This window comes from Dryas octopetala, chromosome 2 (assembly GCF_963921425.1).
Source record: "Dryas octopetala chromosome 2, drDryOcto1.1, whole genome shotgun sequence".
Classification (NCBI taxonomy): Eukaryota; Viridiplantae; Streptophyta; class Magnoliopsida; order Rosales; family Rosaceae; genus Dryas; species Dryas octopetala.
In genome coordinates, this window is record NC_141367.1 from 4,522,858 (window position 1) to 4,594,946 (window position 72,089).

At 36.5% G+C, this 72,089-nt stretch overlaps 4 protein-coding genes and 3 pseudogenes across 4 annotated transcripts in view; 5 read left to right on the plus strand and 2 right to left on the minus strand.

Annotated features, from left to right (window-relative positions):
- LOC147292608 (Pentatricopeptide repeat (PPR) superfamily protein) overlaps positions 1-1,177 on the plus strand; it is a 2,197-nt gene extending 1,020 nt beyond the window's left edge. The window contains exon 2 of the mRNA XM_086233317.1: positions 1-1,177. This exon is cut by the window's left edge and continues 160 nt beyond it. Within this exon, the coding sequence (XP_086089443.1) occupies positions 1-1,010 (1,010 nt within the window). The 3' untranslated portion in view covers positions 1,011-1,177.
- Positions 1,178-2,761: 1,584 nt separating this feature from the next.
- On the minus strand, positions 2,762-4,372 carry LOC147292609 (berberine bridge enzyme-like 8 pseudogene; annotated as a pseudogene).
- Positions 4,373-32,456: 28,084 nt separating this feature from the next.
- Positions 32,457-38,660, plus strand: PRD1 (putative recombination initiation defect 1). Its single transcript, XM_086233901.1, has 9 exons — positions 32,457-32,975; positions 33,547-33,656; positions 33,751-33,926; positions 34,480-34,791; positions 35,192-36,155; positions 36,239-36,953; positions 37,029-37,306; positions 37,391-38,051; positions 38,276-38,660. The coding sequence occupies exons 1-9, from the start codon at positions 32,457-32,459 to the stop codon at positions 38,507-38,509; spliced, it is 3,969 nt and encodes a 1,322-aa protein (XP_086090027.1). The 3' UTR covers positions 38,510-38,660.
- Positions 38,661-43,869: 5,209 nt separating this feature from the next.
- Positions 43,870-53,074, minus strand: LOC147292611 (protein transport protein SEC23 E-like). Its single transcript, XM_086231867.1, has 12 exons — positions 51,989-53,074; positions 51,701-51,874; positions 50,929-51,090; positions 48,217-48,359; positions 47,462-47,537; positions 47,160-47,332; positions 46,953-47,034; positions 45,994-46,071; positions 45,537-45,698; positions 45,151-45,414; positions 44,950-45,054; positions 43,870-44,605 (listed from the first exon to the last, which is right to left on the minus strand). Exons 1-12 carry the CDS (start codon positions 52,736-52,738, stop codon positions 44,459-44,461), a joined length of 2,316 nt encoding a protein of 771 aa, XP_086087993.1. The 5' UTR covers positions 52,739-53,074; the 3' UTR covers positions 43,870-44,458.
- A 7,841-nt stretch (positions 53,075-60,915) lies between these two features.
- Positions 60,916-67,389, plus strand: LOC147292612 (uncharacterized). The gene is made up of 4 exons (XM_086230894.1): positions 60,916-62,153; positions 62,247-62,361; positions 63,028-63,355; positions 67,208-67,389. The coding sequence occupies exons 1-4, from the start codon at positions 60,916-60,918 to the stop codon at positions 67,387-67,389; spliced, it is 1,863 nt and encodes a 620-aa protein (XP_086087020.1).
- A 1,646-nt stretch (positions 67,390-69,035) lies between these two features.
- Positions 69,036-70,070, plus strand: LOC147292613 (uncharacterized; annotated as a pseudogene).
- A 56-nt stretch (positions 70,071-70,126) lies between these two features.
- Positions 70,127-71,439, plus strand: LOC147292614 (uncharacterized; annotated as a pseudogene).
- The last annotated feature ends 650 nt before the right edge of the window (positions 71,440-72,089 follow it).

The following is a 72,089-nucleotide window of genomic DNA, read 5'->3' on the forward strand; positions in this document are numbered from 1 at the left end:
ATTCAATCATTCATGGTTTTGCCAGAAAAGGAAACTTTGATGATGCTTTGATTTTCCTTAACGAGATGAAAGAAATCAGTTTGCTGCCAGATACTGATACTTATGATGGTCTCATTGAAGCTTATGGGAAATATCAAATGTATGATGAGATGGGTATGTGTCTGAAGAAAATGAAATTAAATGGTTGTTCACCTGATCACATTACCTATAATTTGCTTGTTCGAGAGTTTGCACGTGGTGGGTTGCTCAAAAGAATGGAAAGAGTATATCAATCCATGGTTTCAAAAAGAATGGATTTGCAGTCTTCTACGTTGATTGCAATGCTTGAGGCTTATGCGAAATTTGAGATCTTGGAGAAGATGGAAAAGGTTTATGGAAAAGTTTTGAACTCAGGAACACTTTTAAAGAATGATTTAATTAGGAAACTAGCCGAAGTTTATATTGAGAACCATATGTTTTCTAGATTAGAGAACTTGGGAGTTGATCTTTCTTCAAGGTTTGGTCAAACTGATCTTGTTTGGTGTCTGCGTCTCCTTTCAAATGCTGGTCTCTTTAGTCGAAGAGGTATGGATTCCATTGTTTGGGAGATGGAAGAAGAAAATGTCCCATGGAATACAACGGTTGCAAACATTATAATGCTAGCTTATTTGAAGATGAAAGATTTCACACACTTGAGAATCTTGCTCTCCCAATTACTAACCCTTGGTGTGGATCCTGATATTGTTACTGTTGGAATTCTATTTGATGCAAACAGGATTGGCTATGATGGGTCCCGGACTTTAGATACATGGAGAAAGAAGGGCTTTCTTTACAAGGCTGTGGAAATGAACACGGATCCTCTGGTTCTTACCACATTTGGGAAGGGCCATTTCCTTAGAAACTGTGAAGCAGCGTTCTCCTCTCTTGAACCTGAAGTTAGAGAAAAGAAAGCATGGACTTACGATCACCTCATTGATTTAGTGTTCAAACACAATGAATGTAACCTCAATATGAGGGATTTATCAATTTAGTCAAGCTAGCCTATCAAAGTTGCTGTTATTCCAACTTTTTTTGTTCATGTACTGACCTAACAGACGCATCTTTGTACATAAATATTTGACAGAACCTCTTACAATGAATTTGGGATAATCTTCAAGCAATTTATTCCTGGTTATTAACATCATACGGAGGAGAATTTTCTGCCACTGTAACTAAGGATTTCATTTTGTCTTGACTATTTGGACCATTGATTTTAATAGCGGCTTGTGGCAACCATAGCAGACGTTATGTAGTGGTATTCGGCAAAGGCTAAGTCTGCTAGAGGCTACTAGTGCAGCAAAATATAACTCCACACCTCTAGCAATTCTTTTTTCAAGTTTTTTGGCTTTTTATCAAAACTGCGTTGATTTATCTGCCTATGTTTTGAAATGAGCTGACAACATGCATTTCTGGAAGTAGGATTGACCCTTGAAATCCCTTTTGTGTTACCCTTGCTGAGCATCCTTCTTTCTGCCTTGATCACATATTTGATATCCTATCATGATTGTTATTGAAAGTTGAATTTGTGAGTGAAGGAAATTCCATAAGTACAAATATTCATTCCATCATGATAAGGTAGACCTGAGGAGTAGTTAAGTGGCTGTTCCTGAAAAAGCTTTCTAATAGTGCTCATGAATAGACAATTTCAAATTCATTTAGCACAGAAGAGCAAGAACTGACATGCCTGATGTTTATGGCAGAAGGGTTTCTGGTCCAGTGGTGGATAGTAGGTCACCAAGTGGTAATGGTTGATCGCAATCATTTTTTGGGCATGGTAAGGGTTGCTGGATGGCTCTGCTTTATACCGTTTAGAGGTAAACTAGGAATGCACAGCTCCATAAGAGCTTGAGAGACCTATACCAATGTTCTTCATGTGAAGCCCACTAACTTTGATGCCATTGTAGAAGAAATTATGATTAACATTTGTAATGACCTAAATTTTCATAGGAAAACTGCAAAGACCCAGAAAAAAAAACGGAAGAAAGAGAAAAAGAAAACAACCCTCCCCCTAATATAATCTACCACCTACCAGTGAGGCCTCTGTCTCTCGTGCTCTCAAAGCTCAAGCAGACTTACCAAAGAGGTATGTTCTTGACCTGTATCTTGTTCTTTATCTTTCATATAATTCTTGTTCTTATACTTGTTGATTATACAAAATCTTTGTTGTTCTTTCAATGTTATAGAATAAAGGATTGTATGAACTTGTCCCTTAGGATTCTTGAATTTGAGCTATTGTCTAAGTAGGGTTATTTTTGATATACTTACTACGATGAAAATGTGAATTAGGCCAAACTCATTAAGAGCATAAATGTGTTAAGGACCTTTTCAGTGAAGAATTTACGGAGTTTAATGATAATTTTGTTGATATCATGGCTTTAGCTCTTTTCTTTTTTCTGTAAAAAGAAAAAGAAAAAGTTATTGTTTGTTTATGTATGAGTTCACACTTATACATTGTAATAATAAATGCATTATTTTTTTGTTAAAATCTTAATCCTAAGCCGTAAATGGTTTCTACACCCTAAAGTTGTCATCCCATCAACGTAAAAGTGCAAAAATTGACCTGCTGTCGAACGACAAAGGTTGAAGGTAGGTTTGAACGGCCAGGATCTCACTCCTGAAGTTAGTTGGTGTAAGCAATATCTTTACTACAATGAAATTTAGCTTCTATAATTAATCTCAAGATACTCAGAAATAAATACATCAAAGAACCAGACAATGAAAGTGATGGTTACCATGCTAGCCATCATGTACTTCCTCTAGTATAGTAGTATGGAAGAGTTGGGATACTTTGTTCATTCCTAAAGAAATTACCAGGATCGACCTTGGTCTTAATATGCACCAATTTATCGAAATTATCCTTGAAGTACCTAATGCCATAAACTCTTCCCTCAAAATAACTTGCCTTCCCAATATTGTGGTTGATGCCCAGGTCAAGATCTTTATAGTTGAAAAAGGCTTCCCGTGGAGTCATGGAAACAAAAGGAGTCATGAACAAATAGAGCTTTCTTGTCAGATCTATATAGTAATGGGAGGCTTCAGTTCCAGATATGTCCCAGTTTGTTGCATACTGAATCTTCCAAAGATTCCCAGCTCTATGCGGAAAAGGTGTTGCAGATGCTGGAATCTCACTCATTCTTCCACCATAGGGGTTAAAGGTCATCATTGGTGCCTCCAGTTCGATCATTTTCTGCCAAATCTGCTTCAAACCAAGTTTTGGAATTGGGTTTTTGACGTAGTCTGATTTCCTCTTCAAGTGGGTAAGTACCTGAGGTGTTCTAGAAAGCAACATTTCAGGAGCTGACCCAATTGGGAAGCTTGCCCAGAAAAGCACAGATTGAACCCAGCTCATTTCAATGCAATCCGATTTCTGCAAACCCAATTCAGGGAAGCTCTTGTTCATGACAGAGACAAGTCTTTCAGAGTCTCCAAGAAACAAGGCTATGAATGAGGCTCTTACAGTCTTATTTACAACATCCATGGTAAGCCTGAGGAACAAGTCGTTATCCAGCTTATGTGCAACATATTGCCAACAATAGACGACGTCTGTTGCATTCTGTTCCAAGGTCCTTTCAACCCTGAAAACAGTAACTGTTTGTGGAACACGTACAAGATTAATCTTGTATGCGATCACGACTCCAAAGCTTGCTCCGCCGCCTCCTCTAATGGCCCAAAACAGATCTTCTCCCATAGATTGTCTATTGAGAAGTCTGCCGTGCACATCCACCAGTTGCACATCAATTATGTTGTCCACAGATAGGCCGTATTTCCTCATCATATTACCATATCCACCGCCACTAAAGTGGCCTCCAACACCAACCGTAGGACAAACACCGGCGGGAAAGCCATGGTTTTTGCTTTTCTCAGCAATTCTGTAGTAAACTTCACCGAGAGTTGCCCCAGCCTGGACCCATGCAGTATCGCTTTCCACATCTACATCGATGGATCGAAGATTAAACATGTCGAGGATGAAGAATGGAATTAATTCAGCCACATAAGATACACCCTCGTAATCATGGCCTCCACTTCTAATTTTCATCTGTAAGTTATGTTTTTGAGCACAAACAATGGCTTGTTGCACATGAGATTCATGCAATGCAGTGATGATGAGGAAAGGTTTTGGGGTAGAAGATGTGTTGAAGCGAAGGTTTCGAATATAAGATTGCAAAACAGATGAGTAAGAAGCATTGTTGGGAGTGTAAATTGCTGCAGCGATTGGGTGAGAGGGCTGGGAAAGGCTTAGAAGGCATTGAGCAAAGTCCTGATCAGGAGCTGAACCTGATGCTGCCCAAAAAATTTTGGATAATAAAAGAATCAATGGAAGTCGTAAGAGGTGTGGGAGACTTGGAATTCCCATTTGCTCGTAGCATTCATTGTCTGTGATATTATTTATAAATATATAGATTCACATATGTGATATTATATATCAACTATAAGGTAAGTGGATGCAGAAATATTCTATTTCCAAATAGTTCGACACCATAAGTTGTCAGAAATGTGAATATAGACCACTGATTAAATTGATAATTGACTCAATGATCATACATTTGATTATATTATGTTGCGAGACTATCTATTACAAGAATATTAGTCAAGTTGTAAAATGCAAAATGTGTTTTCCAATCTTTTTTTAGTTTCTTTGTCATTATAGTATAAATGATATGTACTTTTGTAGCATTCATTGTGCATGTTATGAGATTTTATGATACTGCATGGACCATTTGTGTGAATGTGGATTACCATTCTAAAAATGGGTTGTTGGTTGTTGGTATCGGGCACCAGACTACCAGTACTAAACCCGTAGTACCCCAACTTTTGTCCAGCCAAACCAAAAATATGTAGTACAAAGATGCTATTTTCATTCTTATGATGATGATGATGATGAATCTCGTCTGTACTTGTCAAGGGAAAAGACGAAAATTATATGGCCAAAAATGGCTGCATCCTCCTGCGTTCAATTAAAGTAACACTCAAATTATTTTGCATGCATTACCATAAGTAAAATCTTATTTTGGTTTGAATTTATAGAAATTTTTTTTTTTGTCTATAAATTATTTAGGCATAAATTCAATTTAAACACATAACTATATATGCTATTTCAACGGGGTCCACGAACTTTCAAATACTTCAAATATACACCTGATTTATTATGTAAATTGAAATATAAAATTTCGTCCATCAATTTATTGAGAGATCAGTTAAATGTCAGCTTGAATTTTGCTAACGGAGATTAATTGGCGACGTGGCACCAACTCAGCATACATTTCTCGCCAAATGAGCAACACATGTCCACTTGACACGGGCTCACACACCCATCACCTCTTTCCCGCTCGTCGAACGCTCTCATGACCATTTAGTCTCCAAAAAAACATCACGTTTTTCCCCAAATTCGAATATAAATCCCTCACTTGTGTTCAACGAGCGAGAAAGAGATGATGAGTTTGTGGACCCGTGTCAGGAGTTAGGTGGACCCGTGTTGCTCATTTCGCGGAAAATGAGCGACACGGGTCCACCTAACTCCTGACACGGGCCCACAAACTCTCTCTCTCTCTCTCTCTATTATTATTAAATTGTGGGCCCGTATTGCTCATTTGGCGGAAAATGTTTTCTGAGATAGCGCCACGTCGCCAAGTAATCCCAGTCAGCAAAAGCCAAGCTGTCATTTAACTGATCTCTCAACGAATCAATGGACAAAACTCATTTTTCAATTTATATAATAGATCGGGTGTATATTTGAAATATTTTAAAGTTCATAGACCCCGTTGAAATAGCTTATATAATTATGTGTCTAAATTGAATTTATGCCAATTATTTATGTTAGAAAATAATTGGTTTTTTTAAATAACTTAACAATGCAATACCTATATTGCCCTTTACAGTTTTTTTGTGCGGAATATTTAGCTGATATGATGTCCCAAATTTTAACGAATTTAATTTCAATTAATTGGAAAATTATTGTCTAGGAGATAATTTTAGTTTCTACGTCTTCTTCTTTGTCTCAACCACGTCCAATTTGGCATCAATATTCTCTTTCCCTATTCTTCAAATTTAACTTAAGTCCATTAATTATAAGGTACTAACAAAGCAAAATATTAACCAAAAACACCCAATCCATTTCTATTAACATGCGGACACTTTCGACCAGCCCAAAAACATAACATGCGGACACCTTCTTTTCTTGGCCAAATCGACTTCTTTCTTCAACTTTACCAAATCGACAATTGTTCATCTTCACTCTCAAGCATCCTTCTGCAACTGCTACAGCAACAACGAAAAAAAGAGGTTCAATCTCTACAGTTCCATTTATAGTAAAGGCAACTGCAAGTCTGCAACTTCAATAAACTGCAGTTTCTGAAGCTGCAGTTATTAACTGCAACTGCAAGTCTGCAACTCCAATAAACTGCAGTTTCACTTGCAATTAGTAACTGCAACTATAAGCTTGCAATTTCAATAAACTACAATTTCATAAACTGCAACTACAAGTCTGCAATAAATTGCAGTTTCACTTGCAATTAGTAACTACAACTGCAGCTTGCAACTCTAATAAATTGCAGTTTCAGAAACTGCAATTAGTAACTGCAAATCCAATAAACTGCAGTTTCAGTTCACTTACAACGTTCCAATGCAGTTTCAGAAACTGATCTTAAAAAAAAATCAAGAACCTTCTACTGATAAGAAATCAAAGTAGGAGTCTACCACGAGCTGTGATCATGCCCAATCGAGGAGAAGTCAGAGTGGTCAGAGCAGATCCAAAAGGCTTCGATCGAGCTCGGAGCAGATCCATTGCTTCTTGGTCGGCGTTGAGATTTTCAAGGTCGTTTACAGCAGTGCTGCTCGTGGTGGTGGTGTTCATCCCGGAGGTGCTTGCTCTGCGAAGAAGAAGAACAAGAAGATGATGAAAATGAAAGAAAAGAGAGACATAGCGGGGGGAGAGAGAAGAAAGAGAAAAACAAAAAAGAAATAGAATGGCAATTGATCAGATTTCAAGATAAGCCAGGTAGCTGCAACTGACTTTGTTGTTAAATAAAATTAATTGGTGCACTGGAGAGTAAAAATAATAAGTAAAAGGTAGCCTAGAATAATTCATTCATTTAACTTTGTCCTCAAACTAATTTGGTATGTAACATGTTCCTTTTTCTCTCTGTATTCTAACTTTGTAACATGTCTTTTCTCTCCTTTTTCTGCAAATCTATTGCTTGCTCATTGATGGTTCCACTCGTTACTTGTGGTATGTTACTCGTTATCTTTTAATATGTGTACCAATTTAGGATGTTGGGCATATTCTTACCAATTTGAAATTGAGTTTTTGGATTCTCATATTGTTTGTACCAATTTCAAATTTATAGTATAGCTCTTTTATTTTTTTCGTTAAACCATTTCAAATATCTCACTATTTGTCAATTGCAGGACCAATTTTCGTTTGGTTGTATAATTGTTTGAGGGCTCGAATTTGGTCTGAATTTTTTTGCTAAAATTTGAGGGTTTCGAATTTGTTTAGAATTTTTCTTGGTTGTGTTGCCAAATGTTACAACCCATATCTTCACAATAGAAATATGTCAACCCACATACTGGTACAATTGAATTGTACAAACCCACATATTGGTAAAGAGCAAATTTTACTTTGCATCCCTGAGGTTTTCTCAGATTGTCAAGTTGCTCCCTTAGGTTTCAATTTTGGCAATTTGAAACCTAAGGTTTGAAATCAAAGACAATGTGGTCCCCCAATAAGTTTGACTGTTAATTTAGACGTTAAATGCTTATGTGGCACATGTGGGACCCAAAATACATGAGACCATCATAAGGGCAATTTCAGAACTTTTCCATTTCTACTCTCTAACCACATCCTTCTGTAAAATTTAAAAAATAAAAAAGTTCCTTACTAGTAAGCATCTAACGTCTGACTGTTAAGTCAGACTTACTGAGGAGCCACATTTTCTTTGATTTCAAACCTTGGGTTTCAAATTGCCAAAATTGAAACCTAAGGAAGCAACTTGACAATCTGAGCAAACCTTAGGGGTGCAAAGTGAAATTTGTTCTACTGGTAAATATACCAACCCATACTTTTAAGCATTAAACATGGTATAGGTTTAGAGTTAAAGAATAAATTTAGGTTTAGGTTATAGGTTTCATGTTTAGAGTATATTTACATTTTGAAATGTACCAACTCATGATAAAATTGAAATGTACCAACCAATATTATTTTTTTTCTAGTCCTTTGATTTTGATTTTCATTTTGTGGAGCAATTTACTTTTTATTCAAATTTTCACTGGTGAATAAATCTCATATTTTGCTAAATTTCTACATTTTAAATCCCATAAGTTGTAGAATTTAAATTCCACAATTTGTGGGATTTAAATCTCTTTAATAATATTAGGGACAATTTAGAATAGAAAACGCTACATGGTAGATGGACATGTTTTTTGAACCCCGATCAATTCTTATAGACTAATATGATATTAGTCTATTGATGTCCATAAAATGACAACATTGTGAATGTATGTAAGTAAATTGATTTTGATATTTAACTTTATAGTCACTAGCTCCTTGGCACGCGCTCGCGTGCACCAATTAGCATTTTTATATGCAAATTGAATGATTCAGATAAAATAAAAAGATATAAAGATAATTAATAAGTGTTAATACATGATTTTTTAAAAAATATATACATATAAAGTTCATGGTTCCTCTTTTTTAGGAGCATGTTCTCATTTTTCCTTTCTTTTAATTTTTCAATTTTTTAATTATTTGTTTGTTTTACCATCTTACCCTCTATTGATAATATTTCTTTAGATTGACATTTTAATTAAGCATGGGCATTTGTTGGTATTTTGAAATTTCTCCTAGCAGCTTTGTTTGCTTTATATATATAGATAAAAAAATTTAAGGAATTTTGCAGAAATCTTTCTTAAGGTCACTCCTAGACTTGGAGATGAGATCGATAAAACTATCCTTAATTAGATTTTAAGAATTTTGTTTTTCATCTCAACACATGCAATGTCATCAACATACAGAGATTGTTTCAAAGACCAATGTTGTGTGGAAGGTATATCCATCACATTTCTTAAAATAAGGGCATCCTCATATATACAATAAGGACTATATATATATATAGGCTAAATTTCATTTTTGGTCCCTATAGTTTGGGCCAAATTCCACTTTAGTTCTACAGTTTCAATTGTGTCAATTTAGTCCTTGTAGTTTTTAAATGGTTGCAATTCAAGGATACATGCATAATTTTTTCAATTTTGATCAACAAATGTGCACGATTTAGAGTATTTTAAGTAGTAACTAATGCTAAAGCACCTGTTAGTTTCTAAGATTTGATACATTGGCTTTTTCTTGTCAAAATACAAAATCATTGTATTTATTTTTAATTATTCACTCACAAGCTCTAAGCTAGAATTAAGAATAAGATCAATTGTATTGAAGAAGTCAAAAATGAAATTACAATGTAAAAAGATCCAAGGTATACTGCACTTCATGCATTTTATGAGAAAAACAGTTTTTTGTTTATTTGACTAGTCATTCACTGAACATAAGGACAATGTTCTTCACGTACAGTGGTTAACACTTAAATGACAGTCACTTCAGTGGGGCCATTTCGGGTTTTGCTTCTTAAAGCCCATTTCATTTAAAGCTCATTTTCTGTTTTTCTAAACATACATGTGCACAACACATGATTTGATTCCTTCACTAAATCAATCAGATCAGATCTTGCTTCTCATTATTTTCACACCACTCACTCACGCACCTCAGCACTATTCATCATCTTCTCCATTTCTGAATTTTGCAAAATAAAGAAATATATGATTTTACAGCTCCTCATTCCTATCCTTATTAATACTAGGATACCTCTCTAGGACAAAAGGAATATGCCCTTCATTTGTCTCTTGTGGACAACCGTTGATTGGCTTCCACGTGGCTTGGGCAAACACGGTGAGGGTGTGTGTGTGGTGTACGGGTATATAGGTGTATCGGTTCAGTTTTTCTTTGTGGGTTGATGAGCATAATTTTCTATGGGTATTCTTGCTGCGTTTCAGCTTGGGTAATTTGTGTGAGTGCCTCATCCTTTTTCAAGTAAGAAAATGCTTTTGATTTTCAAAAACTAAATGATTTTCTTAACTTGTTTTTCCTCTAAAATCTGAATGGGTTTGAGTGTTGTTCTAAATCTTTTCATATATTCATAAACACTTTCATTTAGATTTTTAGATTAAGGATTCTCCATTTGCCTTTTCATGTCTCTTTCTTGAGAAGGCTGATTTTTATAGAATCCAAATTTGCATATCATTTCACACCATTATCATTGGAATCCACTTGCTTGGGTGCGATCGATGCTGTGCATTGAAGAGCTCAAGGAGGAGTTGCCAAGGACATGAATGATTGATTGCTAGCTTCAAGGTGTTTGCACAATGATGTACAATGGTAAGAAACTGCCACTTAGTATTAGGGCTAGAGTGATTGAGCTTGTTGTGTGATTTCTTGTATTGAAACCCTTGATATTGGATTGCTTGGTCAGCTGGAAAATACCCCCAGTTTTTAACCGTTAGTGGTTTTTTGGGTGAATAATTTTGTGCCTTGTTTGTTGTTCATTTCCATTGTGTTGCTTATTATTAATCTGGAAATTCTATCACAAGATCACACACTCCACTTTAGCATGTTAACTTAACCTTTTGAATGCTAAATGAAAGTTGGATAATATGCTCACACACCACTTTAGTTGTTTATAGCACTGGGATGCCTACACTGATGGATCCTTTGAGTGCATAGGTTGTCACTCAATCCTTGGGTGTGTTTGATTTGTGTTAGTTACATAAGTTAATTTTTGATTTACAAGTCAATCTGTGTTTTCAGATTTTAACCACTGTGTCGTCAGAATTGTGTCTGCTTGATTAGTCTCTGGGTGATCATATAAAACAAAAATTAAGGTCTGATTACTGACAGTGGATTTATTCAAGTTAATTAGGTAGATAAATCACCTAATGCAAACTTTCAATTGGTATCAGAGCACTACTCTAAAAGCAAATAGAGAGATCCTAGGGTGTTGTTTGTTTTTAGGCGTGTCTAGATGGAAAGAGATCGAGTTGCAAGACCACCTCCATTCTTTGATGGCAGCAACTACGCTACTTGGAGAGAGAAATTTGAAATTTCCTTGATGCCTATGATGAATTGGCATATGAATATCTCACTGTTGAGTGGATTCCTCCCACTAAAATTGTAGATTGAATTGAAATTCCTAAGCACAAGTTTGAATGGTCTATAGCCGAAATCACAGCATCTAGCTCCAACAAGAAGGCTAGAAATGCTATTGTCACTGCACTATCTTCCTCACAATTTGCACACATACAACATTGTGTCACGGCTAGGCAAGCTTGAAACAAGCATAGGGTTGTTCATGAAGGGGACAAACAAGTTAGGTCACTTAAGTTTCAAATGGTACATGCCAAATTTGAAGAAATTAGGATGAAAGAGTCTGAGTCATTCTCCGAGTTCTATGAAAGGTTGGAAGCCCTCACAAATGAAGTCATGTCCTTAGGTAAACCATATGAGGAGTCTACCATTGTCCAAAAGGTTCTTAGATCTCTACCTAAGATATTTCAATCTAAGAAACATGCAATTCAAGAAGTCCAAAATTTGGATGAACTCAAAATTGGTAAATTGGTAGGAAAGCTTAAAATTTTTGAGATGGAGCTTGAAATGGATGAAAGGGACAACAAGAAGTCAAAAGATATTGATTTGCAAAGTGTCAAAGAAATGAGTGAAAACTTGAGTGAAAAATCATCAATGTCCGATGATGAGGTTGGCGTTTTGTCAAAAAATTTAGGCGAATTCTTAGAAATAAAGGGAGAGAAGCTAGGACTAGTGGTAACAACTTCAAGGAGTTCAAATTCAAACCCCAAGGAGAGAATTCATTTAAGAGAAAACAAGAAATGAAGTCTAACTTTAAGGAATGAAGAACAACCAAGAAAGATGTGACATGTTACACTTGTGGTGGAATAGGTCACATTGCAATTGAATGTGCAAACAATAGAAAGAATTATTCTTCAAGTAAGAATAAAGCCATGAAGATCACTTGGAGTGATAGTGAGAGTGAGGACTCAAATGATTGTGAGTCTTCTTCTGACATTAAGGGTGATGAAGTTGCATTTGTTGCATCAATCAAGGAGATTGAACAAGTTGATGGTGGGTTTGACTCAGAATTTGCTCCTCATGATGAGTCTTACACTGCACTCTATGATAAGTATGACTTACTTTTCACCGAAACACTTAGCATAAAAGAAGAAAATCAGAAACTAAAGAATGCTAAATTGAAATTGAGTGAGAAGATTGAGTCATTAGCGAGTGAATTAGAAAGTGTGGTTATCTTGAAACAAAATCTTGAAAGTCAAGTCAAAGTGTTAAAGGAGAGCAACATCTACTTTAAATCTTTGAATGAGAAACTTCAAAAAGAAGTGAATGATGCAAATGAGTGTATTGTTGAGCTCACCATTGGGGCGGAAAAGGTTGATAAGATGCTTAGGATAGGGAAGCATCATGGGGACAAGACCGATTTGGGTTTTAGTGAAAATAGTCCTAGTGTATCTAACACAAAGACCATTTTTGTCAAGTCAAAATCTGATCATGGTGTCAAAAAGGGTCTAGGTTTCATTAACATTGGTCAAAATGCATCTCATTTTAAGTCAAGTCAAGCTACACCAAGTGTCACACAAATTGATTGCTCTACTTCACATAGAAAAACAAGATTTGTCCCGGTTTTCATGATTGTAATGTCAAGGGTCACAATAGACCAAATTGCAACAAACGTCGAGGAAAGAAATCAAATGAAGTAAAGAGAAGTATTTCTCTACAAGAGCAAGTGAACAATCTACTCAAAGAGGTAACCAAAATTGCCTTACTTGTCACCCCACTTCCCAAAAATAAGTCAAGTCCACATCAAAGATGGGTTGTGAAGAGCTCCACTAAATGTCTAGTAACTTTGACCGCATTTTCAGCCACTAAGAGAAATATTTGGTACCTAGATAGTGGGTGTTCCAAACATATGACCGGATATAAGGAGGTCTTTACCTCACTTGCTCCTTATGATGGTGGTAGTGTGACTTTTGGAGAAGGAGAGAAGTCCTATGTGAGTGGAAAAGGGGTTGTCCACATTCCCGGTATACCCGAATTGAAAAATGTAAGATTTGTTGATAGGCTAAATTCTAATTTGCTTAGTATTAGTCAACTATGTGATGAATGGGGTGGTGAAGTGTGTATGTCTAAGAGTGGATGTAGAATTGTTGACTCCCAAGGAAGGGAGATCTTGAATGCCCCTAGGTCTATGGATGATTGCTATGTAATTGATGGCAATGTTGGAGAATTTGAGAATACTTGCAATAGAGCTATTGATGACACTAGCTCTCTTTGGCATCAAAGACTTGGACACATTAATGTTCATGATCTTTATAAGTTGTCTAAGTATGAAGTTGTTAGAGGTCTACCAAAGATGGGAAAACCCAAAACTTTTATTTGTGGTCCATGTCAAATAGGGAAACAAAGCAAAGAACCACACAATAAGGTCAAAGACATAGGCACCTCTAGGACACTTGAACTAGTTCACTTGGATTTGGTTCGTTCTGTCCAAACTCTGTCAATAGGTGGAAAGAAATACATTCTAGTCATGATAGATGATTTTTCTAGGTACACTTAGGTGTCATTTCTTAATGACAAGTCGGAGACTTTCCATCATTTTGTCAAGATTATAAAATTGCTGAAAAGTGAAGGTATGTCAAGTCTGTCAACCCATCAGACCATGGAACTGAGCTTGAAAACTCTCAATTCGATGAGTTTTGTTGTCAAATGGGTATCAAACATGAATTCTCAGCTCCTATAACACCCCAAAAAATGGAATTGTTGAGAGAAAAAATAGGGTTTTGATTGAGATGGCAAGAGTGATGTTGAATAGCAAAAATCTTGCCAAACATTTCTAGGTTGAGGCGGTCAACACAGCATGTTACATCATAAATAGAGTCTACCTTAGGCCGGGAACCAAAAAGACTCCCTACAAACTGTGGAAGGGTAGGAAACCCAAGGTTACACACTTTAGAGTGTTTGGGAGTGCATGTTACATCCTTAGGGATAGAGAACATTTGGAGAAATTTGATTCTAAAAGTGATGAGGGTCTATTTTTAGGCTACTCATCAAACAGTAGAGTTTTCAGAGTTTTCAATTTGCGAACAAGTTCTATGATGGAGTCCATAAATGTGAAAATAGATGATCATGATGCATCTATTGAAATGGCTGCAGATAAGGATGGATTGTTCCCTCAATCTGATTCAAAAGAGGATAATTTGGTTAAAAATGAGTCCAAGTTAGGCAGTGATGAACTTACTGATGACTCAAAACTTGTTGAGTTTGATAAGTCAGAGAGCGATCAAAATGACAAAATTCTAAGTGACAGACCTGAAAAACCTAGATGGGTGAGGTGTAACCATGGTGAAGATGTAATTCTAGGTTCTATAGATCAACCAGTTAGGACTAGAAAACAAATGGTCAATGAACTTGCTCATGTGTGCTATGTGTCCATTGTTGAACCCAAAAATGTCAAAGAAGCACTCAATCATGAGGAATGGGTGAGTGCAATGCATGAGGAATTGAACCAATTTGAGAGAAACCAAGTGTGGATTCTTGTAGAAAGACCAGCCAACACAAATGTCATTGGAACCAAATGGATATTTAAAAATAAATCTGATGAATTTGGGAATGTAGTTAGAAACAAGGCTAGACTTGTTGCTCAAGGGTACTCTCAATTAGAGGGTATTGATTTTGAGAGACTTTTGCACCTGTTGTTAGACTTGAGTCCGTTAGGTTACTTTGTGCCATTGCATGTCATCTTAAGTTTAAATTGTATCAAATGGATGTTAAAACGGCCTTTTTGAATGGTTACTTGAATGAGGAAGTTTTTGTGAAACAACCAAAGGGTTTTGAGTATTCTCACATGAGAGATGATGTTTATAAATTGAAAAAAGCTTTGTATGGGCTGAAGCAAGCTCCAAGAGCTTGGTATGAGAGACTTTCTCATCATTTGTTATCCAATGGATATCAAAGAGGGTCGGTTGACAAGACCCTATTTGTAAAAAGGTTACAAAATGATGTCTTGATTGCTCAAGTTTATGTGGATGATATTGTTTTTTATTCAACTTCAAATTTTCATGTCAAGAGATTCATTGATGTAACGTCTAGTGAATTTGAAATGAGTCTAGTTGATGAAATGAATTTCTTTTTAAGGCTGCAAGTAAAGCAAGAAGATTGCGGGATATTTATCTCCCAATCTAAATATGCTAGAAACTTGGTCAAAAAGTTTGGGCTTGAGTCTTCCAAAGTGGCTAATACTCCTATGAGTAAAAGCTTCAAACTTCATAGGGATCCAAGTGGTAAGCAAGTGGACCAAACCTTGTATAGAAGCATGATAGTGAGTCTCCTCTACCTCACGGCTAGTAGACCGGACATAGAATTTGCGGTATGAGTGTGTGCTAGGTTCCAAAGTGATCCCAAAGAATCTCATTTGTTTGCAACAAAGAGGATAATCAAATATATAAGTGGGACTCTTGACTATGGGTTGTGGTATACCCATGATACCAACACTACATTGGTTGGATTTAGTGACTCCGATTGGGCTGGGTGTAGTGATGATTTGAAGAGCACCTCGGGTGGTGCTTTCTATAAAAGAAATAACTTAGTGTCTTGGCACAGCAAGAAATAGAATTCTGTCTCTTTGTCGACTGCTAACGCTGAATACATAGCAGCAAGGAGTTGTTGTACAACTCATTTGGATGAGACAAATGTTAGCCAATTATGGAATTGATGAGAAAACATTTCTCGTCTATTGTGATAATATGAGAGATATGGACATCTCCAAGAACTCGGTCCAACACACTAGAACTAAGCACATTGACATAAGACATCATTTCATTAGAGATCTTGTGGAGAGTGGAACTCTTACTTTGACTTTTGTTCCTTTTGAAAAGCAACTTGTAGACATCCTTACCAAAGCTTTGGAGAATCCAAAGCACATTAGTCTTCGGAAGTCAATTGGTATTTGTACAAATGCATGATCCCTTGTAGTTAAATGTGCTTCATTAATTGTTTAAGTTTTTTTTATTCAGTTTAAGTAGTTTCGTTTGCTTTTCAAATAACCATAGAAAGGTCTTAACATTACTTGTCACACTCTCCTTGATATTCAAAAAGGTTCTTGCATAAAATTTGTCATGTCAATAAGCATAATCCCTTCCTCTTGCCAAATGTTAGCTTTGAGGTCTTTTTCTATTTAACACTTTGTCATGGTCAATCAAACTTGTTAAATACTTTTCAAAGACAATTTGTTTAAGGATGCAATTTAGCCTTTCAACATAATTCCTCTTTTGTGACCCATCTTAAGCTAAGTTTTTCTCATTTGAACAAATGTGCACCATACCCAAAAAAAAAAAAAAAAAGAGGAAGTGTGACCAAAGAAGTCACGGCCCTAGAGAGTAATAAGGTGTTTTTATAGTGTTCTAGGGTAAAGAGTCCCAAAATCGGATTAAATCATTGCACTTAATATGGGATGTGCCTAAACAAAATATGAAAATAATTTTCTCATAGCCATTGTCATGAGTTGAAAAACTTTGTTTTTAATATTTGTTCACAAATTAAAAATTTTCTTGAGTGGTCAAATTCTAATATCTTTTTGTGGATGAAACGTATCTAACTTTTTTGTTGTCTTTGACATTATTTTATTCCTAGAACAAGACTTAATTGCTAGCAATGACCTCCCTATATCCCAAATATATATGCTTGTTTGCTTGCAAAAACTTGCAATTTTCATTTTTCATATCTATTAGAGTGTTGACATTGGTAGTTAATTCCTTTAATTTTTTTATTGTCAATTCCCTTTGTCAAAATAAAATCACTGAAGCACATATAACTCATAGGATTTTTTGTTGTGTCAATTGTCATTGTTTCAATCTCCTCCAAGATTCCTCTATTTTCTTGTCAACCCATATGGCTGTTTATGTTCCAGTCTTGTTACGAACGAAGTTTTTCCATTTTGACTGGTTTGGCAATCGTCAAATACAGTTTTTTTAACAGGACCATTCAGCTTTAGGGGGAGTTAGCATTTAGGGGGAGTTAGTCTTTAGGGGGAGTTCAAATTTTAGGGAAGTTATGGCCTTTACTTAAGTTTCTTTTTAATCATGTTGCCATTAAATTTTCTTGGATATTCTCCAACTCAATGTACTCTTGAACTTCACTCTTATTTTTTGTGTGTGCCATTTTGTCTTTCCATGACAAAAAGGGGGAGAATGGTTGCTGTGTTTAAACTGCATTGGTTGCTGTACTATCATGTTTTTTGTTGTGCAAGTACTTCTTCTTGCAGATACACTTTTTGGAAGCTTATAACAAAGTGTTAGGCTGAGTGTTGAGAGTCTTGTGAAGTGAATGGGTTGATGTTTTGTCAAGGAAAACCAAAGGGAAGATTGTTAGTTTCTAGGATTTGATATATTGGCTTTTTCCTTGTCAAAATCATTGTATTTATTTTTAATTATTCACTCACAAGCTCTAGGCTAGAATTAAGAATAAGATCAATTGTATTGAAGAAGTCAAAAATGAAGTTACAATGCAAAAAGATCCAAGGTATACTGCACTTCATGCATTTCATGAGAAAAACAGTTTTTTGTCTATTTGACTAGTCATTCACTGAACATAAGGACAATGTTCTTCACGTACAATGGTTAACACTTAAATGACAATCACTTCAGTGGGGCCATTTCAGGTTTTGCTTCTTAAAGCCCATTTCATTTAAAACTCATTTTCTGTTTTTCTAAACATACATGTGCACAGCACATGATTTGGTTCCTTCACTGAATCATCAGATCAGATCTTGCTTCTCATTATTTTCACGCCACTCACTCTCACACCTCAGCACTATTCATCATTTTCTCCATTTCTGAATTTTGCAAAATAAAGAAATATCTAATTTTACAACTCCTCATTCCTATTCTTATCAATACTAGGATACCTCTCTAGAACAAAAAGAATATACCCTTGATTTGTCTCTTGTGGACAACCATTGATTGGCTTCCACGTGGCTTGGGCAAACACGGTGAGGGTGTGTGTGTGGTGTATGGGTATATGGGTGTATCGGTTCAGTTTTTCTTTGTGGGTTGATAAACATAATTTTCTATAGGTATTCTTACTGCGTTTCAGCTTGGGTAATTTGTGTGAGTGCTCATCCTTTTTCAAGTAAGAAAATGCTTTTGATTTTCAAAAACTAAATGATTTTCTTAACTTGTTTTTCCTCTAAAATCTGAATGGATTTGAGTGTTGTTCTACATTTTTTCACATATTCATAAACACTTTCATTTAGATTTTTAGATTAAGGATTCGCCATTAGCCTTTTCATGTCTCTTGCTTGAGAAGGCTGATTTTTATAGAATCCAAATTTGCATATCATTTCATAGCATTATCATTGAAATCCACTTGCTTGGGTGCGATCGGTGCCGTACGTTGAAGAGCTCAAGGAGGAGCTGCCAACGACATGAATGATTGATTGCTGGCTTCAAGGTGTTTGCACAAGGATGCACAATGGTAAGAAGCTGCCACTTAGTATTAGGACTAGAGTGATTGAGCTTATTGTGTGATTGCTTGTATTGAAACCCTTGATATTGGATTGCTTGGTCAGCTGGAAAAGACCCCCAGTTTTTAACCGTTAGTGGTTTTGTGGGTGAACAATCTTATGTCTTGTTTGTTGTTCATTTCTATTTTGTTCCTTATTATTAATTTGGAAATTATATCACAAGATCGCACACTCCACTTTAGCATGTTAACTTAACATTTTGAATTCTAAATGAAAGTTGGATAATATGCTCACACACCACTTTAGTTGTTGATAGCATTGGGATGCCTACATTGATGGATCCTTTGAGTGCATAGGTTTTCACTCAATCCTTGGGTGTGTTTGATTTGTGTTGGTTACATAAGTTAATTTTTGATTTACAAGTCAAACTGTGTTTTCAGATTTTAAACACTGTATCGTCAGAATTGTGTCTGCTTGATTAGTCTCTGGATGATCATATAAAACAAAAATTGGGGTCTGATTACTAACAGTTGATTTATTCAAGTTAATTAGGTAGATAAATCACCTAAGACAAACTTTTAGCACCTAAAAACCTAAAATACCCTTACTCATGTGCCTAATGTGCTATTTTCGTTGGATAAAATTGACGAAATTATGAATGTTTCCTTGAATTACAATCATTATGAAACTACATAAACTAAATTGGCATGCTTGTAACTACAAGGACCAAAGTGAAACTTGACCCAAACTACAGGGACCATAAATGAAATTTTGGCTATGTATGTATGTATGTATAATATTTAGTAACCAGTTAGTTCAAATACTAACCAGTTAGTAACTTAATAAGAAGCTAACCACATTTTATGGCCCACTACTATTTTGTCTCAAAATCCTAACTATTCATCTTTTATGGGTCCCACTTCAAAAATCATTTTTGAAAAAAATCAACCAAATTAGAAATCATTTAAACATTTAATTACCATTACAATCATTTCAATCTTTTATCAAAAAATTGTGTTCCTCTATTTATTATATCACAATTAGATGATTAATTATTTCCAATTTAGTTAATTTTTTGCAAAAATGATCTTTGAAGTGAGACCTAGAAAATGGATAGTTCAAATTATGAGTTTACATCATATAGTGAGCTCAAAAGACTGGTTACGATCTTATTATTAAGTTACTAACCAATTAACTTTTGAGTGTTCCTATATATTTTTTTTCTTGTGTATGCATTTTGTTGCTAGTGGCAAACTATGTGATTCAAGTGTTAGGAATTGTGGATAAAAACCTATTGCTCTAGCATTGAGGATATTATAAGTAAAATGTTTTCTTACATAAATTTCTTGAGATAGAAGGAAATATAAATTTTATATCCCCACTCTAGCTGCCCTTCCTTAACAAGATGGCTCGGAGCAAGCAAAGTCTTACACTATATACTATGCTATGATATTTGATAGTGCAGAAGGGGAACTTTTGCACTTATGTTAATGTAAGATTTTTTCAATAAAAATTTGGAGTAAATACCAACTGCCAAAAAATTTCACTTAAACAATGGGTAAAGGTTTTTATTTTATAGAGTTTAGATACTAAGCAAATGATGCACAAATCGTTTGGGACCACATATCTAATCAGAGCAACAAGCATTTGAATATTGGGCCAGTGTTCGACTGCTGTATTTCTTTATTTATACTCGCAAGTATACGAGTCAACGTAGTGTAGACGTATAAAGATGAGGTTGATCCCACGAGGATTGTTTGGAAATGAGTTGTTTAAACTGATTTAAAGCTAACCTAGTTTAAAAAGTTTGGATGGTTAAATAAATAAAAAGAAAAAAGAAAATGCAATAAATCTTAAGGAAAAATACTAAATATATAACAAATTAAAGGGGTGGAATTTAGACAGTTATAAAATGTATCAAGATAATGCATTCCACACCACCATATAACAACCCTAGAAAATATCTAACAAATTCCCAAAATAGAGAGTACCAAAAATCAATTTGATACTCTCTCCAAGGATATTTCTATTTGAATCACTTTTATGGTATTTCTTTGTCTTGCTTAAGGATGAACAAATCCTAAGCATTCCAAGTGAACCAAATCTAAGGAACTATAAGGAATCAAAAGTATTTGCTTTGGAAATTAATAGACTAAGCATACCAAGCATAACTCTTTTACGGTAAGATCTTGTTTTGCTTAGAAATTAGAAACTCTAAGCATCCCAAGTGCCCCAACTCTAAGGAACTACTAGAAATCAAAGAGCTTTGTATTCACTACTAAAAAATTGGCCATCAGCCACCGTCCACATCTGTGGGCTTTGCCCAATTTTCTCACTGTTATCCATGTCTATCCCATCTAGCTACGGAACAGCTACTAATATTGGGTTGGTGGCTAGTACTTGGGTGGGTAAAGCTTATTCACTCACAATATATTGTTGGAAAATGGTGGGATAATTTGTTGACTTTTTACCATCCCAACAAATATAAAATAATCACAATGCTTTGTAAGTTGTGTAAATCATTATACTCACTATCTCAGTATCCGTGGGATATTTAACATTTTTTTAATAATATAATATTTTTGTTGATGAAATGGAGGCAATTTTGTTCACATTGCTTGAAGCCATTGTTACAAACTTACAATGCTATTCCATTCCTCTTCCAACTGTATCATGTCCTGCAACACAAACAATACAACAAACATTGGAATGCTACTTTAGTAAAAACTTTCTGTCCAATTGGATAAACTTTTTTTTCCCATCTTTCTCATTTAGTCTCTCATTGTTTCGATACCAAGAAAAGACTAAAAAAATCTCACCAAATGAAAAATCAACATCCAAAAAGATAAAAAACACAATAAATGAATAAGTTGAGAACGCTCACTTTGCAGACACTGATCTCGACTCCTTGATGCTTCACAGACTTTGGCACTATATCGGAAACTTCCTCCGCTTTCAGCCTCTTTCCCTTTTTCTCACCCAACACTTCGTCGTCCTCTCTTCTCTGCATCTTTGCCTTATCTTTCTTATTCTTCCATCTCTCTCTGCCTCCACAGATCAAAAAGCAATAAAATGGCTAAAATTACTAACCCCCAATTCGAATCAAAACCCAAATTGCACCATTAGATTACCTTCTTTAATAGGGCGGTTCGTCTGGAGGATTTCTTCCTGATCTCTTCTGGAGGATTTCTTCATGATTTCTTCTGGAGGATTTCTTCCGGATCTCTTCACGGCGCTTCTTCTGGAGTTGTTCTTCTCTGCGGTTCTTCCTGTTCTCGACCATGTTGTCCTCCTTTCGCCTCCGGTCCTCCTCGATCCGCATCCACAGCCACCTTGTACTTGTTCCGGCGAACATCGGCCCTCACGTTTCGCCTCAACGACATCGTTCCCTTCAATGAAAACCTGAAACCCTAGGAGAGAGAGAGAGAGGGAGAGGGATAGAGTTTTAGAGTAGAGAGAGGAAGAAGGATAGAGTTTTAGAGCAGAGAGAGAGGAAGCGATGTGGACTCGGAAGTTGGGACTTGGAGAGTGGAAAGGATCACCCATCTTTGGGTGTTGTGCATTTGGGTAAATTAATCCCACTGCCAGGCTTTGGTCCATCAAACGTCAATCTCATCTCTTTTATCCCAAGTAAATTACTTTTATATATATTATAAATAATAAACAAGCTATTTATAAATAAAAATTATTATATTATATCATAATAAATTAATTGTTTTATTTATAGGCATAGAGACAAGGAGTAAAATTTCGGTTTTGAGGAAATTTTCGATGGAAATTTCGACGGAAATTTTCGTGGAAATTTCGATTAAAATTTCGATTTCGACAAAATTAGATAAAAACGACCGAAATTGCTATCAAAACACAGAAATTTTGAATGAAACTTGACCATATGCTTATTTAACATATTATTTACTGTATTGATAAAAAACATTGAAAAAAACTAAATTATATAGTAGGTTTTATGTAATATAAGATGAATATAATGCGCGCTGGTGGTAAATACTGTTAAAAAAATGGGTCACTAATTAATAATTATATAAATAACACCTCACATTTGCTCAATCTGACCTATGTACCCCATTGTAAACTCTATTATTTTATTAATCTTCAAATCCAAATACTAACTTGATGTGTAGCCTGTGTTATGTCTTTTTTCGTTTTTTAACTAATATACCATATTATGTCTTTTTTATAATTTATGTTTACAATTAAACGAAACATCAAAATGACCAAATCAAACCCCAAATAAAATCTTAAACCTTTTTTTTTCTTTCCAATTGCCTAAAAACTCAAAATCTCAATCTACCTTAAAAAAAAAAAAAAAAAATTCTTTCCTTTCTTTTTTTCCTCTTCTTTTTTTTTCCCTTTTCTTTTCTTTTTTTTCTTTTCTCTTCTTTTTTTTTCTTTCCTTTTCTTTTCTTTTTTTTTTCTTTTCTCTTCTTTTTTTTTTCTTTTCTTTCCTTTTTTTTTTTTCCTTTTCCTTTCTTTTTCTCTTCTTTTTTTTTCTTTCCCTTTTCCTCTTCTTCCCAGTTCCCCCGTGATTCACGCCTATACACCTACCCCACTCATTCTCTCTCTTCTCTCTCCTCCCTCTCTATTTTTTTTTTCTTTTTCTTCTTTTTCTTCTTCTTCTTTCCTTCTTCAGTTCTTCCTCCCCCTGCCCCCGTGACTAACCAGACCTCTTCCTTTTTTTTTTTCTTTCCTTCTTCAGTTCTCATCTTCTCTTTCTCTCTCCTAGTCCCTCACTCCCTCCTCCTCCATGTTCTCTTCTCTTTGCTCCCTCTCCCTCTCCCTTCTCGATCTCCCTCTCTCCCTCCCCAGATCTCTTCTCTCCCTCCTTCGACGGCGCGCGCGGCTCTGCCTCTCCCTCCGGCGATGGTGACGGCGGCGGCTCTGCCTCTTTCCCTCCGGTCTCAGCCTCCCCTCTCTCTCTCCGGTCTCTACATCGAAAATTTGGCCGAAATTTCGAAGATTTCGGAAAATTTCGACGAAATTTCGGTGAAATTTTTCGAAATTTTTCGAAATTAATTTGGTATGGTGTTAAAATTTCCATACCCCTAAAAAACGAAATTTTACTCCTTGCATAGAGATGATTTATCCATGAGATCTATTCTTACATACAATAGGTGGGAGGTGGGTTCTTTAAACTAAATCAAGGCTATTGCATTGACTTAGTAGAACTTACTCACTAATTTTTATCTATGACTAAAAATGTGTTACTATTGGCCAATTTTTTTGTAGTGATTTATGAATTTAAATACCAATGATACATGGCATCAAAGGTGAAAGGTTATGTCTTTCCTATTTAATAAACCAAGATTTATGTGAAAATTTAAGAATAACTAAGGAATTTGTTGAAACAAATTTCTAGAATTTAACCATGGTGGTGTGTCCTCCTCAACTTTGATGAGAAGGATTAGAAACTCACCATAGTGGATTTCTTGCTAAAAATAAAAGACATAAGATAAATAAAGTAAAATAAAAGAAGAACAAGAGAAGAGAGAAAATAAATAATAAACTAAAGACTCATAATAAATTAAATAAATAAACTAAAGACTCATATTAAAATAAATAAAAGGTGCTTACAACCATGGAGTAAAGTTTCAAAAATTTCAACAAAAATTTCGCTTTTTTGGATATGAAAATTTTAACACGAAACCAACAAGATTTAGTCAAAATTTCAATAATTTCACTGAAATTTCAAACGCAAGATACATTGAGCTCAGACACAATTTCGCGAAATTTCTCCAAATTTTGCACGCTGTGGTGGTCCAATGGATGATCGAAGACTACCAGCATGCTTAGATCATCGAGGGGAAGGAGACCTAGGTGGTGGTGGGTCGTGAAGCCGTCGGAGGAGACCCATGAGTCTGAACTGGGTATCAAATTATGGGATTTTTTTGGGTAAAACTTAGCACATGGGGATGAAGAGGGAGAGGAGGCGAGTCTGGGGAGACCAAAACCACCCTCATCGGCTGCCAAACGTGCCCTCACACATGGGAGACATTGACAGCGAAGGTGAGAGTTGCAGAGAGAGAAGAGAGCTCAGCTTAGGAGAGAGAGTGCGTGAGTGAGAGAATGATTGAGGACAAAGAAAAGAAATCAGAATATAAAATCTGATTTTGGATTTTTAAAACCCTTGGGGTGCAATTTTACAAAATTGCCCCTAATTTCACACGTCTGTAAAACTCAAACCGTAACTCCGATTCATGAACAGTTTGTGTATAAGTTCGTTGGCTCGACACCTGTCCAACGAATCCAAGTTCGAAACCAAAAGCCCATTAAATCAAAAAGTCAATTTTGGGTCAAAACTAATTAAAACGAAAATTATAAATTAACTCAAAACATTTTATTTCTCAAATAAATTTCCAAAATATTTAAAATACTTTTCAAAATAAAACTTCGAAAAGTACGAGGTCTCACAAAAAATTACATGGGGTGATTAATCTTCGCAGTACACCTGAAAATTTGTATTAGGTGATTTATCCACTTAATAAACTTGATTAAATTCACTGTCAGTGATCGGACCCCAATTTTTGTTTTATATGATCATTCAGGAACTAGTCAAACCGACACAACTTTGACGATGCAGTAACTAAAATCTGAAACTCAAGATTGAGTTGTAAAACCAAAGCAACTTCAGTAAATACCACAAGTCAGAACACACCAAGGAATTGCATGACAACCTATGCACTCAAAGGATCCATCAATGTAGGCATCTCAGTGCTATCAACAACTAAAGTGGTGTGTGGGCAGATTTGTCAAACTTTCATTTAGCATTCATGGTTTAAGTTAACATGCTAAAGTGAAGTGTGTGATCTTGTGAAGTTATTTACAGATTAATAATCAGCAACACATAGAAAACAAACCACAAACAAGGCACAAGATTGTTCACCCAGAAAACCACTAACGGTTAAAAACTGGGGGTCTTTTCCAGCTGACCAAGCTATCCAATATCTAGGGTTTCAATACAAGCAATCACACAACAAGCTCAAACACTCTAGTCCTAGTACTAAGTGGCAGCTGCTTACCATTGTGCATCCTTGTGCAAACACCTTGAAGCTAGCAATCAATATTCATGTCGTTGGCAGCTCCTCCTTGGGCTCTTCAACACACAACACCGATTGCTCCCAAGCAAGTGGATTCAATGATATGGATGAGAAATGATGTGCAAATCTGGATTCTATAAAAATCGGCCTTCTAAAGCAAGAGACATGAAAAGGCTAATGGAGAATCCTTAACCTAAAAATCTAAATGAATGTGTTTATGAATATGTGAAAAGATTTTTAACAGCACTCAAACCCATTCAAATTTTAGATGAATAACAAGTTAAGAAAATCATTTAGTTTTTGGAAATCAAAAGCATTTTCTTACTTGATAAAGGATGAGCACTCTCCCAAAATACCTAAGCATCAACACACGAAAATGCCCACTAAAATTATGCTCATCAACCCCCTCAAAAAAGTCTGAACCGATACCACATATAGCCGTACACCAACACACATCATTCCCATGTTTGCCCGAGCCACGTGGAAGCCAATCAATGGTTGTCCACAAGAGACGAATAAAGGACATATTTCTTTTGTCCTAGAAAGGTATCTTAGTATTGCTAAGGATAAAAATGAGGAGCTGTAAAATCAAATATTGCTTTATTTTGCAAAAATCAGAAATGGAGAAGATGATGAATAATGCTGAGGTGTGTGTGAGTGAATGGCATGAAAGGATGAGATGCAATCATATCTGATTTCGGTGAGGGAAAGCAAGTCATGTGCTGTGCACATGCATGTTTAGAAAAACAGAAAATGAGCTTTCAATGAAATGAGCTTTAATAAGCAAAACCCGAAATGACCCCAATGCAATGACTGTCACATAAGTATCAGCCACTGTACGTGAAAAACATTGTTTTTATGTTTAGTGAATGACTAGTCAAATAGACAAAAAAACTGTTATTTTCATGAAATGAATGAAGTGCAGTATACCTTGAGTCTTTGTTCATTCTTGACTTCTTCAATACAACTGATCTTGTCCTTAATCTAGCCTAGAGCTTGTGAGTGATTAAATAAAATTAAATACAATAATTTTGACAAGGAAAAAAGCCAATATATCAAATCCTAGAAACTAACAACACCTACTCTACACATGAGAATACTGAAGACAGTAAACATTTTGAACCTCATAGAAGCTCTATGTGGTACTGATTACTTATATAATTCATGATGCAATATATAAAGTGTAAAAAGTTATATAAATAAAATTGAGGTGTACATGTGTTCAATAAAATTGAGGTAATTATTAATTAGTGAACCATTTTTATTTAACAGTATTTGCCTCTAACACACATTATACTCATTTTATATCACATGAAACCTACTATATAGTTTGGTTTTTTCCATGTTTTTTTTATCAATGTAGTAGATAATATGTTAAATAAACATATGTTAAAGTTTCATTCAAAATTTCTGTATTTTGATAGCAATTTTCATTGTTTCTGTCTAATTTTTGTCGAAATCGAAATTGCCATCAAATTCCGAAAGCTCATCGGAGGCAAATGCATCTCGGATCTAGTCACAAAGTTCTCAGAATTAGAAATCGCAACCTCCTGCCCAGCAACATCCACAATTACGTCACCTGCAGGATCAACAGCATTGGAGGTCCGAAACCTCTTGGAACCCACAGAATCAGCCAACCCACTACCCTCTGAAGGACAGAGGGCAGAGAAAACGAACATCGGAGCAGCGTCTGCCACCATGTGAGGCGATTAATGGTCAAAAAACGCGAAAAAGTCAGGTAAGCAAAGGCGCGTAGGGCGTGTTCCAAAATCGCCAGCCACGTTGCTTTTCTTGAAAACTACTTCTGTCTCATTATTTTTTCGTAGTTGTTAAGAACAAATTTTTCATTTACAAAACTAACATCAAAACCTTCTAATTTTGTTATAATATACACCAAGCTAGTGCCCAAAAAAGACACTTTTGGTCCCTATAGTTTCAGTCATTTTCTACTTTCGTGCTGTATTTCATAACCATTGTAATCAATTGTTAAACTTGTCTATTTTGAAGATAAATATCCTATGTGGCACACACATGTTTAGCTTGTGTATGAGCATTTTCATCTTGAATAAACAGGGTTAACCGTGCCATGTGGGATTTATGTCTTCAAAATAGACAGGATTAACTTTTTGGACTAGATTTCAATCGTTATGAAATACATAACCAAAATTTCAAAAACATAAACTATATGACGAAAGTGAAAAATGACAAACTATGGGGACCAAAATGTAATTTGGCCTATAATATATATGTATTCTAATATTATTACTAAGTCTACTGCATATATATAGAAGCATGAGCAAAACTTCATTTTTTATATGTAAGTGTTTGTTTTAAGAATTAAATTGCATACAATTATGTTGAATTGTATTGAACATAATGTATTGCTCAAAACCACTCATCCCTCTAAATCACTTATTTTTCTCCATTATTTCTGCATGAGGCCTCTAGAGATCTTGTTATGGAGCATTCTTATTTTAGTGACCTACAATTTTGATACGTGCATGACTAGCTCATATAGTTATCTATAACAACTCATTGTAATGAAGGATATGAAATTGCGTTAAAGAAGATCATTTATAAGAAAGAATCAACTAGTTGTATATGGGCTAGAGCAATGCTAAAATGCAATTTCAAGCACACTTTGAAAAATCTGTATCCATCCTACAAGCGTAAAACTTTGCAAGCGTTGCGTTTACAATCAAGGACCTATAATTTGGACTGATGACTGCCTCAAAAAAAATACTCAAGTGCACTTTTTAATTGTATAAGAGACAACACTAACTTGATTTATGTACAAAATAGCGAATTCATTGATACTAAGCCCTTGTGGTTTGATTAGAAAGTTCGTAAGTTGCTAACTCATTTATGAATTGAAGCTTTTGTTACTTCATGCTTGTACGCTCATAGGAAACTACAGTTTAGGGTATTCAACAATGCCTATTTAGTACTTTATGGTGTGGCTCATACATTGGAAACCTTTCTAGGATTTTCTTAGAGGAAGTGCCTTGATGTAGCAATGAGCGAACTTCAAGAAGACAGTCATAGAAGGAAAGGTGGGCATGCTTTATGGCTTTATTAATAAATGATTAGACTCACATATATAGACCACATATATGTTATATGCATAGTCTCTTGCTGCAAAATACTTCAATAAGAGTCTTCACTATATCATTAAGCCACAGACTGAAAGATACTCTGAATTAGTCTTAAAATTGTTGTTGTTGTTGAGGTAAATTTTGTATATAGACCATAAGCATCCATTACATATGCAAATATCCTATTAATTTTAAATATACAAAATGTTTAAAGAGAACATGTACTTGATGTGAGATACTTCAATATAAAAAACACATCATATATGCTTTAAATTTGTTTGAAATGTATGACTACAAACATAAACTTGTAAAGAACTCAAAATATTAGAAAACTTTTTTGGCCTTTGCAAACACGTACAGGTACTTTTTAGTTGCAAATCAATAAGAAAGGTAAATAAAATAAATGAGAAAAAATGATCGGCAGATCAATTTCTTAATCTTTCTAAGTATAATGGAAATTTTATATCAAATATTTGTCTTTTGGTGATGTGACTTATGTTTATGTTAGTACTAAAACATTAAGAAACATTGAGATTTTTCATAAAGAAAGAAAATGTTATTATCGACAACATAGACTTTGATTATAATATATATCATCGGTTTAATGTGTTGCTTCATAGGAAAGTGATCAAAGATTTGAATTAAAATTTGATTTCTTTTACATATATATATAATAAGATATATGGATCTATTAAGAATTACATTTTGAGGAAAATCAAGTGCAATTGTATTGAACATAATGTTGTGCTCAAAATCATCAATCCCAACTTTGAGTCTCTTATATTTCTCTCTTTTGCCGCATGCAACGTTTGGAAATATTGTTATAGAGCACACTTGTGTTAGTGAGCTAGAATTTCCAGCAACAAATAGAGGTTTTGAGAACAACTTGGATATGTTATTCAAGAGTTTATCTATGAGAGTTACTTTTAATGAAGGATATGAAGTTGGTGCATGTGAAGGGCAGATCTCCACGACATAATCATGAAGTTGTATATGCGCTAGCGCAATGTTGGAGTACAATTTTCTCCCTAGAACTTTGCAAACGTTGTATCCTTTATGCAAGTAAAGAGCTTCGTAGTCGCTGCCCTCACAATGAAGGAGGTATTATTTGGTATGATGACTGTCTCCTAAAATACTCAAGTTCATATTTCTTTGGTAAAAAAGACACCATTAATGGAATTTATGTGAAGAGTAATAAACTTGTTGATACTAATCTCAAATTGTTTGATGATAAAGTTCATCAGTTGTTAACCCTATTATGTCTTGAAGCTCCTATTAGTCCACACTTGTTTGCTCATGGGAAGCTACAACTTGGGGTATCGAAGACCGATCCAGTACTTTATGGCGCAGCTCAATGCACTAGGGATCTTTCTATTGTATTTTGTAAGAACTGCCTTTATGTAGCAATGAGTGAACTTCCAAAAGATAGTCATGGAAGGGAAGGTGGACGTGCTTATTATGGGAGTTGTTATCTCAGATTCGAACTTTATCCCTTTATTAAGAATATATTTGGACTCCCTTAGACCATATATATGTAATATGCTTTTAGGCCACAAGAGCCTCCACTATTTTACACTACTAATTTTATACTGTTAGAATACTTATTTGGCTTTTTATCACAAATGATCCCTCTACTTTGGGCCAAACATCAAATTGGTCCCTCAACTTCATTTTCGCTCAATGTCGTCCTCCAACTTTAACACCGCACATAAATCAAGTCCATATGTTCAAAGTTGTCTAACATGCCATTAAAATTGGTCACATACAGTGCACATGACCCTTTTTTAGGGGCAAAAATGTCTTTACACACCCCAGAGAAACCCAAACATGTGACACTTGGGGATTTCCCTCCATTTTTGACCTCCCTCTCCATTTTGACTTCCATTCCCGCCAACCTCAAGCAACTTCCCTTCACATCCTTTACCCCAAACTTCAATCATTCGTAAAACTCAAACCGTAACTCGGATTAATGAACTGTTCGCGCCTATGCGTTCGTGAACTCGAGACCTTTCAAACAACCCCAAAATCGACATCGAAAACCAATTAAATATTTTAGTCAACTTTCGGGTCGACCTTTTATAAATTACAAAATATAAATTGTTGTAAAAATGAATAATCTAGTTTTTGTCAAATTCATTTTTGGTGAAAATATAAAATAGGTTATAAAAAATAATTTGAACTTCCCACCGTCTCAACCGTTTTATATGCTTCTAAATAAATTTTTGAAATTCAAATAAATCTCTTATAAAAATAATTAAAGTCCAGAAATTCTCAAAATAATTTGAACAATTTTTTCATCTTGAGCTGCAATTTTATAGCACAAAAAAAAGACACACACACGGAGTAAAAATGCCAATTGACGCACACGGAACACATGCCAAGAGGCTAGTAAGAAATAAAAAGGAAAAACTTTAGCAAAAGGACTCTTACTATATCCCTTGTCGCAGTCAAGGATAGTAAGAGTCCTTTTGCTAAAGTTTTTCCAAATGTAAAATTATGGCGAACCAAAATAAGTAAAGAGAGCTACTATTTGCACATTTTTTTTTTTGCACACCCCTATTTAAAAATAAAAATAAACCCAAACAGAAAAGACCATACAGCCTTTCCCCTTTTTCCCTCTCTTTCTTCTCTCGCTCTTTCTTCTCTCGTTCACACCCCCTTCCCCTGTGTTTTTTTTCTTCCTCTTCTTCTTCTTCCCCCTAACTGAGCCACCATTGACCACCTTCTTCCTTCTCCCACTCCGCATGCACCACCACCACAACACCACCAAAACAACCACCACCACCACCACCTTCTTCTTCCCCCTACCTAAGCCAAAACAGCCACCACCACTACCACCTTCTTCTTTCCTTTCTCTCTCTCTCTCTCTCTCTCTCTCTCTCTCTCTCGCCCAAGAAGATAGAAAAAAAATGGGTTGCAGGTGGTTCGACAGAACTGTGCCGAACCCGTCGATTTCGTTCGGCAGGTAACCGCCGAACAAACCTACCAAACGAAACTGACGGGTTCGGCACTAGTCTGCCGAACCAGCTGCAACCCATTTTTTTGCTGTCTGCTTGAGAGAGAGAGAGAGAGAGAGAGAGAGAGAGAGAGAGAGAGAGAAGAGAGAGAAAGAGAGAGAGAGAGAGAGAGAGAGAGAGAGAGAGAGAGAGAGAGAGAGAGGAAAAGAGAAGTGGTGGTGTTGGTGGCTGTTTTGGCTCGGGTAGGGGGAAGAAGAAAGTGGTGGTGGTGGTGGTTGTGCGCCATTCAGAGAGAGAGAGAGAGGGAGGTGCGGGGTGGTGCTGCCTGGCACTAGGTGGTGGTGCATGGTGCAGGGGTGGTGGTGCGTGTGTGTTGACAGAGAAAGGGAGAGCTTGTAAGAGATGATGGGGTTGTGTGCGCGCTGGTGTGTATTGGCAGAGAAGAATGAGGTGTGTAATGAAATGAGAGTATTTTTGTAATGGGTTGGGTGTGTGTTGAGAGGTTTTGAATTTGGAGTAAGTGTGTAGGGTGTGTAGGAGAACAAAAGAGAAAAATGGTGTGCAAAAATAAATAAAAAAGGTGCGTAAATAACAGCACTCCAAGTAAAAACATGGCGTTTTTTCTACACTAACACGTGGCTGGCAATTGGAATTGGAATAAAGGCATAAAATTCAAACTCTCTAGCGCCAAAATTCAAATCCTCTTCGTTGGCAACGGCGTCTCAGAAGTCACAACCTGAGTCCCTGACAATGTATTTCGCCGACTCACAGTCGCAGCACCTCCACCACTACTCACCCTCCTCTTCCGAAGACCAAAACGACATAGACGACGATGAAGAAGACTACACTTCAAACGCAATGTCGTCGGCGACGACAACGTGCTCGCAAGGCCACAGGTCCACGCTCATCCTCCAAACCAAGCAAGGCGGCTCGATCTGCCTCCTCTGCTTCTCCAACCTCATCTCCAACCCTCAATCTCCCACCGTCCACGTGTCCTACGCACTCTCACAGCTCTCTCAGGCCCTCTCCTCCGACCCTCCCTTCCTCCGATCCCTCCTCGCCTCCCACGCTCACCTCCTCGTCTCCCCTCTCGTCCGCGCCCTCTCCTCCTTCGACGATGAAGCCATCGCGCGACAACTCGTCGATCTCGTCGCTGCTCTCTGTAGCGCTTCGTCCAACGATTCCTCGCTCACTGCTGATTTTGTTGCTAGGGTTTCGGATCGAATCTCTTCCGGTGCCTTGGCCTGGAGTCGCCGTCAGGTTTATACGGTAATGTAATTCTGTCCTATCGATTCTCTGTTTGTTTGTTAATTTCGAATCACTTTTGAGATTTAGATATGAGTTTTTATTTTTTGCATTAACTCCTCAAATTGCCATTTTGTGTTGGTTGAGATCGTTTAATTGCTTTTCCGTTTCCTTTAAAATTAGGACACCCATGAAAATGAAATTTGAGTAGACTGCTTCTACAGCCACTACAATGGAGGGTGATAAAATTTTGTTATTTTTAAGGCCTGACTTGAATTTAAAGCTCTCTCTGGGGGTACCTCAAATTTTTGTATTCCTGAAACTCTCTGCTCCTTATATTTTGGTTATTTTTTCGCCCTTGTATATCTTATTTTCTTGTTACCATTGATAAGATTTAGTAGAAGGGAAGAAAGAGAGAAAAGGAAAATTTGGTTAGCAGTTGGAGTCTACAATGAGGTCTCTTTTGAGATAATATATGCATCTATACACCCACTGACTTCTAAAAAAAAAGGCTTTTCAGCGATATCTTTTAGAATTACATCTTATTGACTTAAACCATATATATTATCACAATTCTGTCACTCTTTAATTGCAGCTTCACTGCTTAGGGGTTCTCTTAAACTGTCAGCAGAGTAATCCTTATGCTCACATTAAAAACAAATATGGCCTCATTACCACTCTTGTAGCAGGTCTTCAATTGCCGAGGTAACAAACAAAGGAAACTGAGAAGAGAAAATGTTACTTTTGTGCATGCACTTACCACATTATAACTCAACTCTATTCTGTTCCTTTAACACAGTGAAGAGATTCGGGGAGAAATCCTGTTTGTTCTATACAAAGTATCTGTTCTCCACTATGCATCAGAGGACAGTGATGGAACTGATCTTTTGTTCTCCTTTTGCCCCAAGCTACTGCGCCTGTCTCTGGAGGCCCTCTTGAAGACCCAAAGTGATGATGTCCGCTTGAATTGTGTAGGTTTGTTTTCAACTTCTTCAATACTTCTTTTTGGGCCCCTTGAAAGTTGGGTTCTGCTGTTGAGTTACCCCTTGTTGGAAGCATAGTTCAGCAAGATATAACTAGCATTTTGGTCAGATAGTCAAATCCCAAGAGGTATATGTGGACAACAAGCCTGCAAAGGAACTCGCTAAACTACAGTACAATTGTTTCTTATTGATGTCATACCATGTTTTCACTGGGAAGGTGAAGGTCCTTGCAATGCCTCATAAATAGTTGGGTCAGTTGGTTTGTATACGAATGATTCTAGTACACTGCCACTTAATGAGTTCCAACAATTTGCTCATATCATGACAAGATACTATGAATCTTGATTATTTGTTTTTCAGTAAAAAGATGTTACAGATCTCAGAAACAGTGCTTGACTGTAGAACTAGCGTAATATATCTCTTCGGGGAACTCATCTTAACACAACATGGAATGCTCACCATTTTATATGCACTTTATTGTTGCTATCTTCATTAGTATCAGTCCTGTCTTATCTCAACTAATGATTTCCATATTAATTGTCTAGCGCTCTTGACGGTGTTGGCTCACAGAGGGCATTTTGGGACTGCATATGCACTTGATTTAAACAGCATGAGTTCATCCGATGGAGATAGCTTTGGGAAAGCAACAGAAGATGGAAAAGATGTGCATCCTATGAATATCTTATTCACTGAGGCCATCAAAGGCCCACTGCTTTCAACAGACAGCCAAGTCCAGATCAGCACACTAGATTTACTATTTCATTATATGTCCTGGGAAGGCACTTCAGGCAAAGAAATTGAAGTCCTAGTTGAAGAAAACATTGCAGATTATGTATTTGAAATACTAAGATTGTCAGGTTAGTAAAGTGTCTTTGCAACATAAAATAATAAGTGCTGCCCTCTGCTTGATATTTGTTGAGCCATTAGAGTAGCCATTTGAATTGTCAACAGGAAGCCGCAAACTATGCTTTCAAGGAGTCAAGAACTATCATTGATTAAAAGTAATTATTTAATTTCTGAAAACTCTGCAGTTTCCCAGTCTAGAGAGCTCAAGTTTTGTATTTGGTATTTTTATGTGTTCTTGCAAGGCTTATCTATGACTGTATAATTTACTCAAGCCCTTAGAAAGTCCAACAACTTCATGGATGCGAGCCTCAGCATCTTAGGTCCTACGTGCATGTTTGTCAAAATATATTGAAAAATAAAGTGCTTCTACTGCAAACTAGTTTTCAGCTAATAAGCTTTGTTGATGAACAGAATGCAAGGATCCAGTGGTCAAATCCTGCCTTCAGGTACTTGATATTTTATCAAAAGCTGAGCAAGCTTTCAAACAGAGGCTTGTTGTTGGGTTTGCGACTTTGGTTCCAGTACTACATTATGTAGCTGAAGTTCCTTTTCATCCAGTTCAAAGTCAGACACTAAAGCTCCTTTTGAACTGCATTTCCAATTGCCCAGGAATGGTATCCTCCTCTCATATAAAGGAACTAGTTCTTGTTTTGACAAAGATGCTCAAAAAGCATACTGATGGCGAGATGGGCATGCTTGAGGAGACATTTATAATGACCTGCTCACTCCTTGTAACTATCATAAGAACTCCATCTTCTCATTTGAATTTGAATCTAGCAACATCAATTAAAGAAGCATTGCAACATGCTGTTTTAGCTTGTCTAAGTATCTCCAGAAAAAATCCCTGTCAACTTTTGCATTCCTTGTTCCTACTTAAAGAGGCATATATGTACAGTCATGAAGAAAATTCTTCCGACTCCACTAAAATGGAACTACAAAATTTTATTGTAGATGTATGTACAAAACATTTGTTACCTTGGCTTGTAACCACCTTCAGTGAAATGGAAGAGGAAACTGTCCTTGGAGTACTGGAAACTTTTCATTCGATACTGCTTCAGGATTCTGATAACCAAGCAATGGAACTTGCAACGACCCTGGTTTCGAGCGCTTGGTTCAGTTTGTCATTTGGATGTCTAGGCTTATTCCCTACAGAAAAGATGAAATTGAGGGTATATCTGATGCTCAGTTCACTGGTGGATGTTCTTTTGGGAAATGATTCTGGGAAACCCATTAGAGATGCTATGTTGTATCTGCCATCTGATCCTGTTGATTTGCTTTTTCTACTTGGGCAAAAGAACTCCCATAATTTGGAATTATCTTCTTGTCAATCTGCCATTTTGCTGATCTTATACACCAGTTCTTTATATGATGAAAGGTAATTGAGCTTTTGATTACTTTTTTCTTCTTTTGAACAATTGCAACCTTAATTTTTTCACATCTTCAAATCTTCTTCCCCAGACTTGCAGATGATAAGATGGTTTTAGCGTCTCTAGAGCAATATATTCTGATCAACAGTAGAGATCTCCAAACTGTGGCCACTGATTCATTTACAGTGATGAGGCTGGTGTATCTTTATGGTCTCTATAGGGGTCTCGCCAAGGTTAGCTACCAAATCCCCTACAGTCCAGAAGCTGAGAGAATCCTGTTCCAGATAGTAACAGAAAATGAATGGGATTTGCCTTCTGCAAGAGTTCATCCAATATCATTGAAATGGTTGTTTCAACAAGAGAAAATTAGCAGGCCATTGTCTTATCAGCTTCTGGAATTTTGTAGAAGGAATATAGAAAATGGCTCTGACATCATCGTCCATAGAAAGAATAGTCATGTTGTAAATGTTAATGCAATTGCAGAGTTAATAGCAGGAGGAGATAATTTTGGAGCAACACTTTTGGTGTGCTTATTGACACAACTTGTTGAGAAAGAAGGCCAGGAGCATGACATAATTACTGTACTGAATCTCATGGCAACTATCGTCGACATACTTCCAACTATTTCAGACCAGTTATGCTTGCATGGTATTGGGATCGCAATCCAGACTCTTTATTGTGAACCAGCCTATACAGAGTCCCCACAGATATTCACAGTCGTCTTAGTTTTAATTTTTAAAATCTTATGCTCAGTGCACCATGAAACTCTTTCTGGTGATGAAAGTTGGCTTGCAGTGACTATGAAGGTGACTATATTTTTTTGATCCCATTTCTCTTGCTGTGACAGGAATATAATCAGACAATTTACCTTGTTTTTGTAGTTGACAAATATTATCACCACAAAAGCTGGAGACAGGTGGAATCATGAATGTCTCTTGGTAACAGGCATTCTTACCTTAATCTTGCATCATTCCACCAATGAAGTGCTCATAGAAGCTTCAAAAGCCATCATCTTCAATACTTCTCTAGTCTCTACAATCAACAACGCAATTCATGCAGCATGTCTTAAGGGGCCAGCATTGTTCGACCACGATCAGGGAACAAGCACTGGAGAAATTTTAATATTTGTGCTTCTACTAAATTACTTTTCTTTAAGAAGGTCAGTTCTCCTATTAAACTCAACCTTACAATTCCATTTTCCCTTTGAAACTAACTTCTTTATTGATTTATTTATTTTCTCTAGTTTGCACACAGTCCTACCAGGGATTGTGGACTGGCAAGATTTCTTTGATCCCCAAGATAAGATGCAGTCATTTTCCTGTATTGGCATCTACTGCCATGACCTATGCAGACTAATGCATTTTGGATCTCCTTTGGTCAAGCTTGTTGCTTCATACTGCCTGTTGGAGTTGCTTACTAGAATATCTGACCAGAGGAATAGAACTGGAGAGGAGTTGATATGCACCATGGAGTACCTAATGTCCGTAATGGCTGTATTAGAAGGCCTAGTTTTCTACAGTGACATCAGAGTGGCTATGAACTGTTGCCTCTGCCTATCAATGATCTTGGGGTGGGAATTACCAGAGACAAGTGTGAATGCAAAGAATAATTGGAGTAGGATGATTGTGGAAGAGCTGGCAATGTCTTTAGCAGTCCCATGCTTAGCGTCAAAATCTTTCATCAATGTTCACAAGCCTGCAATTCACGTAGCAGTTGCATTGTTAAAACTGCAGAAGATTCCTGAGTGGATGAGATCTGTATTTGATGATTCTTGCATATCTGGCATAATTCAAAACCTTGCAGCCAACAATTTGAGCACAGAGATTGTACTTTTATTTCGAGCTCTATTGAACTCCGAGTTCCTAAAGGCAGAACAAATTGCTAGTGTAAATCAGTTGCTCCAGGTGACCATTCCTATGCCATGCTTCTTCTTTTTTTTTTTTTTTTTTTTTTTTCTGTCCCTTTAATTTCTATGCTGCAAACATAACAATGAGTCTGGACTCTGGCTGATAAGTTTTCTTAAAGTTTGAGTCTTCAGTTCAGTCCTGTTTAAAAATTTAGAAGTCGGATATCAACTAGCAATTGCGATAAATAGAGATATAATGCAGTTGTGTTTGATATATTGCAGGTGTGCAGAAAACAGAAGTACAGTGACAACAATCAAGATAATGGTGCAGGAGAAGAGCAGAAGGCAGTCACCAACGTGGATGATTTGGGAGAAGTTTGTGAATATCTCATTCACTTGATGTCTTGTGAGTCATCTTTAGATAGAGTCTCTGGAGGATTACATTTTGGGGATAAAAGATTGTTAGAAGAAATAGAGCTTTTCTTTAGAACTTTAACAGTAAAGGATAGCAACTAAGAAAAAAAAAATTACTGAATTCTATACTTGATCAATTGTGGTGCACAGAGTGAGGCACCTACGAAGGTGCTTTTCCTTTCGTGCAGATCGACTGCATAAAAAGCTTAGAACTGAAAGTACATATAGAATATAGATGGTCCATGAATCTTTGCTTATTGTAAAATATGAATATGTATATGGACATAATATAAGAGCACATGTTGGAAAATACAATTCTTAAATTCCTTTTTCTTATTTTTTTTTCTTTGGAAAGAATCTATATAAGATGCATTTTCCATGTGCATATATACCAAGCAACTCATGAGAAATCCTTTAGTAAGATAATAGTGTCCGTGTAAGATATGACTTATAATAATATATTCACATGTATGCTTATTTAAAGGTAAATTTAATAGTTTTTTAATATAAATATTATAGCGTCAAAAAACTGGATGGTCGTACTATACACGCACTTAGGCAGCTCTATTCAATAATTTCTCATGACATTACATATATATTATAGTATAGTATGCCAGAAGCAACTTATCAATTGTCAAAATAATACTCAGCTTAGAGGCATTTTCTTACTAAAGTTTGATTTAGGAACTCAAATTGAATTCAAAGCCCAATTAATCATTTTTTTTATTTGACACGAGGTTTTTTTTTTTTTTTTTTTTTGGCAAATTTGTGTACTTTGTATTAATAAAAATTATATATTTTTTAAACAATGTACACAGCACGAAATAGATTCCTAGTTCAACAGTCTGGCTTGTGTGCCTTCATTGGTCTAAACTCAACTCCTCTAAGAGTCCAAGTCAGAATATATAGGTGCTTGTTCTCCTGATAGGAATATAGGATCGATCACGACATAAGGTCATATTCCTACATCTTCCCGATCGACAGCTTCATGCAAAAGTGGTCCATGTGACAAAAACAATTTCAAGCCGACTCACTTTAATGAGCCGTGCATTCAGACCAGCCTACTCTGTATCTGTTTCTTTTCTTTATTATTATTATTTTTTAATGAAACTGTTAAACAGTTTTAATAGGATTGTATTGAAACTTTTTAATAGTTTTAACTTTAAAATCATATAATAACGAAAGTTATAGAAATGTGGTATGTTTATCGGTTACATATACATCAATACATGTGAACAATTAATGAAACAACATAAAATACAATTATTTAGAATCTCACTCACTATAATTTTATATGTTACTGCCGAACAGTTTCATGAGCTTCAATCATCTAGTAGACAAAAAAGTGAGCTGCCGAGCTCTCAGCCGTACACAAATACGAAGCGGAACAGTATAAACACATAATAATGTTTATATTGTGAGTCTTTTTTAACATTTTTAAAAACTTAAATGGAGCTTTTTAGCATCCAATACTTTGAGCATGTTATTTTATTATGGGACTTCCAAAGTCGACACTTTTATCATTTACTGAAGTCCAAATCCAAGATAGTGGTGTTAGAAATGTTTAACATAGAGGGCACTTAGACAATTGAAGTTTTTTTTATTTTATAATTTGAGCTTACAACTCAGATTAAATAAAAAAATATTTAAATTTCACCCTAACAAAACATATTCAACTGGGAGAGGGAGAAGTGGGTTCCATACTTTTTTGCTTTTTTATTTCTTTTGCAAATTTTGCGCTAAGGATAGAGTTGAAAAAATTTTGTTTAAGCCAGTCAACTCAGTATATAAGGTGAGTATATTTAGACTCTCTAATAAAATTATGGGTACCGTTATTTGGACCTAATTTTTTTATTAGTAGCTCCAACACACTCTTTACAAAATTTAAAAAAATTTTAAAACTTATTAGTACACCTAACATATTTTCCTAAACTACTCTTATTAAAACCAAACAACTAAACCCAACATAACACCCATCAATTCTACTTACTATATCCAACAAACACACTAAACCCTAACATCATCACCACCACCTCCCAAACCCAATACCATCACCAATTCACCACCACCTCCCAACACCACGAAGGGCTATGGCCCCTCAAGACACTAATTTTATTTCACTAAAGATCATCAATTACTTGCTTTGTTCTTGTTCGAAACTAGTATCTGTTTAGAAGTTTGTAAAGACAATTGAACATCACTTGCACTAAATTTATTCATGCATATTGCTGCAACAGAGGGAATGTGCAGAAGGAACAGTCATAAATTCATGGACTTACATATTATATTAGTTGATTCATACGGACCTATGAGATTAATAGATTGTGCATTTGGTGTTCTTAAGTGCATGCTTGATGCTGGTTGCATAATTAATGTGTTGATACAAAAATCAGTAAGATGATGCAACAACTTAAAAGGAACTATGTGGATGCTGATGAGTTGTCTTGCTTAAGATCTTAAACAAAGATGACCTGCAAGAACAAGGATCAAAGGAAGTAGCACCGGTGTGATACCAGCTAACTACGCTCTAATAATTAAATCAGTGATGAGCAAATAGAGGTAGTTGAGCAAATACAAGGTATGGAATTGGGAGAATAAGGAAGAACAAGATAAGATCTTCTGGGTTATTCTCTCAATGGGTTGTGTGTAGTGTTTAAGGTTTGTGAACTCTTCATTGTGTCTATAAGTTTGCATATATAGGCAAACAAGAGGTGAATAAGATATTTACCTGCATGTTGAGGAGTGATGGAGATGGGGCCATGTCACCAATTCAGAATAGTGGCATGCACAACTACTCAGCCAGCTTACATTGAATGCAAAGAGGACTTTGGGATCATAGGTAGCCCTTGCAGTCCTATCTCCAGCTAGTGTGTCAGGAACAGTGGAATGTCAGATGGTAGATACTCGAGTATGGCTGAGGATATTATCTTGACCTTCTAGAAGAGCGGTGGACAATAGTCCCCGAGCTAAGCCGAGCACAGGTCACCTAAAATTCTCCCCAAGTGTAAGGTTGTCAGACATGTGAGCTCGGATAGACATTTGTAGTGGGCCGAGCCAAGCCAATTGGTCAAAGAAATCTGATGGCGACGAGATTGTCCAAGTCTGTGCTTGACCGCGTTCGGCTCAGACTGAACGATAATGTTGGGGTTAGATTGAAGCGTGGCCGAGCTGGAGCAATGAGGTGGCTGGTGCGGACCGTTGATTGGTCAATGTGCCATGTAGGACCTGTAAGGCTAGGTGTAAGCATGTGGTTGATTTGTTGAATTTATGTGGATTTATCCACAAACATAATGGATTTCGAAATTGCTTTAGAGATCCTTGGCCCTGACTATTACCAAAAAATATATATACATATATTGAACAACGAGGGATTATAGACGAGTGGTACTATTCCCACCTCTCATCTCTATTTTTCCACCCACCTTATTTTTTCACCCCTTATTAAATTTTAGAAATGCAACAATCTACTTATCCCACCCACATTATTCCCACAATACCCTTAACTTACAAACTCAATGACCCACCCCACCATCAAACTCTTTTCCCACATTAGAAAACCAATTGTTTTTTTAATAGCCATCAGAAAACTCATTGAATCCTATAAGATTGAGTATTCATTTAATGCATATGGGTTATTGTTGGAACTATATGGAGAAGGCTTTCGATAGACAATGAAAGATGAAGCAATTGTAAAAAAAGTAGGAGGATAAGGATTTAGAGTTGGCTCATTTCTTAGCAGTGTTGCACACCTTTTCTTCTTCGATCCTTCTTTAAAGTTTGATGCCATGGCAATCACCATGATTGAAAGTTAGCAGCAGCAAAATGATTAAAAATTGTTCTTTTAATTAATTAATATTTGTCCTTTTTGGTAATCTCACATAAAGATAAATTACTAATTAAAATTTTTATTAATCAGTGGGTGGAAAAATAGTAATGGTGGGTGGGAATAGCACCACTCTTATAGACAGGCACAAGAAGCTCAATATGACCACAATGACCCGAGCAATGAAATGCACGCTGACCACATGATTTGCAACTGCATGATAAAAAAGAAAGAAAGAACAACTCCATCCACAACAAGTTCAAATGTGCGCACCTGCCGACCAGAAAACGAGAACTTAGAAAACAACATAGATTCTTAATGAAGCTTATCAACACCTTCACTCGTATTGGAGAGATGAGTGTAGATGTGGGGTAAACAAGTTGTTGGGTATAGTTTAAGTTAATTATTTTTTAAAATTTTAAATTAAATGTTTGTCTTTAACAATCAATTTATATTAGAATAAAATTGGAAATTAACATGTCATTAGATTGTTGGGGCTACTAATAAAAAAATTAGGTTCGAATAACGGCATCCTAAAATTATTTGTACAATTTTTTTTGTTACATTAGAACGAATCGAATCTTTGACTTAACCTAATTCTAACTATTATCCCACTCATCTTTACTACTTGAACTAACTATAGAAATTTACTATTTTTACCATCTTAACTGACCACTTGTATATCATTTTTAATAGAGGTAAGACTCACATGTCTAGACCTAAGTCGCAACTCTATTAAAAAGATGGTGGTCAATTGAAAATAGCTCCAAAAAAAATATGGACAATTTTAAGTAACAACGTCTATTCTTAAGTTTTCTTGACACATAATTCTATTAATTCGAAGAATTCTAAGTATGAAAAAAGTAAATCATTTTTGTACCGTAAGATATTAAAAAGTTCTCAGCTCACATTTTTTATGCTCATGTGTGCACACATTTTGCATTATTATAATAGATTTCTCAATTTAAATGAGACACATCTCTATTAACGTTGTTTGACCACAAACAAATCTCTATTAACGCTTATGTGGAAGGGCAGATGTCTATCAGCGTCTTCGTAGTAATGAGAATATTTCTGAACTTTACATTCAGTATTACACCACGCCAATATAACAAAGCTTACGATCTCTCTGTATTTTGTTTTACTTAAATTACTTATTGTATATCCATGCAACGATCTTGTTTTACTTAAATTACCTATTGTATATCTATGCAACGATCTGATTAAGGATTTAATCAAAAGAAAGAAATTAACACCTCAACGAAAAATTATAAGATATAACCAATATATCGTCACGTGGTATAACCAATTCAATGTGTAAAGGTATTACTAAACGATGTGTTTATATTAGTAGAATATAATATTAATAACATCCACTCATATTATAACAAATAGACTGTTTATACTTCGTGTCAATATAACTATTATACAGAATAATTTATCCACATCAACCATCCAATTGTCTTGGCCTTTTAACAGACAATTTGCTTTTTAACATTAAAATTTGACTCGAATGCGTTTGATATATCAGTAAGATAAGGAACTAAGACTATCGAAAAAGACATCAGATTAGCCTGTAATTTCAAAGAGATCGAGTTACTAAATCCAGTGGAAATGAAAATGGCCTCAGTACTTTCCACACAACTCATACTGTGACATCTTATAAGGGCAACATTCAATAACATTAATGTGCTTATAGTCATAACTCAACCTGAATGAAAATTCAAACCTTTTTTGGGGCCTAAAGTATTTAAGAATAAATACAACCTAACTTCATGAATCCATACTGAGTATAACTTAAAAATTCAGACAGACACACAAGAAATGGCCTCCTAAGTCCTGACCTGGTTGGTTGAATACAAAAAGAAAAGGTAAAATAGATCTCACAAAACAAAACATCCTCCTGACTGAGCTCCACTGCTGAAGCAGGGAAGCCTCTATTTAAGTTACATTCTCGACATACCTTTCTTTCCACGTATATCAAACTCTCGTTTCATCTGTGTCCCTTATTCAATCAAGGAAGTACCTTCCCCGCACCCCAAAGAATGTTGTGAGCTTTTTTTTCCTTATTAAAAGAATGTGGGGTCTGACCTCATCTTTAGATACATCGGAAAGAAAGGAAAACAACCGAATGAAACAGGAGGACGAGAGGGGATAGAAATTTTAAACCAAGTAAACTTCCCCACACCAAAATCTGTGTTGCTGAAATCCGAAACTCTATCCGGCTCTCAAGATTGCACTGCCAGCCTCTGAAGATGCTCAAAGAAAACTTGAAGGCTCACATCGTCTGTGAAGATCACATCTGATCCAGCAGCCATCTCATGGGCATTATTGTATGTTGCCGATGGGTTCAACTTTGCTAGTAAGAATCTTGCCTACAGAGCATGATAATAGAAAATAAATCTTGGCCAATAGCAAGGGTCCACAATAGAACTCAAATAAATCAATCCACCTTAATAAAATGCAGGGGAATTGACAAAGATATTTAACGGCTGTCACTAGAAAAGATTTTATACACAAACGTTTAGCTCTTAGCTATTTTATCTGCAGGTAAATGACCTTTTTAGTAACAACAAAGTATTAACAATCTTTTGACATGTAGGCATGTAGCCATAGAAAGATTGATATAGTTAGTTTTGGAAATAATTGTAAAGAGAATGTTGCATGGAATATACAACAATCTTAAAAAGTCACAAACCAATATTTAAAAGTCACAAACCTGGGAGCCATGCTGATCACACACCACCAATCTAGGGACAGGGAAACGTTCCCGAATGATCAACTGAGTATCATTATGAGGAGCTTGCAATAATTGTGCAAATGCCTGAAAGCATACATATATACACATGGTTAGTTGAAACAATATTTACATATACACAATACCAGTAAGGAAAACACTCACAATATTAAGTATGCATACCTGGTGTTCTGGCTGATTCTGGTATCCCATGTTACGCCACTGTGCTATTGTCATTCCATGGAAAATGACTACACTAAAATATGAATCCAATAAGAGAATACGGTCAGCTGCAATGGAAGCCACATCCAACAATGCCGGCTGAGGCAGTGAATTAAATGAATATGATATTAACGATGGTTGAATCATGACAGCAGCATTGGTGATATTTTCCCGATTTAACAACATGCGAAAATATGCAGTTTCATCTGGACTGTTGTTGAAAACCTACAAACACCCCATTTCAGATCCAAAGGGGGGAAAAAGATAGTATCTTAGGCACATCACAAGTATAACTGATTAATATTAAAACAAAGGATGAAAAGAAGGGAGGGGAAAATCATGGTTACCTGCACAAATTGCGAGCGTCGCAGGTTAAACAAAAATTGAGGGAATAATGAAAAACATGGATTTAAAGTAAAAGATGATGGATCATCTTTTCGATAATCTCCAAACTTAGAACAAAGACGAATGAGTCCCCGATCCAACCATCGAGTAGCATCAAAAGACTCCTGGATGAAACGAAACCAAATATTATTAACAGAATCAATCAAACTAAGACACAGATTCAGACCAAAAAGAAAAAAAGAAAACACAGATTAAAAACTTCAAGTATAGAACAATTCTAAGATAAAATATTAGGGTACAAATAACAATTTCCTTTAGATAACAGGTCCCAAAGATAAGAGTATACAAAACACTAAGCCATCCTTATTTTTCTCTTTTGGAAACTTACCAGTGTTATCTATTCCAAATATGCAACAGACACATACAATATAATAATAGTTGAGAATGGTTGTAAAATACCTCTGTCTCCATTTTCAAAGAAGTTTTTCTTGCCATTACTACAGCAGCAGTCTCTTGGTCAAATCCTTGAACCAATTCCTGAGAGGTCAAAATTGTACTATTTCAGAGATATCCTTTCAATCAATGCATTTCTAAAACATTCTTAGAAGAACAATGCATCAATGAGAAGCGTACATGAGCCTGAACAAGCCCAAATGATGTAGAGAACAAGCTCAACAATGAATAAATCACTGTCATATTAACAAAACATAGCCTACAAGAAAACATATCATGCCACAGAAAGTTCCAGGTCCAATTACATCGCCAACTGTTTCATAGCAGTTCTACTTAAGCAAACAGACAAATGGCAATTCAACCACTCAAGCACCCAATCACTGTGGCAGAGCATGCCAATCACATAGGACACATATTGAACATGCATGAATTTTTTTGTTAATATGAAACAAGTACTATTTATTTAAACATGTACACTCGTAATTTTCCCACACAAACAAAAAAAGAAAAGTAATATGTAGCAAAATTATCATCCAAATCTTTCTCCAAATCTAATATTCTCGTAAATAAATACTGGCAGATCTGAGAAGATTTCATGAGTTAATTTCTTTTTCTCCGTGTTTACAAACCAAACTATGAAAAGAAAGAATATTAAAAAGTAATTTACTCCTTTTTCATACTATCTGAAGGTGGTGAACCACATATAGTTAAACAACCGATCCGAACATAACAACTCATGTGAACCGCATGAGCATATATCGGAAATAGGAAGGAAAAAAAGAAACAGCTCATTATACGCAAGATTCATGGAAAACACAAGTCTAGCAACATAAACAGAGAAGGCACAATGAAGAAGGTAAATTTAAAAGAACCAAGCTTCATCAAACCATGCAATTAGCTAAGTTAATTACAACACCCCAAAAAAATGAACGTCTGACCAAAAATGATACAGAAACTGAAATAACCTCTGAGCTAACAGAGCTATCTATCCATCGCCTAGTAATTGTTGTTACTCGAAGCATCATTTGACCTTCAGGGTTTTGAAAACTGCAATTACAAAAATGGCCAACAAAACTCAGTCACATTCCAAAAAAATAATAATAAGAGACATTTTTTACTAAGATCAATAATATGTTTTTTCTAGAAGGCCGTGATACAATCTTCCAGCATACCTTGTAAGAAACTGCAAATACAATTGTGGATTTATAGCTCCTGGAGTATTTGACTGATCACTTGACGAAAGATCAAAGAAAACTGTCAAGCAAGTACTCTTGTCAAGGCCACACATTTTCCAAGCTGTTGTATTCCCCTCCCCTATAACAGTATCAGCAACAGCAGGTCCTTTCTGCCAAGATTGCAAAAATTAATATCAAACTCCACAAACAAAAGTCTTATCCGAACGTATTTCATAGATTCTAAACGTTATGCCATAAATGTGAATAATAAAAAATTCTGAGTTATCGAATTGTCCAACCTTCTCCAAAGATGTGCAAGGTCCAATGACACCCTGAATTTTGATGTCCTTTGAACAGTTGATCTCAAGTGTACCACTGAAACAAAAAATTCCAGAGAAGAGGTTGACATGTATAACTACAGTTTCAATGAAAATCCATTCATGGAATATATTGAAGCATAATCAAGAGATAATAAAAAGTGTACAAGGATTGTCCAGATACCACGCACATGAAAAGGCATTGGATATTACAAATACCTAACCTAAGGGATGACAAGTTGACCACTGTGAAAACAATGGCAACCCAGTGTAATAATTAATAGTTCACTGCTTGGGAAGATACCAAGCAACCTCTCTGTAACGAAATTCAGACCCAAAAGCAGCAAAACAGAAACCAACTGTGTGGCTCAAACTGATTTACGATATTACAATTCTAATAACCATGAAAGTGCACCCCTTCACTACTTTATACAAAAATCTGCTCTTTGTATTCTCAGTTACCCCCCCACCCCCTCTCAGCCCAAAAAAAAAGTAGATTAAAAAAGAATAATTGAGTTCAGAGTCAAACAGCAAGGTCTACAAGCTTTAAAGTCAAAATCAAAGAACGGGATTCCCAATCTGCAACATCATTCTCATAACTATGCTCAAGGTGTATCAAAGAAATTAACAAGTTACAAGAATCACATTCAGAACAGCATGAGAACAATTACAAATAAACTACATTGTTAGCAATACAACAATAAAGTTTATTGTCAAACAAATTGTGATGAACTCACTTAAAACAAAGGCCAAGCGATTGTTCCCCTTCTTCAAAAACACGCTTGAAAGAGTCCTTGAATACAGAATGACCAAAACTTTCCGCCAAAACAACAAGTCCGCCGGTTTTTTCAATGGCAACTTTCATTTCTGCAACCCCAACCTATACATTACAATTCCCTCAAGTCAATGCATAATCAAATACAACACAGGTACATCAAAAGTCTTAAAAGCAAATGACACCCAGTATAGTTTAAATTACTGAGCATAGATAACTGGTATCATCTTAAGATAATCCAAAAGACATATCCAGACTTCTCATAAAAAGTTCACGCAAACAAATATGTCATAAATGGTCTAAAGTTCAACAAATTAAATAAACAAAAGCCCTAGTACTCTCACTGTTACAAGCAGCATTCAGAGAAAAACATTTAAATAAAAAAACCTAGAGCAGTAGTGTTACGAAGAAAAGAAATTAGATAAATTTAAATTAAACTAATGAACTAAGAGAAATCTTTCCGAGTCAGCTTTCTCACTGTACAACAGCATTTAGAATGAAGCATTTTTTCAAAATAAACCGTAGAGCAGAAGTATTAAAATGAACTAAGACAATTTTCATGAGTTACACGTTAAGAACTAATATTACATGACAGTCTCCATAAAAGAAAGGCAGGAATGCAGTATGGTTGTCATTCCACTGATTCTAACATTGCTTTTCACTATTTTTTAACAAAGAAAATTTAAAGAGTGTTGCTATTTGCACACCCTTTTTTTTTCTTTTTGCACACCCTTTTCACACTTTTTCTCATTTCACACCCTCACACTCCTCTCACAATTAAATTTTCTCAAAAACACACCCCTCCCAATTACCATAATATCCCTATTTAATCTATTTTCACAAAATTACTCACATCTATTTTCACAAAATTTCTCACCACAACTCATCACCCAACACACCCCCATCAACTCAGACAAAACACACCCCTTCACCAACCCACCCAGCTCCCTCTCCGGACAACCTCAGACCAAAAAAATAAAAACACCCAATCCCCCTCACCGGACCACCTCCCTCCCTCTCCTTATTTCTCCTCCTCGCATGCAGCATCACCCTCCTCCCTCTCTCCTCCCCCAAATGCAGCACCACCCTCCTCGATCCCTCTCTCTCCTCCCCGCATGCAGCAATACCTCCCTCCCTCCCCCCGTTTCACCCAACCCACCCAGCCCCTCTCCCCCCCACCCGGCCACCTCCTTCGCTCCCGCACCTCCCCGCATCACCCTCCTACCTCTCTCTCTCTCTCTCTCTCTCTCTCTCTCTCTCTCTCTCTCTCTCTCTCTTCCCCCGCAGCACCACTTCCTTGTCACAGGCCATTCGGCACTGGTCGGCCAAAACGGTTAGTTTCGGTTCGGCATTCATCCGCCGAATGTTTCCTGGTTGTTCAGTGGCTGTCTTCCGAACGAAACTAACCGTTTCGGCGGATCAGTTCCAAATGGCCTGTGACAGGGAGGTGGTGCTGAGGGGGAGGAGAGAGAGAGAGGAGGGTGGTGCGGGGAGGGTGCGGGAGGGAGGGAGGGAGGTGGTACTGCATGCGGGCAGGAGAGAGAGGGAGCAGGGTGGTGCTGCATACGGGGAGGAGAGAGAGGGAGGAGGGTGGTGCTGCATGTGGGGAGGAGAGAGAGGGAGGGAAGTGGTCCGGTGAGGGGGGAGGGGGCTGGGTGGGTAACGTGAAACGGGGGAGGGAGGGAGGTGGTCCGGTGAGGGAGGAGGAGGGAGGAAGGTGTGGGTTGGGTAGAGGTGGTGTGTGTGTGTTTTTTTTTTTGGTCTAAGTTGATGGGTGTGTAAGGATTGTCCTTTAATGTCTTTTCCTTTTGTGTTAATTAGGTAAATTCACAAATTAAATTATAGGGGTGTGCAAAAAGAAAAAAAAGGGTGTGCAAATAGCAGTTCTCAATTTAAATGTTAGTTTCTTTCAATTTTTAAATACAATTTTTTTTGTCTGAATTTAAGCACCATTACATGCTGTATTTTTCTTGATCTTCCATTAAGTTCCAATAAACATAAGAAAATATAAGCAAAGATACAAAATAGCAGTGTTGGTATATTAGCCCCGAACTATCATTTGATTTGAAAAGAAAAAATCACTAGGCATTAGTTTCTGAGATACAAACATGAAATTGGTCAAATCGCAGTTAACTGCTTAATTTTAAAGTTGTTTGTATTAAAATGCTTCAAATCATGATCATTGAATAAGTATATCTGATGCTTTACAGCTATAACAGCTCATTAAGATATTTAAACAAGATGCCAAACCCATGTCACCCTTTTGTTCTCGTGTAAGTTTAGAACAAATAGTGCCCTATTTTAGTTATTAATTCATATTGCCATGAGGAAGAAGGGTCATGACCTGGCATTCAGCCATTTTACATATCAAAGTTTGAATTCAATTTCAAATTTCCGAAACAACCTTTACCTGTGTGCTAAAAGATTGAAAACTGGCCCAAAAGATTATGGTATGGAAGCCTAAGAAGCAATTATATGTGAGACCTATCTGAACAACAAAGTATGAGATCTAAATCCTATGAATTACATGAGCAAAAAATTGTTGCAATATTTGAAATGCACCATATACAAAAATTGATGCTCCAGACTACAGATGTACAAGCACACGTCAAAATAAAAATAAAGCCAAATATGCAGGAACAATAACTGATTCAAAAGAGCGACCAAGACTGACCTGATCAAGTGCAGATGCAAACAGGTCTAAGACATGACCCTGGCTAACCAGCTGCTTTGCAAGATTATCATAAAATTTGATTGCTTTCTTGAAGTATGGTGCTGCGTCCTTATCTAGATCTTTATGGGACCGTACTGGGTCTGATAAATCTTTTGATACAATCTGCATAACTTTGACAAAATTAATATCTTTATCATCCAGATTTTGGGAAGCAACACATCATTTCCAATTATCAAATCAAGAGAATAATCACCAAGAGATCCATATGTCTTTCAATATGCATACATACATTGTAATGCACAGTGGTTGTAGATTTGCAAAGTAACTAAGACCAGAAAGACATAAAGTCATAATTTCAAAAAAGAAAACAATATAGTGTAAAAGGTAATCCTATTCGGGTGGGTGATTGTAAATTCTTAAAAGTAAAATAATTAATAATAATAATAAACAACAACAGAAAACTGACAAAGGAATCTGTCCATAGTAAGATCTTCAAACTACTCACACCTAAGAGAGACGTTTCAATTGCTTGTCTTTATAAACCAGAAGTATAAAATCTTCAGTCCTAAAATATTGACATCAATAATTACTTGAAAGTCGTAATGCAATCATCTAGGTTGAGGCTGATTAAAAAATACCTTTACCATTTACAATAAGCATTTAGCTTCACATTTGCATGCATTTCCAAAGTATTAACAAAAAAGATAACCTTGTTATAAGCATTCAGGAACAACATAAAATCATAAAGAGAGCAGAATTCTAAAGCTTTTACCGCGCCCGGCCCTTCCGTGCATGGACCACCAACCAAAGCAATAATGCGTGCCCCAGTGCCAGGAACACAAGCTCCAAGCAAACCGGCTGCAACACTCAATGCCACTCCGGTGCACCGGGACGCACGGTTACCAGGTGGCACAGGCCACTGGTCCGATTGCAATTCATCCAACAACTGAAATTCACAACAATTCAAAACCCAAATGTCAGGATCCAACAATTAATAAACCACATTAAGAATAAAATTTTTTTTTTTTTTAAAAGACCCTATGAATTCAAATCCACCCACCGTATTGAGCGTGTATTCACAATCCGAGGCCGGCAACAAGAACCGGGTCACACCCGCATTGGGAAACCCATTCTGTAGCCCCTTGGGCTGGTACCCTCCAGCAGGACCACCAGTTCTCCGGGCCGAAGCGCTGAGACCCAATTGCTCCAAAACCTGATCCTTGGAAATCTCTTTGCCCCCCCGAAACACATACACCTTAGTCAAATCAGAGAACCCCAATTCATGGACCTGGACTTGGGTCCCAAACGAGACGAACCCAACAAGCGCATTGTCAGGCAACAACCCAATAGCCCTTTTGAGGGCGGATTTGACATACCCCATCTCCTCCTCGATCATACACGTGTCAAGCACGAAAACGAAGACCGGGGACGGGATCGTCTGCAGCGCCGAATCAACGGGCAGGGCGTACTGGACGGTGGTGTACTGCGGGTAGAGCTCGCCGGGGAGGTTGGTCTCGGAGATGAGGGCGTAGTGGGGCGGGAAGTGGTTGCGCTGGTAGCAGAAGGGGCAGATCCAGATCTTGGCGGTGAAGTCGACGCGCGAGAAGGGGTTGAGGACGGCGGAGCAGGTCTTGCAGCGGAGAGGCGCGTAGGGGAGCGTGGGGATGTCGGGGTGACCCCGGATCGGGGCGATGCAGGCGGCCAGTGGGATCACGCACTTGCTGGCTTCGACCTTGGTGCGTGGCCACACGTTCCACGTCATCCGCACTCCGTCGATCCCTTCGGGGTCTGTGTTCGCCATTTCCGACATTTTTGTCTCTCAAATTGGGTTGAATTGTGAAGGGGGGGTTTTGGGGTTTGATCGGATTGGGAATGGAACTGGTTTTTTTTCTGGGTTTTTTTTTTTTTTTTTTTTTTTGGTTTTTTGGGTTTTCTTTGATCGATTTTTGGGACGAGAAGGCGACGACCCCTTGAGAAAGGAGAGAGAAAGGGGTCTCACCGCAATCCGAATTGCAAGTGAAGTGAGCGAGAGACGAGAGAGAGAGAGAAGAGACGGAGAAATTGGAGGTTGGTATGATGTATGGTAATGGTTTGGTGTCAAAGGTGCGTGTGTTATGGTGTCAAGGGGTTTCGATTTTGGAAGGAGCCAGCGATCAGGAATGTTACTAGTCTTCTTTTTGTGTGTGTGTTATATATATATATATATGAGATCTTGTGTTTTCATTCCCGGTCTTCTTTTCTGTACCATCAAACTCCAAATAGGATTTTCATACATCCTTAAAGTACAAATAGCATTAGTATCTTGGTGTCTTATCAAATTGATACAAATCAAAATACGACTCCCACACATAAATAAGAATAAGGTGACAATGTGCATTCTAACTTTAGTAATTAAGAATATTTACCTCTATATTTGAAGATATATAATTATCATCTCAAAACCATTTGAATATATTATTATCAACTCAAATATAAAATTGTTTGTGTGCTTATGTTGTGTATGGTTTTGACTAGTTTATAGGATCAGTTTAGATTTCGATTATTAAGTTTTTTATTAATGATTTCTACACATCTTGTAGGTACATTTTGCAAAAATTCTATACAAAGTAGTAGTTTGATCATGTTTTTATGATTTTTTTCAACTTTTGTACGAATTTAAAATGATACTTTAAGCAGTGGTAAAAAAAAATGATACTTTAAGACATGTTTTCCTATTTTGGAAAAATTATGCCAAATATATATTGTGAAATCTATGTCTATATAGTTAATAGTAATCCTTGAGTCATCACAATTAAAAGCCAGCAACCCTAATAGGTTGTGGTCCAACCCAAACTTATAATTTTTTCCTTATCCCAACTTGCAAACCATAAGTCTTAACTCAATTAACCCGCAATAGCCTTTAGGTTTGTAAAAATGTTCAGGCCCGATGGGCCGACTCAAGCACAGTCCTATTTTTACATCTATGGCTGGCTTTGCCCGTTTGCACAAATCGAGATTGAACCATTCGTGTTTTTTGTTTTTCTCTAGCATGGCATGTGACTTCACACAAACTCAACCTGCATCATTCAAATAATATGTATTTTGGGAAATAAAAAATAATATGAAAATAAACTGAGGGACCGGCCAACTTGTGCTTTTGACCTAATAATAATCTAATTAATTTTAATTAGAATTTATCCTCACATTAAGCTCATGCTACAACACTCACACTAAAATTATATAGTCTTAATGAGACGTAATAGATTTATAGCAAATAAAATTCATGACTTGCATCTCCCTAATGCAAGACTAGGAGTGGGCATGAGCAAGTTGGGCGGGTTAAACAGTCTACCCATGCTTATCCAAGTTACATGTTTTGTTTGTGCAACCCATGAAACCCTAGGAAGCCATAAAAGGTTTGTCCATGTTTGTCCAAATTAGTCGTTCCTTGGGTTTTTCGGATTGCCCAAATTATGAAATTTTGAACACGCTAGACAAAACAAGTTAACAATAAACTTCCAAAAACTAATTCAAAAAGATTTAAATGGTTAAGAAATAATACTAAATGGTTGAATAGTTTCTTGAAACAAGAGTGATATATCTCTAAACCCTAGTGATATACGTTTCTACTTGTTCAAAAAAAAATTTAAACTAATAATATTTATGCATGCATTATAAGATTACACTTTTTTTTTTGTTTTTTGTTTTTTTTTTTGTTTTTTGTAAACTGGAAAATTTATTCAAGAGAAGCTAAAAGGTTACAAGGTCTATAGAAAGGCAACACTCCAACCAAGGAGGAGCCGAACCCTCCCAATGCCACAAACACTTACTATGCATTGCAAAACTAGTCAAAGTATGCCCACCACATTAAATGAATGCAATAGATACTACCAACCAAAAATTGAAAATTAAGTGATAAACTCTTAGCCTCCTCCAAAATGTGCTCGTGCAGAGCCAAATCATCTTCTGCACAACGAAGCCAAGATATAATTGCCTGCTCATCCAACTCTATTACAACATAAGTGAACCCTGCATCTAAGACAAATTGCATCATGTACATAACTGCAAAAATTTCTCCTACTAAAGAGAAGAGATACCTTGCAAGGGAAAGATCATTGCCACCTCAACTTCCCTTTGGAAATTCCTAAGAACAACCCCAATACCTTTATCCCCTAAAATGGAATCAAAAGCACCATCGATGTTTAACTTGAACTCGTTCTCATAGGGTGGCTGCCAAGTGATGTTAGACAAACCCCCCAACATGAGAGGAAACATAAGATCGGCCCCAAACAACACTCACCATGCACAACAATATTCTTGATTGACCAACCAAATCCTTTACACGATATAAAAAAATTGTGCAACATCCACACATAATAACTGAAAGTGCATGAGATAGACTAAGATGTGACTAAAATGGGGACTTAGGCACTCACAATCTTTTCTCAAACTCTTAGTGAATAAGTTAGGGATAGGAATGAGTCGATTTTTATCCGACAACCGACCCATTTTTTGGAGTCAGTTGGTATCAATCGAATTGTTGAAGTTGATTCGGTTGGCGGTTGTAAAAATAAGAGAAAGTCGGTTAGCCGACCTGACCCATGCAACCAACCTTATGTAAAAAATATGGGCCTTTGTACGTTGTTTAGGGTGTCTGTGTGTGAAAAAAATACCAATCACCCAGGCCTAGGCCCAACCCAATCTCAGCCCTATCAAACTCTCACTCTCTATCTCATCTCTATTCTCTCCTTCGATTTCGCCTCTCGACTATCTCCTTTCTCAGTCTCACATCTTCTCTCATCAATCAGTCTTCTTTCTCGTCGGCGACCAAGAACTTCGTTGCGCTCATCACCTGCTACAACGACCACAACGTTGACCTCCCCTACCTCTGCTCAGCTCGTCACTTTCTCTGTCTCTCAGACTCTCAGTTGCCCAAACCTAAATCTCTAATAAGTAATCATGTAAGTCCATCTCCATTAACCATAAATTTTGCTTCTATGGTAATGAAAAGTTGAAGGTTGTGACCTTTACGACGACTCCGGCGGCGATTCTTAGTGGGTATTGCTCCCCACTTTTTGCTCTACCTACCCATGTCTTTGCTTGGGTCCAATTTCAATCGAGTCAAAAAGCCCCAATTTGAAACCCTAGAACTCACCGCTACCTCCATTGTTCCTGGCGACTCTGACCTACTTGGGTGTCGGTTTGGGTATTATCTCACTCCTCTTTCTGGTTCCTTTCTATTGAGTGAGCTAATTGATTGATTAGGAAACTAAAAATTTAATTCTTTGTTTAGGAACCCTATGCCACCGTGAGCATCACCACAAGCGGCGGTGATTGAGGTTGACTACTTGTGCACTCTGTGTTTCTTTGATTTTGCAGGATCAATCAAAACCCAGCCATAGCCCCAATACCTTGTGATTCTGATTTTGAAAGAAAAACCAGTTTTGGAAAATTTTTTGTATTCAACATACACAAACTCGAGACCCACTTGTTTTGAAATAAGAATTTGATTTGGTTTTGAAATTGGAAAATTAAAATGATTAGTTTAATTTGGTTGTTTTATTTTGAAATAAAGGAAAATAAGGATTTTGTCTAAAATGGGACTTTAAATTGATTTGTAAAAATAAAGTTGATTTTGAGACAAAACTTAGAACCGAACTAAGCCCAAGGGTATTTTAGTCTTTTCCCACCAAAAGTTCGTATGTCCAAGTTCCTGAGAAGTTGACCCTACTTATTCATTAAGTCTAATCCATTAGTTTCAGATTAGAAAGACCTTGGCAAGTAATCCTAGATCCTCAATTTGATCTAGGGACGTTTTGGTCATTTCACCATTCTCTTTTGAAATTTGTACTCTTGTCATCTCGAAGTTTAGACTTCCGTTAACTTAAATTGACTCTTTTGTCCCTTGTTTGTTTTCAAGGGTACTCAGTTGACTTATCCAATTCTCGCAACGCGCATCTTTGAGTCGGTTGCTGAGAAAGCTTTTTAAAGGTTTCGTTTGGAACTCAGGTGGGGAACCACTGTCCTTTGTATTTTGCGTATTTTATTGAGTGTTTATTTTTGAATAAGATGTTCATTTATGATTATAATTGGATTATCTGATTTTGATAATTTGTTGAGAGCTTTGGCTAATATGTGAATTGGTGTTTCCATTGTGTTTGTTCTAGAGGTATTTGAGATTTTAACACACTCGCGACGGACGTTGAGATTTCAAGTATTTTCAGGGCAAGTGTCTTTGGTACATACCTTGTTTGGAATGCTAGAAGTAAAGAGAATTGGATAATGAACTCAATAACTGGATTAATTGATTTACATGGTTGACCGTTTTGGTCAGAAATTGATTTGTTAAGCAGTGATTCCATGGTTGACCACTTTTTGTCTGAATGTGATTTGTTAATCAAACTGTAGAGTTGGATTTGCCACGATGGTTATTTGAATTTCATGTTTTATGTGCGATATCATTTATAAATTTTTTACCTATTCGATGATGTGCACATAATTTATTTTAATGTTGCTTGTGAAGGAAAATAAACTAGATTAAGGTTTTCATAATTTAATTAAGTATTAGATCTTTCACCTAGATTAAAGGCTAACAACATGTGTTTGCTAATTAATTAAAATGAATTAGGACACACTCTAGAGATTTCACGTAATTTTCCGATCTTGTTAATGCGTACTCTATCTTACATAACTAGGACTCATAATTGGATTAACAAGTTACTTGGTAACAAAGACATATGACGATTGATAAATATTTTCCACATATTCTTGATGGGAAAATATCTCTAGTACGATCAAACTAATGGAGAAAATCAGATTTTCTTATGGGTCTACTCAATGTGAACATCTCTGACTTCCTAACAAGATATTAGTGGATTTTCTCAGTAACAGCTGTAGCTCGTTTTATCAAAACGAATCTCCATTTACTTTGATGAGATCAATGTTGATATTTTCTCATTGGGAATTGTGTTTGTTTTATTGAATTGGAAAGTGTGCATCACCATGGTTCTTGGAATTGTAATATCACATTTTGTGATTGAATGTGTTGTGACCTGGGAGTAAAGGGTCACGAAAAGTGATGACCTTGGGTTTCGATCCCCTAAACCTCCGGAGGTGTACGTACGGACGAGCTGGTCGAATTGTCCTTCTTGGGAGGCTAGCTTAAGGGGTGTTACCATGAAATGGATACTCACGCTACATTACTAGATGTTGTTGGGTAAGTGTAGCTGAGCCGTTAAAGTGGTCGGTCATTGAGTTATTGCTCTTGAATATTTGAGCTACTCCCATTTTGGGAATTTGATTGATATTCCCGCATTGGGATTTGGATTGGTACTCCCGTTTTGGGACTTGGATTGGTGTCATGCTACCTTAATGTATTGACGGTACTGACATTCTACTTCAAACTTTCCAGGTACGCTTTATGACTTGTGTGTGACCTGTGATGTGGTATATGTTGCTGGTATTTCTTAATGCTACACTTAACTATGATTTGTTATAAGTGTTTAATCATGTTATATGATCTTGATTATGTGTGTTTTTGAGTTGGTATTCACTCACACGATCTTTAAAAGCTTACTAGGTTTTTCATGTGACCTGGTACACCATTCAATGGCGTAATCGGTCATTTTGCAGAGAACTTATGAATGATCAGAGTAGTGCAACATGAAGGCATGGCAGTGGCCGAGCTGAACAAAGATTTATATTTTGTACTTACAAATCATTTTAATGAGTTTATTATTATTTTTGACTCACTGATTTTATCCGCTATTTTGAGGTTCCATTTTATTTGAGTAAGGTGTCACTTTCAAATTATTTGAATGATTTACTTATTTTAAATTTTGGGCCTAATATTTTAAATAAGTAACTAGCTTTACACCTCTATAAAGAGCTCACGAGCCTAAGTACCTCGCTCCTTGTGTGCACTTGGTTCTACCTAAATTTTTTGGTAGTTGAGTTTTTCTTAGCCTTGTATTATTTAGTTAATATGGGAATGGATAATCAAGGGATAATTATTCGTTCTTGTGTTAATTAAATGATACGGCGGTAGCGGCCTCAAACCTTCTAGGCCAAGGTCTGGGATCCTACACGTCAGCAAAAATTTGTTAAGTTTTGATAATACAACCGGTCTTTAGACTTGAGATGCCACAGTTGTCTTTGTGTTTTGTCGCTATGCTTTGATTGTATCACAAGGCTAAATTCCTGGAGTTTAGTGAAAGATGTTGATTGGGTATAGTCACTGACGTATGAGGGGAGTGTGTTCAACATAGGATCTATCACTCCTGGTAATAGGGGAGATATTCCGAGAGACAATAGATGTTTAGATTCAGGAATCTTTGGCCAAAGTATTAGATCATGGAAACAAGGTTTCATGGTCGAATAGAATCTATACATACGTGTTGGGCCTCAAAGATTTTGCTATGGTTGACGGAATTTCATACCCGACCATAATTCAAGAACATAGAATGATAGAGAGACTGTATTGTATTGCAATCGAAGACGAAATAGGTTCTTCTCTCTTTCGGTTAATCCGAGTAGTCATGACACTTTGCTAGGCGTCAATCTTGACTTGTGGAGACCAAAGGGTAAAATAATAATTTTACCCAAATTAGGTTATTTTGATAACATGTCACAATCGACTGCCGAATTCAATTGGAATCTAAGAGATCACACGCCAATAGATGTGAAATGGTATTGAAAATGAGCTTGAACATAATTAATTAATGGGTTAATTAATTGGGCTTAAATGATTATAGAAATGATATTAAAATGATGAACTTTTAGGCTTATTAATTAATTAAATTAAATAATTAATTATCAAATCACATGGACCAACTAATTTGGTTCACAAGACTAGGTGGTCAGCCCCACCATTAGTGGAATAATGGCTTCCACTTAAGTCTATAAATATGGGTTTATAGTCAAGTTGTCTGACTATGTGAAACTCTAGAGAAATCATTATACGTTTTTTCTATCAAAAGGTCATTCTTTAGCACTCTCATTCTCCAGAGAGTTCAATCCCTCCATCTCTTCCTAGCGTGGACTAATTATAGGTCATACATATTTGTGTGACTAGAATGTGTTGAGAGTAATGTGGAGCAATGTCCCACATCGGAAAACTAAGGCTTAGCATATGTGCTTATAAGTCTTGGGCCTCTCCACCCATTAGCCAATTGGTTTTGGGTTGGATGCTCTAATTCTTTCATGGTATCAGAGCATGGTTCTATGAACTGGGCTTTTTTACTTGATTTCTAGGTTTAGTTTTATTTACCTATCCTACTGGTTTTGGAAGAATTTTTTCCAGAAAAATTCTATTATTCTACCTAGTTGTTGATTGTTCCTTTCCGCTGCAAAACCTGCCACCGTCGTTGGCTCTCTGTTCACTGACGTCGCTCGCTGCATACATCTGCTGCCTGCCTCTGCTGCATCTGCCGCTCCAAGTCGATCTCCGGTCGTCGTTCCTCTGCCGCCGGCGACTCCGATCTCGCGTCCATCTCTCCGATCTCGCATCTACCCCACGCCAGCCTCTCGGTCCAGTTGGTCCTGCTGTGCGACGGTCTGAGTGAAGGTGGTGCGACTGGCCTGTGTGGGTGCCTTTTCTCGCCGAGCCCAGCCACGCTCCTAGAGCCCAGCCCGTCCGCCTACCTGTGCGCGCCAACCCCTCCAGAAACGCCGACCACTTCCCGAGCGTCGTCTGCTCACTAGTGCGCCGATCTCTCACTCGCTGTGACGCCGTTCGCAGTGACCTCCATTGCTTGCTGGTCTGGGTGCGCCGCTGTGACGCCGAGTCCTTGCTGATCTGTGCTCTTTCTTTCCTTCGTTGCCAGATTGAACCAAGGACTTATTGGACTTTGATTGTTACACAAAACCAACATAGCACAAGGGACCGGTACATCACTTTTTTTTTCCCTTTCCTTTGTTATTTCATATTTAACCTTAAAAAAAAAAAAAAAAAAAAAAAAAAAAAAAAAAAAAAAAAAAAAAGGAAGGAAATTTTTAGATACTCAAGATATGTCTTTCTTAATTACTTCCGATAAGACATATTTGGCAGCCTCTGACTCTAAGGTGGAGACGTCAGTTTCTAGTCAAAATTTTGTCTCTACTTCCGGCTTTGTCGCCACGTCAGGTACATCTAACTCTGTTTTGAGTACTTCTGCTTGTACTAGAATGACTTGGGTGTATCTTCTGAAACATAAAAGTGATGTGTGTGCTGTTTTTCGCCTTTTTCATCATATGGTCCTCACCCAGTTTGCCTGTCCTATTAAGGTTTTGCGCTCAGATAATGGCGGTGAGTTTGTTAATACAGAGATGACTCAGTATTTTGCTTCTGCGGGGATCTTTCATCAGACTTCTTGCGCTCATTCTCCACAACAGAATGGGGTTGCTGAACGCAAAAATCGACATTTATTGGAAGTCACTCGGTCCCTTCTTCTGGGGGGTCACGTGCCATCTTTGTTCTGGGGTGATGCCTTGAGTTCTGCCGTCTATTTGATTAATCGGACCCCATCTAGTGTCCTTGACTTTCGGCGACCTTTGGATGTTCTCTCGGATTTTGTCTCTCTACCAGGTATCCTTCATTTGGAACCCCGTGTTTTTGGGTGTGTTGTTTTTGTGCATTTACATTCTCATCAGCGATCCAAGCTCGCATCTAGGGCATTAGAGTGTGTATTTGTTGGTTATGGTCCATCCCAGAAGGGGTATCGGTGCTATCATCCTTCTACTCAGCGCTTCTATGTTTCTATGGATGTTACTTTTCATGAACATCAACTTTTTTATTCCCCACGTCCACTGGATTCTACCCTTCAGGGGGAGGTTTATAATGAAGTGCAGAATCGAGATGATCTGTTGTTCTTTGGTAGTAGTGGTGAGGAAGGATCAGAACAGACTACTGATCGTCTAGTGTCGGAGTCTAGTAGGGAGGAAGGATCAGAACAGACTACTGACCGTCCAGTGTCTGAATCTGAGGATGAGACTGAGACAGCAGAATTTACTGAGAATAATACTGAGAATGTGGTGGGACAAGAACCCACGGTTTTTGAGACTGAGGAATCACCACTCCATGATAGTACCGCCATCTCTCCTACTCCATTGCATCAATCTTCTTCGTCCATTGAGGTAACCAACAATACTCTTGATTCACTTTCTGGTTCAGATCTTGATTTTCATGCTTCTAAATTTACACTTCCTCCTCGGTCTAACCGAGGACAACCACCAGCTAAATATGAGCCAGATCCAAATGCCAAAGTTAGGTACTCAATTAATAATCATGTGTCGTCTGTTAGGCTTTCAAAGTCATATGAATCGTATGTTCTGCAATTATCTTCTGTTTCTATTCCTAGTAGATTGCAGGATGCTCTTACAGATTCTAGATGGACCAAAGCTATGGCTGAAGAAATGGCGGCATTACAGAAGAATTCAACCTGGGAATTGGTTTCTCTACCTAAGGGGAAGAAGACAGTGGGATGCAGATGGGTGTTTGCAGTCAAACACAAAGCTGATGGGTCAGTTGAAAGGTATAAGGCAAGGTTGGTAGCAAAGGGTTATACACAGTCCTATGGCATAGACTACTTGGAGACGTTTGCTCCAGTGGCCAAGTTGAACACAGTACGGGTTTTGTTATCTTTGGCTGCTAACAAAGATTGGCCACTGCTTCAGTTTGATGTAAAGAATGCCTTTCTCCATGGTGATTTGACTGAAGAAGTATACATGGATCCTCCTCCAGGAATACCAGAGTTTGAGAATACGAGATTAGTATGCAGACTAAGGAAGTCTTTGTATGGTCTTAAACAATCTCCGAGAGCCTGGTTTGGGAGATTCACCCGTGCAATGAAGAACTATGGTTATCGGCAGAGTAATTTTGATCATACTTTGTTCCTAAAGAAAAGGGGGAAGAAGATTACTGCTCTTATCATTTACGTTGATGATATGGTTCTGACCGGAGATGATTATGAGGAAATCTCTAATTTGCAGAGGTACTTGTCTCAAGAGTTTGAAATGAAGCAGCTGGGGGACTTGAAGTTCTTTCTTGGGATAGAAGTGGCTCGGTCTAAACATGGCATATTCCTATCTCAAAGGAAATATGTTTTAGACTTGTTATCTGAAACTGGTATGCTTGGGTGTAAGCCAGCTGTCACTCCTATGGAACAAAACCATAGACTTTTCGAGTGTTTGGGGGCCTTGCCTGCAGATAAGGGGCGATATCAGAGACTTGTTGGAAGATTGATATATTTGTCTCACACTAGACCTGACATTGCTTATGCGGTTAGTGTAGTGAGCCAGTTTATGCATGCCCCGTGTAAACCCCATATGGATGCTGTGGAGCGAATTTTGCAGTATTTGAAATCTGCACCTGGTAAGGGATTGTTATTTGCTAATCATGGTCATGTGAATGTTGAAGGGTTTTCTGATGCAGACTGGGGTGGTTCAGCAGATGATAGAAGGTCTACCTCAGGCTACTTTACCTTTGTAGGAGGAAATTTGGTGACTTGGAGAAGTAAGAAGCAATCAGTTGTATCTAGGTCGAGTGCAGAGGCTGAATATAGAGGTATAGCACTTGGAGTAGTCGAACTTTTGTGGTTGAGACATTTATTGACTGATTTAGGATGTCCACCTACCAAACCTATGGACTTGTTTTGTGATAACAAATCTGCTATTGATATAGCACATAATCCTGTTCAGCATGATAGAACAAAACACATTGAGATTGATCGACACTTCATCAAAGAGAAACTTGAAGCGAAGATTATTAACTTTCCATTTGTGAAGTCCGAAGATCAGCTTGCAGATGTGTTGACCAAGGCTATGGCAAATCGGGTGTTTTTGGACTCACTAGACAAGTTGGGCATGTGCGATATATATGCACCAACTTGAGGGGGAGTGTTGGTGTGAGTCAACACGTGTGATTATTGTGTAATTATTAGAATTAATTAGGTGATTTATTAATTCCTGTATTTTAGTTATAGGCCCATGTATATAAACCACATTTTGTGGTTTTATTCAATTAAGCAGAAATCATATTGTGCTCCCACGTCACCCAATACAATTTGTTCACGTGTAAGGCTCAAAATCTCGCCACACGTGCGGGGGCGTGTTGAGAGTAATGTGGAGCAATGTCCCACATCGGAAAACTAAGGCTTAGCATATGTGCTTATAAGTCTTGGGCCTCTCCACCCATTAGCCAATTGGTTTTGGGTTGGATGCTCTAATTCTATCAGAATGACCAACTGGCAGAGAGCTTGTGGATTCGTACCTTGGTAGGCTTTCAATCAACAGAACAAGGTATGAATTCTATTTTATAAATCATAGAAATTATTGCATCACATTTCAATCAAAAACATGATCGTATAAAATTTTATTTCTCACTACGTTTATATGATCAATTTCTAACATGAATGACTTGGGCCACTATTTTTATAAGAATGACTTTACCCGCACAAGACATCAACTTTTTTTTCCAACTAGATAAGTATTTACGATGTTGTTGTCGAACTCTAGCAAAGACTTCTATCTTTAAAAGACCTAAATATTTCTCGTGTGACTCTACAATGGGTACCTGCACGAAAAAAAAAAAAAAATCAACTCTTCTTAAATAGTAACAGTTATGCAGGGAGAAAATTGAAATTGTAGATCTTTATTAATCATCTGCCCAAAGGCCCTTTCATATTGATCAAACACTTGCAACAAAGCTTGAGTAGCACCCAAAGATAAAAACAGTAGGCTATCATCGACAAAAAACAAGATGAGATTCTGATGGCACGTTCCAATTTACAGCTACCTTATGTAGAGCGCTCGATACTTCAACCCTTATATTCAACCCTATTAAATTATAAATAAATCAATATGTTGGATGTATGACCTAAAATCCAATTTATTATTGGAAATTAGGAATTAAATAAATAAAAGGGTAAGCAGAAAACATTCTAACTAAAATTAAAATTGTGAGACCTTTACTCTTTTGCTCTTGTTTTCTAAAGATGTTTCTAATTAACGGATCACATATTGGACACATGTGATCCTATATCAGCACTTGCTATATCAACACCTTCAAGGTGAATGATTGGTCTCATATAATTTGTATAGATTGACACAATTATGGATAAGTGGGTTCTTAATTAGAGTTAAGTTCACTGAATACGACCGTACTTGAAGGAATTCTTGTATGGAAGTTTATAAATGTCAAACAAGAATCCCTAATTATAATGTCATAATTAATAAATAAAATGAAATATCCAACAACTCAATCCCACCTACATGGCCGGCCCACTATAGGATTTTTAGGAAATTTTGTTTTCCTACCTACACTATAAATAAGTGTTATTTATCCTTGGTAAGTGTAAGTGAGAGTATACCCACAATTCATGGAAAGAGAGAGAGAGAGAGAGAGAGAGAGAGAGAGAGAGAATACCAGTTTTAAAAGATGGGTTAACCAAAAGTGGATTTTTTTAGGATATGGGTAAAGTAGGTGAGTTTAATTATCATTAAGAGTCCAAAAGTGGACTTTATGGTTATGTTTGGTAGACTTCACTGGATTGGACTATCTTAAATAAGACCATTAACCTACATTTGAGCTTGTAATTTGGTATTAGGTAGCAAAACAGCCTAATAAACTCAGTTACAACCATACTGAGTTATCGGACCCCAATTTTTGATTAATTGATGACTCAGTGACTAATCAAATAAACATAAATCTGATCCTCAAATTGACACTCGAAACCAATACACAGATTTTGCATACAACACAAATCAAACACACACAAATATTAAGTGACAACTTAAGCACTCAAAGGATCCATCAGTATAGGCATCCTAATGCTATCAACAACTAGAGTGGTGTGTGAATGATTACCAAATTTCATTTCACATTCAAGAGTTTAAGTTGTTATGCTTAAGTGTGAAGTATGTGTTCTTGTGTTTATATTTTCATTTTAATAATAAGCAACACAAGAAAAACAAGCAAGGTAGAAGACACAAAATTGTTCACTCAGAAAAATCACTAAAAGGTTAAAAAACTGGGGGTCCTTTTCGGCTGACCGGGCAATCCATTATTAAGTGTTTCAATACAAGAAATCACACAAACAAGCTCAATTAGTTAAGTACTAACTCTAAGTGGCAGCTTCTTACCCTTGTGCTTCCTTGTGCAAACATCTTTAGCAAAGCAATCAGTTAATCATGTCATTGGTAGCTCCTCATTTGAGCTCTTCAATGAATGGCATCGACGACAACCAAGCGATGTGGATTCAATGATAATGCTATGAGATATATGCAATTATATGGATTCTATAAAAATCAGTTCCCTCAAGTTACAAAACTTAAAAAAGTCGATGGATAATTCAAAATCTAAAATCTATATGAGTGTTTGATGAAGATGAATAACTCATAAAAGCACACTCAGATTTTAGAAAAACAAACCCAGATTTTAGAAATCAATTTTTCATAAGAAATATAATTTTCCTCACTGGTATAACTAGTACACTCTCTCTTGAAAAACCCAAGGCGTAAAATGCAAAAATTAAATAGGTGAGAAAAGAGTGTGTGTCGTACCCATGTTTTTATCAAAACCATTCTCACCTAATTTAAACAGTTGGAAGATTCTTACTTAGTTTAACTAGAAGACAAAGCTAGCAAAATGAATATCCAAATATCATGTCATGAAATGATAAGGATGAGAATGATGATGTGACTGAAGAAAGAGATTGAGCATGAAGAATTTCAGCAAGGGAATATTTTCTGCTGTGTGCATGAATGACTGTAAGTGATGATGAATAATGTACATTATAATGTATTAAAACATATTTCTGAAGGCATATGCACCGTGCTAGCTAGCACTAGCCAGGATTGTGTTAAATAACACCCTTATCCTGCGTTTGGGGATACACGGGATAAGGTTTAAGTGGGCTATGCAACACCGGTTTTCTTAAAACACATCACTATCCCTTCTTACATAGCACTGTCGAAATGGACCGTGTTATGTAAGCCCTGACTATGCCTTCTTACTCAGCAAGAGGAAGCCATCAAGGATGCAGGATCAGACATTTATGACCCTCTCAAACAAAAAACTTTCATCACCAAAATCTTTTCTTCAACTCAGAAAGACCCAAAATAGAGGCAATATATTGACCAAGTTCCTCACCAAACAACAAACTTTCATCACCAAGTTCCTGCAGTTTTGATTTTGTTTGAGAGAGAGAATAAGGAGATGAAGGATGGCCACCATCGGGGACCAGATTGGATTGAATTGATCTACTGGGTTATTTGGGATTGATATACTGAATTGATGCCTTGAATTTTTTTCTGGGTTTGACAGATGAAGAAGGAGGAAGAGGGTGTGGGTATGGGTGTGGGTGTGGGTGTGGGTGTGGGGTAGGGGTGATTTACAAAAAAGATGCGGAAGAAGAAGAACCAGAAGAAGAAAAAAATGGAAAGGGCATGATCGATTTTAATGAATTGGGTATCTATCAATGCAATCGGCCCAGGGCCCATCCGTAATGGGCGTCTAGATGGTTCTATTGCACAATAAGAAGGAAGAGCAGAGATGAGTAGATAAACAGTGGTTCTTGGTGTTCAAGTGGGTAGCTGGGCTGGGTGAAGATGATTGGGAAAAGAAGAATAAAGGAGAAAAAAGGATGGGGTCCATTGACTGGAGATGTAGTTAGGCTTTAAATTGTTTATTAATTTAAAAATTAAAATAATTATAGCTTAGTCCGATCATGCACCAAACACAAAACAGTGTTATTTAGCTTATCCAGCTTCATAGTCCTACACAACGCCAAACACAGAATAACATTAGTCCAGCTTACTCCAGTCCAACACTATCCAGCATAATCTATAAGCATAGTCCAGTCCAACACAGTCCAGCGTGCCAAACGTAGCCGTAATGGACTGAGATTGATAACCATATGACAGACCCAAATTCCAACACACACAACCACATGGGCTCAGCACAAGCCATGATGAAAATAAAGTTTGAAGACATTTTAAAGACTCATAAACATACAAAAATGTGATGCATGAAATGCATTTTACCTTAGAGCATGATATCTTTGAACTTCAAACTTGATATCTTCAACCTATAAATAACCCTATGAAAATAGAATCTTAATTCTATTCTAGAGCTTGTTGAATGTGGCAAATGTACAATTATTACAATGATTTTGGCAAGGAAAAACCAATATACAAAATCCTAGAACTAACAGGGCTGGCGTCTAACTAACTTAAATGAGACTGAATTAAATAGGCCTACAGAAAACTCCTCATTCACTCACGCAATAAAGTGAAGTGTCTGAGGCCACCGCAAAATAAGAAAGTCCTTGTTTTGGACGAGTCAGTCCTAAAAAGAAGTACTCTTGCTGCTCCTCTTTTCTTTGATCTTCTTCGATGCCGCTCCCCTCCCACTCTCACTTACGTAGGTTAGTGTTCATCTCTCTCTTTTCATATCGTTGTTGTTCTCTCTTCCTCTCTCTCACTTACTCTATGTCTCTCTTGTTCTTGGTAATATATGTATTGGGTTCAATGTGTTGTTTTTTTGTTTGATTTTTATGTCTTAATTATGGGTTTGTTTGTTGTTGGCTTAATTTGATGAAAAATTTGTTTTGGATATGTGACTTTATTTTGGCTTGATAATAATTGGGTATTTTTCTAGGGTTTCTATTTTTTTTTTTTGTCTCTGAATCATACTAGTTTCATGGGGAGGGAGGGCTCATAATTCTGTATTGCTATGACTATTGGGCAAATTAGAGGGTTTGATATGAAGAAAAGGGTTTGAAAAGAGGTCAAGGGTGTGGAGAAGGGGTCTGACCAAATTCTTTGCTCTATTTTGATGCAAAGCTTTCCTTCTTGTTTTTTTTACTTTTCAAAAAAGCTTTTTTTTTTTTTTGTGTGTTTATGTTTGCAGGTGTTTCCTTACAACACAAATATGTTTAAGGGTGAACTCTGTTAATATTATTCTGGATGATGTATACACAAAGACTATGCAAGCTATTCTCTCTTACTTTATTTGATTGATCAGTCATGTTATATATATTATCAATGATGTGATTTGATCATAAAAGTTTGCAATTGTGAATGAATGAGCTTATGAATGTAGAATTTAAGTCAAATAATTTTAGTTTTATTATATTTTTTTTTATGAATTATTAGATATGGATTGAAGAAAGCTTTTGTTGATATTATTGTTAGAGCTGTAGCATTTAGAGACAATGTGTGCTTGTACGATCCTTGTGCTTATAATGTTCAAATTGAGGAGAAATCAGACTTATAGAAAGACATGACCTTAATAATTGTTCTTTTGTTAGACGTGAGACTCGGTTACTTTATCTAAACAGTATATTGGACAATAATGTAGTATGTGTGAGTGAACTAAGAATGGATTTAAGGACGTTTGGTTTATTATGTGAGTTGCTTTGCACTGATGAAAAGTTAAAGAATGATCGTTTGGTGACTGTGGAGGAGCAAGTGTATATATTCTTACATGTACTTACACATCATGTTAAGAATCGTACTCTTAGAAGTATATTTGTTCAATCGGGAGAGACCATTAGTAGGTACTTCAACTCCGTATTACAAGAAGTTTTAAGATTACAAGGTACCTTATTGAGAGCCAGAACCTGTGGGTGAGAACTACACAGATCATAGATGGAGATAGTTTAAGGTATGTTCATTATATATTGCAAATTTGTAGAAACTCTAATGAGTGTTTTTTCTTCATTTTGTATGGTCTATGGAATTTTTAAACTAAATGAAAGTTAACAATTTTTTATTAGAATTGTTTTGGAGCACTAGATGAAACTTACATTAAGGTCCGTGTGCCTAAAACTGACAAACCAAGATATCAAACTAAGAAAGGTGAAATTGCAACAAATGTATATAACATTGGTTGTTTGCTCATGCGACATGCAGTTTATATTTGTATTGTCGTGTTGGGAAGGATCTGCATCCGACTCTAGAGTTTTTTGTGATGCCATAACTAGGCTGAATGAGTTAAAAGTTCCAACTGGTAAGGTCCTTAGTCAGTGTCATTATATGTGCACTTTTGATTTTATATGTATATACATACACTAATAGGAATTGTCAAATTTTTGTCATTAGGTTATTATTACTTTGTGGATGGTGGTTACACAAATAGTGAGAGATTTCTTACACTATATAGAGATTTCTTACACAAACAGTGAGAGATTTGTTACTTTGTAGAATGTGATATAATTAGCAGATTCAGAGCATCCAATCAATGTACTACTTGGCCTTGCAATTGTACGTATAATAAATGAAGAGGAACTAGGAATAACTAGCCAACTCATGTGATATATGTTTGAGTACTAAAAATGTTTATTTTCTTATGTGATTGTGATTTGTATTTGAGACATCACCATTCAAACTTAACTATTTATTAATTTTCTTTAGTATTAAGCTTATTTGCAAATGTATATGGGCTGCTTCATTTAGGAATAGAAAGTGATTTATCATTATATACTATATGCTTTTCATTTTATATGCATGCATATGTCCTTCTTTTAGGAATGGACAGTACGTGGTGACATCAATCAAAACATTGAGCAAGAGAAGAAAAACACTAGGCGGTCATGATCCAAATTTGAGAAAGATGCATTGCTGATAGTGCTTGAAGATTTTGTGATTGCAGGCCATCGTTGTGAAACTAGTAATTTCAAATCTGGTAATTTGGTCCAAATGGAGAAGGTTTTGAACACTCGTTGTCCTAGTGCTAACCTAAAAGCAAGTTCGCACATTGAATCAAAGTTGAAGAAGTGGAAAAAACAGTACAGTATAATTTATGATCAACATGATGAACACAAGTGGATTTGTTTGAAATGATGTGAAAAAATGCATTGAAGTTGACAGTAATGAAGTGTGGGAGACTTATGTGCAGGTACTACTTGCCAATGAACATATTACTTTTCTTTCTTTGATATATGTGTCTTCAAATTTTAGTAATTATCATCTTTACATTCTTATAATTATTTTTCTTGTTTTGTTACATGTTGAACATAAACTAAGTGTTGTCTTATTTTATCTTAGCATCACAAGGATGCAGCTGAATAGAGGAACAAATCATTTCCAATGTTTGATAGACTTGCTAATATCTTTGGAAAGAACCGTGCTAATGGAAAAGGAGCTGAAGTCCCTAATGAGATGATGGAAGAGCAGAGCAATAATGAAGTTGATGCTAGTGAAAGTGATGCATCTCCCATGTCAATAAATAAGGAAGACAACCAATCTATGGTCATTCAAAACAAGAGGAAAAGAGCCTCGATCAAGTAATGAAGATAAGATTGTGACTGAACTGGAAAAATTGTTTAAAGTATATGGAAAAAGAATACAATTGGTGACTGATATGCTATCTTAAGGTAATGAAGATCGATATGATATTGCCAAAAAACTCAAGAACATGGATTTTATGCTCTGAATCAAATTGCAGCTTTAAAAATCATTTTAGATAAGCTACAAATTATATCTTTGTTGTAGTCACTTGATGCTAAAACCAAAAATGTTTTTGTCAATCAATTGTTTAGTGAAAATGTTTGAGGGACATGCCTTATAGTGCTGCATACCACATTTTGGAAACACCACAAGCGAATCTCTCACTTAATTTATTAGAACCACCGCAAGTGATGCATCACATTGCTAGGATTGCTTTTGTTTTGGGAATTGAAAAACATAATTGTGGTTGTTTTAGTGTTGGTTTATTGGGGTCCATTATTAGTATCATTTTGATTGTGGATGTTTATTAACATATGTCAATTGGTGGGCTTGTGGATGATTGTTAGTATTATTAGTTTGTAAACTTATAGGCAGTAATATGTGAACCTGAACTTATTATTTCAAGTCATGTGGACGACTATTACTTATATGCACAATATCTAACTTTTACAAATACAAGTATCACATTGGTTCACTTTTAAGGCCCGTTTGGTTCACGAAATTGATTTCCTGCAAAATCAATTCCTATACCTTTTTCGGGGGGAAGAGAATGTAAGATTCATATTCCCCCGTTTGGTAATATTGGGAAAGTAAACTAATAATTCATTTTTTATTTTCATTCCCTTGCTTAGTTCGTGAAGGAATAGGAGATAAAATTGGTCTAGTTTTTCAATTATACTCTTATTTATTAAACAAAAGAAATATTTTTTTAATTAATTTACTTGAAGAATCAAGCCAAACTTGAAAATTATTAC

Coding starts and splice junctions, on each gene's coding strand:
- LOC147292612 (XM_086230894.1), top strand. CDS start 60,916: ATGTCTTTCTTAATTACTTCCGATAAGACATATTTGGCAGCCTCTGAC. Junction 62,362..63,027: donor TACCTAAGGGGAAGAAGACA/GTGGGATGCAGA, acceptor CTTGGGTGTAAG/CCAGCTGTCACTCCTATGGA. Junction 63,356..67,207: donor TGATAGAAGGTCTACCTCAG/GCTACTTTACCT, acceptor TGGGTTTGACAG/ATGAAGAAGGAGGAAGAGGG.
- LOC147292611 (XM_086231867.1), bottom strand. CDS start 52,738: ATGTCGGAAATGGCGAACACAGACCCCGAAGGGATCGACGGAGTGCGG. Junction 45,699..45,993: donor CTTTGAAAATGGAGACAGAG/GTATTTTACAAC, acceptor CGTTTCATCCAG/GAGTCTTTTGATGCTACTCG. Junction 44,606..44,949: donor GTGATCAGCATGGCTCCCAG/GTTTGTGACTTT, acceptor CATGCTCTGTAG/GCAAGATTCTTACTAGCAAA.
- PRD1 (XM_086233901.1), top strand. CDS start 32,457: ATGTATTTCGCCGACTCACAGTCGCAGCACCTCCACCACTACTCACCC. Junction 33,927..34,479: donor TGTCCGCTTGAATTGTGTAG/GTTTGTTTTCAA, acceptor TTAATTGTCTAG/CGCTCTTGACGGTGTTGGCT. Junction 37,307..37,390: donor AATTACTTTTCTTTAAGAAG/GTCAGTTCTCCT, acceptor TATTTTCTCTAG/TTTGCACACAGTCCTACCAG.